The 72,089-nt window shown below is 37.1% G+C and overlaps 1 protein-coding gene across 1 annotated transcript; it reads left to right on the top strand.

The window, feature by feature from the left end:
- Nucleotides 1-58,748: 58,748 nt before the first annotated feature.
- LOC117918499 (G-type lectin S-receptor-like serine/threonine-protein kinase At1g67520) lies at nucleotides 58,749-62,428 on the top strand. Its single transcript, XM_034835207.1, has 7 exons — nucleotides 58,749-60,288; nucleotides 60,493-60,606; nucleotides 60,692-60,891; nucleotides 60,999-61,209; nucleotides 61,331-61,568; nucleotides 61,643-61,799; nucleotides 61,918-62,428. The coding sequence occupies exons 1-7, from the start codon at nucleotides 59,127-59,129 to the stop codon at nucleotides 62,221-62,223; spliced, it is 2,388 nt and encodes a 795-aa protein (XP_034691098.1). The 5' UTR covers nucleotides 58,749-59,126; the 3' UTR covers nucleotides 62,224-62,428.
- The last annotated feature ends 9,661 nt before the right edge of the window (nucleotides 62,429-72,089 follow it).

The raw sequence follows: 72,089 nt of genomic DNA, 5'->3' as shown, positions 1-72,089 counted from the left end.
GACATTACAAATACCCCTCTCATGCAGACACAACGTCCTCGTTGTGTCCCATGGGATTGCGGGGCCAAAATAGGCAAACACCCCTTACGGGGCCAAACAAACCCCCACACCGGGGTCGGGGATCGACTCTGATACCATTTGTAACGACCCGCAACCAACCATGTAGATATTGTCTGCTTTGGGCCCAAGGGGCCCTCACGGCTTTAAAACACGTCTACTTGGTTAAGAGGAGCCTCTACATATATAGCGCCAAGAACTTGCCCCCCTATCCGATATGGGACATCACAAAGGATGTGTGGGATATTGCCCAACGAATGTACTCCGATCTTGGCAACGTGTCACAGGTGTTTGAAATTTGGTCAAAATTAAAGGAGATGAAGCAAGCCACCCAATCGGTTACTCAGTATTTCACTGACTTGGAGGATAAGTGGCAAGAATTGGATTTTCTTCTTGATGAAAACTCAGTGTGTGCAACCTGCAGTGTGAAGCAATAACAAAATCTTGAGAAAGAATGGGTGTATGATTTTCTTGTTGGATTAAACCGAGATCTTAATGAAGTCCGAGGATGTGTTTTGAGTCAAGTTCCATTCCCAACAATTGATGAAGCCTTTGCTGAAGTACGTAGAGAAGAAAATCGTCGAAAAGTTATGCTGTCTGAAGGACTGCTGAGTGCACCACCAACAGATCGAAAGCTCGACCTTGGTGACCAAAAACAACTTGCAACCAAGAAAGAACAACAACAATTCAAGAACATCACGCTGAGGAAAACGAATGTGGTGTGATCACTGTAGTCACCATGGACACACCAAGGATATATGCTGGAAGATTCATGGAAAACCTGCAAATTGGGTTCTCCGGAGATAGACTGAAGGCCGAGACTTTCAAGCTCAATCAAACCAAGACAATCAAGGAATAGATTCTTCAACACAACATCAATCTAAAATTCATCAATTCCGTTCAACAAGGAACAAATTGTGCAATTCTACCATCTTCTCAATCCATCACCAGCCCCATCTTTGTCAACTCCTGATCTAGGGCCATGTTCTATAGCACAATTTGGTAACCACTTAACCCTAACATATTTGGTTCACTCTAAGGAACCTTGGATCATTGATTCTGATGCCTCGACAATATGACAAGTGGTTCTCATTTTTTCCTCTCTTATAATTCATGTCCTAGTTCTATTAAAATAAAAATTGCAAATGGATCTTTATCTTCAGTTGTTGGAATAGGTTCAATAAGAGTCTTTAAGCATTTAATTCTTCACTCAATCCTTCATGTTCCTACCTTAAAATGCAATTTTTTATCCATTAGTAAAATCACTCGTGATAATAATTGTGTTGCTAACTTTCATTGTTCAATGTGTCAATTTCAGGACCTATCATCAGGGAGGATGATTGGCAATTCTAGAATTCATGAAGGGCTTTATCTTGAGAACACAAAGTATGAGGGTCGACAAGCTTTTGCATCAGGGGTTACATCAGTTTCTGTTTTAGTGCTAGGGAAATAATGTTGTGGCATCATCGACTTGATCACCCTAATTTGGTGTACTTAAAAACATTTATTACCTTCGTTGTTTAAACATGAAGATTCTGTTTCTTTCATTTATGATATATGTCAATTTGCAAAACATACTCGAGTACCATTTTCTCCAAAACCCTATACACCTTTAATGCCTTTTACCTTAATTCACAGCGATATCCGGGGTCCATCCAAAGTTACCACAATGCATGGAAAACGGTGATTTGTGACATTTATTGATGATCATACAAGATTCACTTGGGTATATCTCCTTTGAGATAAATCAGAGACTTGTTAAGTGTTCCAAAATTTCTACAACATGGTCCAAACCCAATTTCAGAAAAATATTTGTCTTACGAAGTGACAATGGGAGAGAATATTTTTAATCTATCTTGGGAGATTATTTATTGCATAAGGGAATTGTTCACCAAAGCTCGTATGTTGACATCCCACAACAAAATGGTGTCTTAGAAAGAAATAATAGACATTTATTAGGCGTGGCTCGTGCTCTTATGTTTACAATGAATGTTCCCAAATATTTGTGGGGGAATGTCATTTTAACCGCTGCATTTCTCATTAACCATCTACCTAGTCGCACCTTGACCTTTAAATCCCCACTATCCATGGTTTCACACATTTTCCCACATCTCAATATGCTTACAAATACCCTTCCACTCAAGACATTCGGTTGCACTGCATTTGTCCACATTCATTCTCAACACCGAACCAAACTTGATCCTCGAGCCATCAAAACAATCTTTCTTGGTTATTCTCCAACCTAAAAAGGGTATCGGTGTTACTATCCCCAAACCAAGAAAATGTTTGTCACCCAAGATGTCTTATTTTTTTTTAAGAAATCTCGTATTATTCACATACTTCACTTTATGGGGAGAATCGAGACATAGAAGCTCCTATGTGGGATTAGGATACCATTGTTTTACTCATATTTGAGATCCCATTGCAACTTGCAATATTACCCGAGACTGTGGCTATTCCATCCATCATACCCGAGCTCACCTCATCTAGAACCTCACCACCAACTAAAACATTGTCAGAGTATTCACCTACAATACCAATCCCAGCAGCAAAGGTAAATCCAACCATACCAAATTAGCAAAAGTTACAGGTTGACTCTTGGAAAAAGAGTTCTCAAGGGAATAAGCCACTCATGAGCATTGTGCACTGTTCGAAATCTAAACCTATGTTAGGAAGTGGGTCTTCATCCTTAGGTAATCTTGAAATCATTTCTGATAGACTAAATGAACCTATTGCACTTAGAAAAGGTGTTAGGTCATGTACACAACATCCTAATTCTAAATTTGTGTAATATGATAATCTATTTCATTCGTTTCGTGCCTTTACCACAAAATCTTTCTAGAATTGATGTTCTTAGGACAATAGAAGATGTTTTAGTTGTTCCCAAATGGAAAAATGTTGTTCTTAAGGAGATGCGAGCCCTTGAGAAGAATGATACATGGAGTTTGGTGGAATTACCACAAGACAAGAGTGTGGTTAGATGCAAATGGGTGTTCACTATTAAGGTGAGACTAGATGGCTCAATTGAGAGATACGAAGCACGATTGGTTGCAAAAGGTTTCACACAAACATATAGTATCTATACTGAGACATTTTCTCCCATTACAAAGCTCAACACAATTCGTGTCCTATTATCACTAACAGCAAATTTGGACTCGCCATTGTATCAACTCGATGTGAAGAATGCATTATTAAATGGAGAATTGGAGGAAGAAGTGTATATAAGCCTACTACCCGACTTTGAAGAAGATAAAAAGGGCAAAATGGTATGCAAACCGAAGAAGTCTCTATATGGTCTCAAGCAATCTTTGCGTGCATGGTTTGAAAGATTCTCAAAAGTGATCAAGAGTCATGAATATTAACAAGGGCAAACTGATCATACTTTGTTTGTCAAACACTCATCCAACAAAAGGGTTACAATCCTGATAGTATATGTTGATGACATAATACTTACAGGAGATGGCTTCAATGAAATGGAGGAAATCAAAAGATTAATGGCAATGGAGTTCAAGATTAAAGATCTTGGAACTATGAAATGGAATGAAATTATTCAAGGAGGACAATGGAATGAAATTACTCGAGGAGGACAATGGGAATTAAAAGATTTATCAAATCCAAAACCAATAAAACCTTTAACAAATCCTTAAAAAATTATACAACATACAGATGGTACTGTTCAAATAGAATTTAGTTCAGCTTCAAAATATTCATTTACTCAAGAATTTCTTTGTACAAGACTTTCTACTTCAAGTACAAATTTGAAAAGCGTTAATTTTGCTCCAAATATTCCTATTCCTATTTATCAACAACAAGAATCTCCTCCTATGTCTCCTACTCATTCTGATATGCGTCATTCTCAAGTCAATATTATTCATAAGAAAAATTATAAGAGAACTCTTTTTAAGCCAAACATTGAATGGATAAAATTAGATTATTTCTCTCCTGACAATAAACCTAGAAGAACATATTTTCAAACACTTCTTCCTCAAGCTAGAAATGCTTTAAGAAAACACAATGAAAATTATATGAATAAAAAGAAAATAACAATTCATTTTTTCCATTGGTTTTTCAAACTTAGAAAGAAACAAAAGCAAATTATAACTTTAAGATATGAAGAAGGATATCAACTAGCATTGAAACATAGAGAATAATTCAAAAAAGAATTTCAACAATAACCTCAGAATTAGGTTCTCAACCACCCCTAAATAATCATTAATTGAATTTTGATTATAATTCTATTTCTGTTTCACCCTTTAAAATCCCAAGAACAAAATATGAATAAAGTTTCATAATTTACAAAGATATTAGACAAGTTCAATAACAATTAAATTATATAAATAATTATCTTCAACATCTGAATCAATAAACTAAAAAAAAAAAAAAATTCTCAAATTTTGTTTTCTTCAACCCTAGGAGGGAGGATAGGAGAAGCATCAAAATCGTCAATTTTTCCTCAACTCTATCATTATCATCATCATCTTCTTCTGTTAAGTTTTTAGACCAAGCTTTCATTATTCCTATAAATGCTGCTAAATAAAAAATACAACTCTCTACTCCAACAAAAACAATGTTAAAAGAAATACAATTTAGATTAGATAAACTTAGTATTAATGGTATCAATCAAAATATGAATCAAATTCAAACCATAACTAAAGATAAATCAAAATGACTCCAAATTCAATAAATACACCTCCTTTAATAGTTGATACAATATCTAATAATTGGGTAAGTAGGAAAAATTATTATTCAAAGCCTATTTTTCCTTATGTACGATTAAAAGAAAGAAATTATTAATTAGCTGCAAGTTATAATGGTAGTAGTTTTTATTAATGAAATATAGATGGTATGAGTGAACATCAAATAATTAACCTACTTCATGAAATAATGATGGTTGTTATGCTTATAGAACCAAGACTAATAATTATGATTTTCATGTTGTGGGTGGCTTATTAATAGGGTTCACTAATTTACTTAAAGGATGATGGGATCATTATTTGAGTCAAAATGATAGAGAATATATATTAAATGTGAAAAAGATAATAATTAAAGAAGAAGGAACATTAGTCCAAACTTATGAGGAAGATGTTGTCAATACTTTAATATTTGCAATAACAAAATATTTTATAGGGGATTCGGTATATTTTCAAGAAATAACATTTGAAATTCTCAATAATCTTAGATGTCCAAAACTTCAAGATTTCAAGTAGTATAAAGATATGTTTTTAGTCAAAGTCGTGGCTAAAACTAATTGTGGAAGCATTATTGGAAAGAAAAATTTATATTAGGGTTACCCACTTTATTTTCTAAAAAAGTTAGACAAAGAATTAGAAATGTATATAATGAAAGAATTCCTTATGAGTCATTAACATATATATGGAGAATTAATTACCTTTATCAATAATGAAGGTTTTTCTTTCTATACTGATTTCAAACTAAAGAGTCAAATGAATAAAGAGAAACAAGATAGTAAGAAAGAGTTAGGAAAATTTTGCTCATATTATGGATACGACACTATAGTAGCCCATTCAAAAAGGAAAAATAAACAAAATAACATAGAAGGCAATAAATCATCAACTAAGTCAAAATTCCAAATGAAATTTCTAAAAAATACTAATAGATCAAAATCTTCTAATAAAACAACTTTCAAAAAGAAGACACCAACATGTTATAAATATGGAAAAGTAGGTCATTATTCAAAAGATTGTCAATTAGAAAATAAAATTAATTAATTAGAAATAAGTGATAAACTAAAAAAAAAAATTAATTATAGGATTAATGATCAATGAAGAAGAAGACTATTCAACCGAATACTATGAAGTAGAAGAAGAAAATCAAATGTTAATAATTCAAGAAATGTCAATTGAAGAGTCCAATCAAGATGAATCAAAAAATGAAAAGGAATGTGATGATATTTTTGTATGCTCTTATAAATCAATAAATTTGATTTCAAAAAATTCAAAAACTTCCTTGAACATTTTTATTCATAATCATATGTCACTCATAAATTCGATATATTTTCAATTTTGGTATATTAAAGATAGGCTGTTTAGATATCTTAATTATATGTCAAAAAATATACTAACATTTAAATTTTTCTTATAAATGGAGCAAGAACAGATAAGTGCTACAGTCAACAAGGAATTGCATTATGTGTTAAACCTTTGTTTCACTTAGGTTTAGATATTCCTGTGTGTGTTTGCTTGAGAGACGCTAGGGCAATAAAATTTACTGATTCTATCTTTAGTATGATTGATTTAAACCTTGCAAATGGTCCTATTTATTTTAACTGTTATCCAAAATTTTCCATGAACATAAATGATTCAAGTATTTTATCAAGACAAACTTACATTCTTGTCTTTCTAATGGAATTTCCCTACACAAGGGATCAAGTTTTGGACACTTACTTTTTGTGTTGCCATAATGAGAAGTTAATTTTACTACACAATAAAAGGCAAGTCATAACTTTTAAGTTAAGAACTTAACAACAATATAACTTAAGGTCCACTTAAGTTATTAAGTCATAACTATTAAGTTTTATCAAACACCCAATTCTATGTTGTAATTTAAAAAAATGACAAGATAATAAAAACTTAGATGGACATTGAATGCTTTTCTTCTTATTTTTAAAATTAATTTTATTTTAAAAAATGTAAAATATAAAGATTCTTTAATAATGCTTTTAATTTTTGTAAGCAATAAATATGTTTATAGTTTTAATCCTATATTTGAGTTTTTAAAACAAAATATTAAAATGTGTGTTGATAAAGATGTAATAATATGTAGAAAATCAAGGGATAATTTTCAATTATTTCTTTGTAATTTTTATTGATGGTTTTATCCATATATAGTAACCTTTTATAAAATAACACTCTTAAGAGGAAAATTATTATCCTAACAGGGTGATTGATTTATTAACAAATAAATATTTATTAATAAATAAATATTTATTAATTTAAAGATCATCTTTCTTATGTATGGTATAATTGTAGAAGATAGAAAGATTTCTAAACAAAGAAATATGGTGTAAAAACTTAATATCCTAAAAAATAAAAAAGATTTCAAGTATGTTATTTATCAAATCACTTTGGATTCAATCCTACTTCAATTTCGTGGACAACTTGAGGAGGAAGTTGTTTAAAATAATTTCATTTTGTCGTATTATAAGGAGAAAAATAATTATTTAAATAATTAATTATAAACTCAAATCTATTTTTAAAATAAGTTACTCTTAAAAGTGTTTGATAAAACTTAATACTTATTACTTAATGACTTAAATTGATTTTAGGTTAAATTATACTTAATTTGTTAACTTAAAATTTATTACTTAATTCTTATTTAATTAAATTCATTTGATAAAATTAACTTAAAATATATTTTAAACCATCAAATTGATATATTTATCATCATAAATTATATCTAAAGTAAAATAATTTGAGTAACAGTGGAGGTTATGAAGTAAAAAGAGATCGTTAAGGTAATTAGGGTAAATGAGGGTAAAATTGTTAAAAAAAATATTTTATAAATAAATTAATTATTTTTACATATTACTTAAAGTTGTTTTTAATTTTAAGTAATAAATATACTTAATATATTTAAATTAGTAAGTCATTTTAAGTTATTAAATTGGTTTACCAAACATTCACTTAATTCTGGTAATTGAATTGAAAATTTCTTAGAAGCATCCAATAATCTCATGGGATGGTTATTTCATTTATTTATAGTTATTTTTAATTTAGATTTTTTTTAATACTAGCATAATTTATTAATCTTAAATTTATTTTTTTATTTTTTCTTTATTTTTTATTTATTTATTTTTTCATGTAAGGATTTTCCCTCACATTCTTAGGAGGCGAACATAACCTTGGAGTGTGATGACCTTCCATAAATGTATAAGAGGGCAAAAAGTAACAGGTAAAAAAGTAAAAAAGGGGAGAGAAAAAACAGGTAAAGAAATGTATACGAGGGCAAAAAGTAACAGGTAAAAAAGTAAAAAAGGGGAGAGAAAAAACAGGTAAAGAGAGGAAAGAGAGAATGGGAACAGAAGCTGCAAATCAACTCACCACCAAGACTCGTCTTCGTCTCGCGTTGCCCGATTCTGGCGTAAAATTCACCATCGCAGTCACCGCCATGCCTCCTCTTCTCAGAACAAACACCTCGCCGCCGAGGACTTCGTCGACATCGCTCTTCTTACTCTCCATGGGGTCAGCCTTTTCTTTTCCAGGCTTTTCTTTATTTCTTGACGAATTTTGGAGAAAAATGCTTCACGGCCTTTATTTTATTTTTCATTTAAGTGTCCGATTTTTTCTTGCGAAAAACTGGAGGAAGATCTTGATTACCATAATCAGTCCAGGTCCAGCTCCTGCGGCTTCCTTTTCCGCTTGTAGATTCTGACCTCGATTTACAATCCCAAGTCTGCCGGCGAAATGCTGACTCCGCTACTTATTAAGTTAAGGTCTATCTGCCTGCATTTGTTGCCTAGTTTCCTTGGTCACTCGCCTTGAAATAGGTCCCTCCCAGTAAGGCTTCCTTCGAGATGGGCTTCTCCCTTAGTTCCTGATCATGAGAGCGTTTTCTTTCGAGGCTTTAGTTTGGTTGGTTGGTAGAGTAAAATGGGAGGAAAATGGTTGATGATTTTTTATTTTTTTTCTCTTTCAAGTGTCGATTGGTTCTTGAGAAAAATAGGAGGAAAATCTTTGGCGACTTGCATTTTCCCTCTTGCTACGTTTCGGTTGTGTTGTGAAAAAATCGGAGGAAGACTTTTGACGATCTTTATTTTATTTTTAAGTATCCATTTGGTTGTTCAGAAAAATAGGAGGAAAATGTTTGACGTTTTTCTTTCTCTTTCTAATCCTCTGCTTGTTCTTTGGAGGAAATTTTTCGATTTGTCCTCTTTCCAAGTCTCCGTTTGGTTGCTCAGAAAAATTAGAGGAAAATGTTTCACGATTTCGTTCTCATCCTGAAACTGGTTTGGTTAGAACTAAAATCCCTCAGGTCAAAGTCATAATTTTAAAATATTTTGTATTAAATTTTTTATTAAATATAAAATATTTTTTAATTTAAGTTGAAAGAAATTTTCTAAAAGAAATGTTCTAAAAGCTTTTACCAATCCAAACACAGTCTAGGTCTCTTTCGTTCCTTTTTTGATTAAATTTAAAGCTAGCTAGAAACTTTTAAAATTTTAAATTATTTAATTTTTATATTAAAAATTTAGATTAAGTTAAATGAGTTTAATATATAAAAATAATTTATTCATTTAATTTTTTTTTCTTTTCTCGATCTGCTCCTTTGCATTTTCTCCGGAGAACCAATGTAGCCTAAAAGTGTGTTTGGATGGAGATGGAGCTGCACTTGTTTTTTAAAATATATTAAAAAAAAGGAAAAGTTGGAGACTGTTTTTGACACTGTGGTAAAAAGTAAAAAATACATTTACTGATTAGAAAATATTTTAACAAATTCAAAATATATATATTATCACTTAACAATTAAAAACCCAGCTAAAATAAAAAATAAAAAAGTCTTGGGAAATGTTTATTATTTTTATTTCTGAAAATTAGAAAATTCTAAAAATATCTTTTCTTTAATTTATATTTTATTTTTTTAATAATTTCTCTTCGAAAACAGGCCGTAAAGATGCTGACTACCTTTTGATTTCCTGCGTGTTTTCTGGTGAACCAAACATGCCATTTCATTTATTTATTTATTTAAAAAAAATAGAAAGGCACTTAATGAGATATTATTTATAGTATGGCCAGTAAAGGAAACAAACTTAAAGCATGACACATTTTTTTACAATTACATATTATTTTGTTTTTTATCAAGTGAGTGAAATTTGAATTTATTCCTTCGGAGAGTAATATCCAAATCTATTTTCCAAATTCTCATTTTTTTTAACATCCGAATGTATTTTCCAAATTCATATATTTTTTCACTTATTTAAATTTCAAAATAATCCAATGCAGGAAGATTTGAATTTTTGCTCTGTAACAGGATTTTTTTTCACTATATAGATAGTTTTCTTAATTGTTTTTCTTCATTGTTAAGAAGATTACTATGAAAGAGTCAAACAAAAGGATTTCAGAAGTCAACCACTCCAAGAATTATTCTGAATCTTGCATTAATATAAAATTGAGAAAGAGAAATTTTGCTGCTATTGTACCTTCAGTAGTGCAAGCTACTGTAGCCGCAATACTTATAATAACTTGCTCCTAAGTGCTGTAGTAACTCACAATACCAATGCTGCAGTAAATCTGAGTTTCAATCAACTAGCACGTGTGAGTGTGTCTAAGAAACTAGAAAACTTCCAAGCTGGGTCCCCCAAGTCCTAACACAGCAATATATGAATTTGTTTCAGTCATTGTGTTGTGATTGTAAATTGCTTGTAGTCGGTTAATGCAATGTTCTTAAAAAACTGATGCTGATATTGAGTTGTAAAAGGGCCTGGTAATGATGTAAAATATGAAAGCATGAAAATATTACAAAAAAATGCAAAAATATCGAACCACCAGGAATTTTAAACTAGCTCTTTGTTCAGTCTCACGTTTTGGTTGTTGACATGTTTTAATTGTACATTCCAATATTCTGTACTTGTGATTCTGTTGTTTGATTATTTATGTTAATGTCCAAGTGCAAATGATGTGACAGGATCCTGCCTAAATTTAGCTATGTTGATTTGATGGGCTGTCAGGTCTTGCTGTTTATTTGGCAAAACTAGAGCCAGTTTTTTATTGGTCACCTCTGAACTATAATGAGAATCAATGTGCGAAATGAGTAAGATCTTGGGCTAAAACTTTGAAGAAATATGAGAAGGAAAAAATAATTAGAGAAGGAAATACAATGCTATAAATAATGGAGTAGCTGAAAATACCATCCCATTATTCACGTGATACATCTACTAACTTGCCTAGAAAGATTCCCTAATTTTAGGAAACAAAATAACAATGAGATTGGGTAACATGCTACCAAAATCTCCTTATTATAGAAAATACCAAACACAATCAATTAATTTACAATTGTAAAACTCGAAGAAATTAGACCAATAACTGAAATATTTCCACACTCCCCCTCAAGTTGGGTTGTAGATGTTGATTAAACCTAGCTTGGTATCCAAATCTTCAAAGTTGATTCGAGCTTTGGTGAGGATATTTGCTATTTGAAGGCATGTTGGTGTGTATACTAGCTGAATTTATCCCTTCCTCTATTTTTTTCCTTTATGAAGTGACGATCTATCTCCATAGGTTTTATCCTATCATGATGAACAAGGTTCTTAGCAATGCTTATGGCTGACTGGTTGTCATAGAACATCTTCATAGGTTTCTTAATTGAGATTCTCAATTCTCTTAGTGCCCTTGTCAACTATATTCCTTCCAACATGCCTTGTGCCATGGCTCTAAACTTATATTTTGCACTACTCCTTGACACAATAAATTGTTTCTTGCTTCGCCATGTAATCGGATTTCCCTACACATAGGTACGATATTCGGATGTTAATCCATGGTCAGTTTTTGATCTGGCGCAATCAACATCAATAAAGATTTCAATATCTTTGCTTGATGTCTTTTTGAAGTATAAGCCCTTCCTTAGTGTCATCTTTAGGTATCTTAGGATTTGATGCATAGCCTCCACGTGTTCTTTGGTTGGATTGTTCATGAATTGAGTTACCTCACTGACAGAGAAACCAATATTAGGTCTAGTGTGAGAAAGATATATGAGTTTTCCTACTAGTTTTGGTATTTGTCTTTTTTAGCTCCTAGTTTAGTTGTTGAATCCATTAGAGTATCAATAGGATTGCACTTGAGAATCCTTGTTTCCTTTAGTAAATCTAGAACATATTTTCGTTGAGAAACAAAAAAAATACCCTTTCTTGATTGAGCAACTTCCATAACAAGGGTTGGAGAAGATTCAGAGGGACTTCCTGTGGGGGGGAGGTGCTCTTGATCATAGGCCTCATCTTGTTAGGTGGAATCTGGTTTGTCTGGAAAGAAAGAAAGGTGGTTTGGGGTTAAGAAACTTAGCATTGATGAATAAAGCTCTCTTGGGTAAGTGGAATTGGCGTTTTGCCATTGAAAGTGAGGCTTTGTGGAAGCAAGTGATCAGTCACAAATATGGTGTAGAGGAGAGGGGTTGGTGTACTTGGGCCGAAAGTGGGAGGCATGGTGTAGGGCTTTGGAAAGCTATTAGAAAGGAGTGGTTGGGTATGTATAGCAGTTTAGCCTTTTGCGTGGGTAATGGTCGGAGAGTGAGATTCTGGAAGGATAAGTGGTGTGGAGATGAGCCTCTCTACGAGTCCTTCCCTTCTCTTTTTGCCATTTCCAGGCTAAAGATGCCTGGGTATCGGAAGTGTGGAACCTAGATGGTGTTGGGGATGGTTGGACCCCTCTTTTCTCAAGGGTGCTTAATGACTTGGAAATTGAGATGATGGAACAGTTTATGCTAAAAATCCAAGCATTTAGGGTGCAAAGGGAGAACGAGGATAAGATGGTTTGGACAACATCTAGAAGTGGTGTTTTCTCAATCAAGTCGCTCTACTCTACTTTGGAGCCTGGTGGTTCTGCTCTATTCCCTTATGTTAGTATTTGGAGAGCGTGTGTGCCTCCAAAGGTAGCTTTTTTCACTTGGGAAGCTTCCTGGGGCAAAATCTTAACTTTGGACCAACTCCAGAGGAGGGGTTATTCTTTGGCAAATAGGTGTTTTCTTTGTCTTGCTGAAGTAGAAACGGTGGATCACCTTTTACTCCATTGTGGTATGACAAGGGCATTGTGGAATCTTATTTTTCCTCTCTTTGGTGTGGAGTGGGTTCTCTCTGGTACAGTTAAGGAAACTCTCCTTGGGTGGCATGGAGCGTTTGTGGGGAAAATCCGTAAAAAGGCGTGGCAAATGGCCCCCTTATATATATTTTGGTCAGTTTGGAAGGAAAGAAATTTGTTGGCTTTTGGGAATAAGGTGTTGTCAATCCAAAGGTTGAAACATTTTTTTGTATGTAATCTGTGGTCATGGGTTAGGGCGTTTATAGTTTTGAGCCCTTGGTCTCTTGTTAGCTTTTTTGAGTGGCTAGGCTTTAGTTATAGGTAGGGGTTCCGTCCCGCTACCTTGGTTTAGAGTCGGTGGGCTGCTTTTGTATACTCCCTGTATACCTAGAGGGCACTAGTTTGGTGTCTCCTCTTTCATTTTAATATTCTTTCTCTTTACTTATCAAAAAAAAAAAACAAGGAAGTATTTGAGATTGACCAAGTCTTTGATTTCAAACTCTTTGGCTAAAAAGCCCTTACGTTTGCTTATTTCCTCCTCTTAGTCCCTTATTACAATGATGTCATCTATATACACGATGAGGATGGTTATTTTTCCTTTAGGTGAGTGTTTGACACATAAGGTGTGGTCTATCTAACACTAAGAATATCCATATCTCTTCATTGCCTTTGTAAACCTGTCGAACTAAGCTCTTGGGGATTGCTTGAGACCATATAATGACTTTTTGAGCTTACACACTTTGTTGATAGTAGTTTATGTCTCAAAGCTAGGAGGAATTTCCATGTAGAAATCTTCTTCTAGATCTTCATTGAGGAAAACATTCTTGACATCTAGTTGATAAGGGGCCAACTTAAATTTGTTGTCAATGATAAGAGTACCTGGATTGTGTTGAGTTTAGCTACTAGGGCAAATGTCTCCTGGTAGTCGGTCAATTCCATAGGATTGAGTGAACTTTTTAGCAACAAGCTAAGCCTTGAACCTATTGATCCGTTTACATCCCATGAGATGTTTTTTGGTTGGTAAATATGAAATTTCCCAAATTCCATTTTTCTTTAGTGCAAGAATCTCTTCCCAATGGTAGCTTTCCATTCTGGTAACGTTAGAGCTTCTTGGATAGTGTTGGGAATTTGTATTTTGTTGAGATTGGTTACAAAGGCATGAAAACTAGGTGATAACCCTTAATAAGAGACAAAATTATAGATTGGGTGACTTGTACACGATCTCACACATTTCCTCAAGGCAATAGGACGATTAAGATCATCATTAGAATTTCAATATTACCAGTTTTAGAATTAGTGTTGCTTGGTGAAATTTCAATTGATCTTGAACTTGGATCAGACTCTTGGATTTGCTTAGGAAGTGTTTGTTGCTCTATACCCAATTCAATCTTTTTTCTCCTTGAATAGACAATAAGCTCACTATTTTTTTCAAGTTGAGTGGACTTTGGACGGTGTGAAGGACTTGAGGACTAGGATCAATATATGGATTTGAAGGACCGTGAGACAAGTTTGGAGCATTGGTTTCAACATCCTAAAGTTTGTATTCCCATGTGTAATTCTCCCCTTGAATATCGGATCTGGGATGGTAAGGTTGTTGTTAAAAAATTGTGATATCCATGGAGTTAGAATCTATTTGTGATTAGTGAATGACACTTGTACCCCTTTTGATTTGGAGAGTACCCAATGAACATGCACTTGATTGCTTTTGGGATATGTTTGCTCCAATTTTGTTGATTTATGTTTTGTTAATTTTTAATTTTTAATTTTTATTTTTGATTTTTTTATTTTGATGAGAAACAACAATATATTATATTGAAGTTAGTAAAATAAGTACAAAGAAGGATGACAGATCCTTTGTCTCCTTATTTGTTTATTTTAGTGATGAAGATCCTTTCTTGTTTGATTTCTAAGGCAAAGGAGGGTGTCTTTTTTAAGGGGTTCCAGGTTAAGGAAAGGCATGATGTGGGTCTAGAGGTCTCCCATTTGTTCTTTGCAAATGATAATCTCATTTTTTGTGATGCAAGCAAGGAAAATCTAGTGTATTTGAGTTGACTTTTTATGTGGTTTGAGGCATGCTCAGGTCTCAAGATAAATCTAGAGAAAAGTGAGTTGATTCCTATTGGGGATGTCCATAATATGGAGGAGTTTGCCAAGGTTTTAGGTTGTAAGGTGGGCACCCTTCCAACCATTTACTTAGGCCTCCCCTTGGGTGCTCCTTACAAGTCTAGTTGGGTCTTGGAAAGGGTGGAGGAAAGGTTCCAAAAAAGGCTTGCTTTGTGGAAGAGACAATATTTTCGAAAGGTGGAAGATAGACGCTGATTAAGAGCACATTATCTAACTTACCCATTTACTTTATGTCCCTTTTTGTTATCCCTAAAAGAGTGACAATTAGATTGGAAAAGATTCAAAGAGACTTCCTATGGGGAGGAGGGGATTTGGTGAAAAAACCTCATTTGTTTAAGTGGTCAATTGTTTGTATGGAGAAACAAAAATGGGGTTTGGGTTTTAGAAGTATTTCTCTTTTCAATAAGGCCCGGTTGGGGAAATGGTCTTGGAGATTTGTGAAGGAAAGGTGACTGTAGACCCTCAATTTTGTCCTCCTAGCACATGTCCTATTAGATACTTGTTCGATACTTTACAGTATTTCCTCGGTGGCCCATAGCTACTCACGTTACTTACCTTTCTTGGGCCACCTCGGAGACTCTGGTTAAGGGATTGCCAAACCCTTTATTATGACCTTGGTAGCTTTAATTTAGACTTAGACACTTTCCTAAACGCCTTAGGCCCACTTAGACACTTCATTAAGCTTAGTTCACTTAGGCCCATTTAAGCACTTTTAAACCCACTTTTTATATGACTTGCATGATTGCATGGCCTACATGACTTGTGTGGCTTATATTGATTTTTTTATTTATTTTTATTTTTTATTTTATTTTATCTGATTACAGGTTTTCTAAATCATATTTCTTGGCTTTTTGGGCATGAGGAAACGGGCCGCCATCTATTTGGAAGGAGAATCAACAGAATTTTGAAAAAAAAAAGAGGAGATTTTGTTTTTAGAAGGATAGCACATATATTATTTCCATGGGAGAATCGGTTATAAAAAGGAAGAAATTAAGAAAGAAAAGAGATTACAAAAGGAAGGGATGAGGGGATTTTCCTCCGGTAGATTTGGGGGGTTCTTTTGGGAAAGGCTGATATATATACGTGAGAGAGTTAGAAAAAGGAGAGGTCTTTTTGAGAATTTTTTTTGGAGAGGGGATTGGGAGGATTGTGAGGGCAGAGAGAGAAGTCTTGAAGGGAAGAGGAAGGAAGCACGAAAAAAACCAGTGGGAAAAATCTGAGAATACAAAAAACCAGTGGAGATTTTGTCACCGAAAGGAAGTGTTTCCAGGTATGTTTACTGTAGACCCCTTCTTGATCCCGATTATCCTTTGGATGTATGAATCTTCGTTGGGTTTTGAGTCTCGTTTGGATGCTAGGGGGTAGAATGACGGAGGTCATATGTTTGTCTACATTGGTACTTGATTGCTTCTATAGATGTTGTTGATTTGTCTCTTTGGAGTTCTCTAATTTTGATTTAGGGGTGAAAGATTCTATTTTTTTTTAATTTCCTGTGCATTATATGAGAATTATGGCTATACTCTGTTTTCTGGAGCTCTTTCTCTTTGCGTTCGTTTCTTCTTTTCTTTTCTTTTTCTAGTTGCTTTTTTAGGGTACCCTGTCTCCGTTAGGCAGCAATTTCTGGAACTCTTAGAATGAGAAGAATTCTGCCCGGCCAATTGTCCCCCTTCTCCGGATATCTCACATCCGGAATTCTGTCCCGCCGCCATTCCACCTCATCCGGATGTCTCACATCCGGAATTCTGTCCCACCGCCATTCCACCTCATCCGGATGTCTCTCATCCGAAATTCGGTCCCGCCGCCATTCCACCTCATCCGGATGTCTCACATCCGAAATTCTGTCCCGCCGCCATTCCACCTCATCCGGATGTCTCACATCCGGAATTCGGTCTCGCCGCCATTCCACCTCATCCGGAATTCCGCCGGATGTCTCGCATCCGGAATTCCGTCCCGCCGCCATTCCACCTCATCCGGATGTCTCGCATTCGGAATTCTGTCCCGCCGCCATTCCACCTCATCCGGATGTCTCACATCCGGAATTCCGTCCCGCCGCCATTCCACCTCATCCGGATGTCTCACATCCGGAATTCTGTCCCGCCGCCATTCCATCTCATCCGGATATCCCACATCTGGGATTCTGTCCCGCCGCCATTCCATCTCATCCGGATGTATCACATCCGGAATTCCGTCCCGTCGCCATTCCATCTCATCCGGATGTCTCACATCCGGAATAATGTCTGCCCAACGTTTCACCTTCTCCGGATGTCTCACATCCGGAATTCCGTCCGGCCGACATTCCACCTCCTCCTCTATCTACTTCTTTGATTGGGAATTTATTGTTTTTAAATTGAATTTTTGAATCATTTTTCAACTAAATATTCTCAGCATTAAAAAATCCGTCTTTAATAATCCCTTGTTGCCATTTTTCCTCTCGGCATGCACTTTCACTATTTTCTTTGACTTTCAACCATTTTCTTGATCTTCTTGATTTTCAACAAGCATGAACAAAATTCATGGTTCTAAATAATGGAATCCACTGAACCAATTCATGCAAAAGCAATTAGGGCTTTGGAGGGGGGCCCGACATTCATGATATTTCCTCAAATATTTTTTGTTTGATATTCGATTGATTGTGCTTCATTTTATGGTATATTTGAGATTATTTTGGATATGTTATTTGGCTAACTTTGTTTCCCATAGAGGAGTATTAGCTTGCTATCCAGGTACGCTCTCCATCTCCCCACTTTCAAAATTCCATGAATATCCATGTCTTTGTGTACCATGCACTTGCTTGATGCCATAATTGATTGCCTTGATGCTTGTTTGATCATCTTTGATGCGTCATATTTTTAAACTAATCTTTGATGTCTTGTGATAGCGCTTAAGAAGCAGTCCAGGTACGTACCCTAAATCTTCTTCATGATTGTGATTGGTTTTCTTACTAAGCATGCTATTTTTCGAAATCACCTAGCCTACCCAGGTATCCTCAATTAATCAATTAATTGCCACACTTCCCTCAATTTAGTCAGTAGAGACCTCTTTAGGGCTTAGAGGGGTGCTACCTCCTAGAGGTACTTTCCCAATAAGTAACCTGATCCCCGGACCTAAACTCAGGTTTCCCAAAGACATGCTTTTTCCAAAACTATGGAGTCACTTTTTAGGGTTTTTCTTTCTTGTTTTATTTTCCCTTTAAAATAAAAATAAAATAAGTGGCAACTCCAACTTTTCTAAAATTAATTTTTCACAAATAAAAAAGCGAGTCTTGCCGATCGAGTGGGGACGCACGTGAAAAATGCGGGTCCACAGTGACCTCTTTGGAAATGGGTAATTATTGGTAAGTATGGGTTACAGGAGGGGGCATGGTGCACAAAGGAGATGGGAGAGAGGTTTGGTGTAAGGCTTTGTAAAGCAATTAGAAATGGTTGGGAGGTATTCAAAGATAAAACAAGTCTTCAAGTTGGTTTAGGAGATTGGGTGAAGTTTTGGAATGATAGGTGGTGTGGGGAAACGTCTTTTGAGGGATGTGTTCCTGAGTCTTTATGCTATCACTTCTTCTAAGGATGCTTGGGTGGTAGATGTTTGGGATGGGGGTAGTTGGGGGTGGTTTATTAGATAACTCAATGATTGGGAGTTGGAGGATGTTGATGCCTTTTTTGGGAGGTTGCATAACTACTTTGTTGCTTCAGGTATCATTGATGACATGGTTTAGTTGGGGACTAAGAATGGAGTTTTTTCAGTTCAGTTTTTTTACTTCTCTCTGGCAAGTAGGAGAGTGGAGCCTTTCTTGCACAATATAGTGTGGAACTCTTGGGCCTCTATAAGAGCTAGCTTTTTTGTTTGGTAGGCAACTTGGGCTAAGATATTTACACAAGACCAGCTTAGAAGGAGGGGATGGAGGATGCCAAACAGATGTTACATGTGCAAGGCAAGAAAAGAAACATGATATCATATTTTGTTGCACTGTCCGAAAGCAAGCTTATTGTGGCAATTGGTCTTTACTCTTTTTCCTATATAATGGGTGATGCATTCATTTGTGAGAGGGGTGCTCTTAAGTTGGAATAGCTTCTCGATTGGCAAAAAGAGGAAAAAGGCTTGGAAAGTTGCCTCACTTTGCATTTTTTGGTATATTTGGAAGGAAAAAATAAGAGTCTTTGAGGATAGGGAAAGTTTAGATCAGATACTTAGAAGTTCTTTTTTGTATATCTTTTGGGATTAGGTTAGGGTGTATATGGGGATAGTATTGCTTTTTTGATAGATTTTATGGATTGGTTAGGTTCCCCATAGAGTGCGGTCGTTTTTTGTGCGTTCTTGCCCCTATTGGTTTTTGTATTTGTATACATCATGTATACCTTTTTTTTTTTTAATATAATACTTCTTTTACCTATAAAAAAAAAAAGAGATCCTCCAAAAAGTACACAAAAAGAAAGCAAGAATCTCTAAGTTTAAGAATCTATAGAACTATGAGATTCCACAACCTAAGTCCCATTTGGAAATATACAAAAATAATCTATCCTTGCTAGCCCACTCCCTTGGAGTTACACACTAACATCCAATCAAGTTGAATCAAATTAAGGGGAACAACCCTTAAAAGTTGTGGAGCAAGATACCCAAAAGGAGGCTACAAAAAATATCATGTCCCAAAGACCCTTTGAGGATCTCGCCTTATCCTCAAAGATCCTAGCATTTTTCTCCCACCACACTACCCACATCAGAGCAAGACAAGCAAGCTTCCACAACACCTTGCCTTTACTGGTGTTTCCCAATCCTTTATATGAAATACTCATCATGTTGCATATACTCCTGGGAGGAACCAATCCATATGAACCAAGCTGAATAGTTTGTGCCATAGCCCCAAACTTAATGGGCAATGTAAAAAGATGTGATCTACCACTTTGCTACTCTCCACACACAATAGACAAACATTAGGACTAAGGGCTTTGTAAGATCTTCTTAGTTGTAGCATGTCATTGGTGTTTACCTTCTTAAGTGCCACTAATCAAGCAAAAGATTTGACCTTAAATAGGGCTTGTGATTTCCATACAAAATCAATAGGGAATGATTGAGTTGGATCAATATGATTGGTCAAGGCTTAAAATAATGGCTTTATTGTGAATAAACCGGACTAGACTCTCGAATCATGACCAAAAGGAGATAAATTCAAGTGTGAGAGAGAGGACATGAGTCTTTCAAGATCTTCTATCTCAAGATCTGAAAGATTGTGGTAGAAGTTTAGATTCCAAGAGAAATGATAAGTGGACGTAAGATTCCAGGAGATAGTGAGGTTTTTAACAATGACAATTTTGAATAGACTTGGGAATTGAGAGCACAAAGGTTGATCCACTCACCACAAATCTTCCTAAAACTGAATTCTTGTCCCATCTCCATCTATTAGCCGAGTGTATCTTGAAAAATCTGGAAAGACCTGTGCAATGGCCTTCCAATGACAATGATGTGACCACTTAACTATAGTGTTAGCATCCCACCTATTAGTATGTGTCCTATAAATGCTTAGGAAAACCTGATGCCAAAGAGCATACCTTTCCTCAATAAACCTCCCAAGCCATTTCCCTAATAAAGTGCGATTCCTTACAAAGATCTTCCTGAACCCTAATCCCCTGTACCCCTTAGTTTTACACATTGAGTCCCAACTAACAAGATGGTCTCTCTTTTGCTCCCCAAACCCAGACCACAAAAAATCCCTTCATAATTTCTCAATTTTCAATCCCACTGAAGAAGGATCTTGAACATGGACATAAAGTAGTTAAGGGTATGAGATAAACACGAGTGGATAAGACTTATCCTCCCCTTAAAGACAAATAGACTTTCCTTCACCCATCCAATCTTCGGGAAACTTTCTCAATCACTAGGGCCTAGAATGAACTTGCCTTTGGTTTCCCTCCCAATGGAAGTCTCAAGTATGGAATAGGCTAATCCAACACCTTGCAATCAAGGACTAAATGCAAAGCACCCAAACACTGTAATGGGAATGGTGGAAATGATTCAAGTTCTAGGATATGAATTGAGAAGAACTTGGGAAGGTGTTTGGAAGTTTAGACTCGAGATGACATTCTATTTATAAGATAAGTTGTTGTAAGAACTGCCTTCCCCAAAAATGTTTTGGAACATGTGTTGAGAACATTAGTGACCTATCAACTTCTAGAAGATGTCTATTTTTTCTCTTAGCAACCCCATTTTGTTGAGGAATATCAACATAAGAACTTTGATGTACTATGCCTTGACTTAAGAGATAATCACCAAGGATTAATTTGAAGTACTCTTTTGCATTGTTAGTTCTTAACACTTGTATTTTGGCTTGGAATTGAGTTTGAATCATACTATTGAAATTTTAAAAGTTTGACCAACTTTTGATTTTTCTTTCATGAGAAATAGCCATGTAATCCTAGTGTGATCAATAACAAAAGATATAAAGCATTGAGTTCTAGTGATATTTTTTATTCGAGAAGGCTCCCATGCATCACTATGTATGGTTGCTTAGGATAGGAATTACACACATGTTTGGAAAATTGACAAATTTCATATTGAAAAAATTTTGGACTTTATTATTGAATAATGAAGGAAAAAGTTTCTCAAGGTATAAGAAATTTGGATGACCTAACCTAGAGTGCCACAACATGACCACACTATCAGTATTAAAATTAGCAACTGAAAAAGAACTTATATGAAATTGACTTTTTGACGCAACACAACCTGCCTTGTGAGCTTGTCTTTCAAGCGAATCATAAACTTTGAGGAGATTGAGCTCTGAACACATCTTAGCACTGACAATTGTCTTCCCTGAATCCAAGTTCTGAAATTCAAAAGAGTTTTAGAAGAGTTTAGTAACACAATTGAGTTCTCGAGTGAGTTTGCTAATAGATAGTAGATTATAGTCCAAATTTGGAACTAAGAGAACAAAATCCACTATCATATTCTTTGAAATAATAATAGAGCCTGTACCGACCACCTTTGAGAGAGATCCATCTGCTATCATGATAGTAAAATTTTGATGGCATGGGCTATATTTATGGAAAATATTAGCATTTCTAGTCATGTGGTCCGATGCTCCTAAGTCCATAATCCATGGACTTAGCTCCTCTCTTTTAACATTTAAGGCATTTAAAAAATTACCTTTTTATGCCAAGGACTTGGTTCCAATTAAAGAGGTGAGAGGAGTTTGTTGTGGCTGATCGAACATTTTATGTAAAATTTCTAGTTGTTCTTTGCTAAAAAAGACTAAGTTTGGATGGTGTGGAGTTCTCATCAATTGAGACTAGATTGCCACGACTGTCTTTGTCGTTAGTAGGATGTGTAGGCTTCCAATCTGCTAGTTTAATCCCTTGAGCAGCAATGGAAAAATTGTCTATGGTAGGTGTGCCATTTTGTGAACCCATCATTATTGTTTTCCGATTTTCTTCTTTGCAGACTTCTGAGAAAGATTCTCAAATATTGGTTAAAGGCTTGGATCCCAACGCTCTCCCTCAAACTTCATCAAGCTACATATTGAGCCTCATAAAACACTTCAATATTCTTCTCTTTTTGATGATCTTCTCGTACTCGATTCCATCTTTGAACATTTCCAACTGTTGCCAATGACATGTGAGTGTGTTGAAGTATTGAGTGACAGACATGTCTTCCTGATGTATGTCATGGAGAATACTTTCAATTTCAAACAATTTTGATATATTTTCATTGTTGGGCATGTCTCCTTAGTTGCATCCCATATTTCCTTTGCTGTTCCATAGAGCTGAAAGTTTTCTCCTATATCATTGATCATGGAGTTGATAAGCCAGGATATGAGCATGATATTCTCTGACTTACATGATTTAAATTTTGGATCTTTCTTCTTGGGAGGAGCTACAGCCTTGGTAAGATGATCATCTTTCCTTTTTCCACAGATGTACATCATGACAGATTGTGACCACTAGAGAGGGTTGTGCTCATTCAGTTTGTGTCCTGTAATGGAAGAAGATTGCCATCTGATCTTTCAATGTTGTTGAGATGACAGCTTCATGATTGGAGGTGACTTCGGAGGTTGAGCTTTGCCTTTCTGTGGCCATTCCATATCTTGTCATTCAAGAAACTAAGTTTTTAGAGGAGGCTCTTGTATCATGAAGAAATATGAGAATGAAAAAATGATCCTATTTTTCATTCCATGAAAAGAGAAGATACACTGCTATAAATAGTGGAGTGGCTGAAAATACCATCCCATTATTCACAGGATACAACTACTAACTTACCTGGAAAGATTACCCAATTTTAGGAAACAAAATAACTACGAGATTAGGTAACATGCTACCAGAATCTCCTTATTATAGGAAATACCAAACAAAGTCAATTAATTTGCAGCTATAAAACTCCAAGAAATCAGACATATAACTGAAAGATTTCTGTAAATTTCAAATTATGGTGTGCTATATTCTGCAAAAAAGTGAGTGATGGCTTAAGAAAGCAGAGTAATTATATGTAAAGAAGCTAGAGATGGCATTGATTGAGGACAAAAGTGAGAAATATGTTTAATATATATTTGGAATATTGTTCCCATGGAACATCTGTTTTTAGGTGAATACCAGTATTATGCATTTGGATTTCATTGATGGATTGGGTAGTGACTAGGGGTTTCAGTCTTTTATCTTCTTTCTTCCTCTTTTACCCTTGAGCATTCCCTGTATACATCTTGTGTACTTTGGTTGTGGCAATTTTATTTGGTGCTTCTCTAATTTTACTTTTTGTTTGCTTATAAGAAAAAGAAAAAATGGAGGAAAAAAATGAAAAACGAAGAAAAATACATAGCATCTGTTATTTCCAACTTGGTAGACTTAGCACAAATATTTAATCAACACATGCTCAAGATATGCTTCCCTGTAAGGATGAGATAGCCTTATGGAAATTACTTTCCATTCTGTTCTAAGTTCAATTCGTACTTTTTCCATTTGTTGATTTGGTTTGATTGGTTATGCAGAACAGACAAACCTGTTTGGAAATCTACGAGTACACTGAACAATAACTTTTTGTGGCATTTGACCTGAGTGTTTCATTAGTCTTTCTCTTGTTTGCTTTACTTAATGTTGTAAATGTATATAGATATATGTATGTATATATGCATAAAATGGTATGTAGTTTATTGGACTTGAAATGCAGAGGCTTTTAGAGCTTTATGTACTGTGAATGCCAGTCTTATCAAATGGTGTACACTTGTACAAATTATCTCCCTTTCTTTTTTCTATCCAGTTTATTATAAATTATGTTAGGCGATTTAGATTGATATAATTCGTTAGAATTGTTGTTCTTTAATGATCTGGAAGTCGCTGAATAATCAGGAGAGTTCACAATATAGGTAAATCAGGTCTAACTTGAGAAAATATTGCTGGGACAATGATGAAATAGTTGATTTCTCCTTAGCCACTAGAAGAAAAGGATTCACACCGGACATATTCTTAGAAGAGCTCATTAATTTGTCACTTTTACCTGGATTAAAGGGTAGGATGAAATGGGGGTTTTGGGGTGGAGCAAAGAGTACACCATTTAAGATTCAAAGTTTCGTATTGCTTTTGATGGTTTGCAAAGAGGCCCACCCAAAATAATAGATGGGGGATGGTGGAGGCAGTTTGGATTTGGTTTAGCTCTTTTCCTCTTCTTGGGCTTTGCTACTGAAGCTTGCGCAGGGACTCCTGTCAGTCTTTATATTTCTGGATTGGCACTTTGTGTGCAGCTCCAAGAGGTCTGTTAGGTAGACATACTTTGTGGGCATACCACTTCCACTGGGTTCTATAAAGTTAAATTTGATGAATGTTCTTGTCAAGGATTGGAGTACTTAGAGATCATTGTGTTTTGGGATAAGGTGTGAAAGTGCAATCTGCAACCTCCATTCTTTTACAAGATGCTAAGAATTTAAACCAATATTTCAGATAGTCTTTTCTTTTAACTAGTAGCATAATTGTATCTGATGTATGAAACTTCTTTTCTGAGCAACTGCAATTTTCCATAATATTTATCTTTTTGATGAGCGCACAAAAAACACTATAAATAGGAAAATGAAGATGATACAAAAGGAAATGGCTATGACGCACCAATGTACATAGGAAGTATATAGAGGGTGCCAAGTGAAAAAAACAAATAAAAGAGAGCAATCAAAGGAAACAACACTTGGCCACATCGACTTGGCTCCTAGTTAATCAACAAAATCGATTAAAGATATGGTATTCCTTTCTATATGATGCCTAAGATAATTCATAAAGACACGTGTAATAAAGGATTTAAATGATTGATCTGAGATTTCCACATCTTCAAAAGCCCTTTGATTTCTTTCACACGAAATGGTCCAAAGAAGATACAATGAGGTAGCTAACCAAACTCTCTTTCGCCTTTTACCTACTTGAACGCTATTCGAACTTAGCAACATCAATCTAATTGAAGAATTCATCCACTAGAACCCGAATAAGAAAAAAACCAACTTCCACAAAATTATAGCTATAACACAATGAAGAAGCATTTTGTTGATGGATTTCTTCTTTCTTTTACACATATAGCATCTAGTTACTAAAAACACACCTTTTCTTTTCAAATGGTCAAATGTCAAGATCCTTCCCTAAGTTGCTTTCCATGTAAAAAAACTTACTCTCATTAGAACCCACAAATTCCAAATAACTTTAGATGTGAAAGCCTTTGAAGCCTCTAGCACTAAAAATGAGTAGAAAGCTTTAATCGACAACTTTCCACTTCTTGAAATTGACCAAGCCATTCTATTCTTTGCATCACTCCTTATTGAATGCTTTTGAATTTTTTGCTAGGCAACTTTTATCGTCTCTAACTCTTAATCATGAAACTATTTTGAGAAACAGGGACTCTAGTGACCCACTTCCCCATCTTGCTCCCATAGCTACCTGTGACTCTTTTGAGTCAACAATGACAATAAGGTGGTGAAAAAGTCTTAGCAAAATTTCACCACTTGTCCAACCAAAAGTATTTAGCAAAATTCCACCTCTTTACTTGTCCAACCAAAACTTAATTCTGAACTCTCATTCTCAACAATGAAAGAAACTCAAATTTTAAATACCCATAGTTGTGAAAGGTGCATTTTAGGCATGCCTAGGCGCAAAGCGGTGTGATGCAAACAACTAGTGCCTTGCCTTACTTTAGGTGACACTCGTTGAAGGAGGAGCACAAGAAGGTACTCTTTTTCTTCTTCTTCTTCTTCATCTTCTTCTTATGTTTTTCTTCCTCCAATGTCATTGAAGAAGAAGCATAGCTTTCTAGACATATTATATAAAATTATATATGTAAACTAGGGTGCTCCTCACTTCACTAATAGTGCGTTTGGTAATGATTTTAAATAGTGTTTTTAGCATTTCTAACACTTGAAAGATAAATTTTTTCAAGTGTAAGAAAGGTAAGAAATACTTCCTAAAATCACTGTCAAATACACTTTAAAGCTCACACCTTAAGTGCACCTTGTGGCTTAGGCTCCAGGAGGACTTTATGCCTTGATGTGTTTTGAACCTTTTAAAACTATGTAAATTACCTCCCATTTTTTCTCCAAAAACCAACACCATTATATCCCCTAGGTACCCTCAAACTCCAACCTCCACCTTCCTTCCCAAACTTCCTAACAATCACTTGTTTCCAAATTGGGTCCCTTCCAGAGGCGAATGTCTAACCCCACTAGCTTAGTAATGCGGTGTTGAGAATTGAAAGATTCCTAATGCCCAAACCCTTATTTTCTTATCCATGTACACTCTAGACCAATTGACTAGGTGAGATTTTTTCTTTAAAGCTCTGCCACCCTATAAGACATCTCTCTGGATCTTCTCAAGCCTTGAACTCACCCTTTCTTGAAATCACTAATAAAGACATGCAATATTTCTAAAAGACTAATCTTTTCTGAAATCTCTCCTTCACCACATCTCACATAGCTACTGACTTGAAAGGGGCTCTCAAAGGAAGATCTAATTAAGTAGAAGGAAGGCCTCCCATCTGACAACACAATTTTGCTGCCAATTCTTCCAAATTATCAATAATCCCTATTGGAATGAGCTTGCTCTTCTGTATATTGACTTTCAACCCAAAAATCACCTCAAACCACATGAGAGTCTAGTTCAACTACATCAATTGCTCTTCATTAATCTCACAAAAAATGATAATATCATCAACATATAAAAGATGAGTCACCTCAACCCTCCATTTATCCTTCCTTCTCATTGAGGAACCACAAATGAAACCTCCTTCTGTTGCCTTCACAAGTAGCCAACTAAAAGTCTCCATCGCCAAGACAAATAAATAAGGGGAAAGGAGGTCCCCTTGTCTTAGATCCCAAGAGCTTTGAAAGAAATCAATAGGGTTCCATTCACTAACACCGAGAAGGAAAGCCTAAGACATGCACCATTTCATCCAACCCACCCACTTCTGCCTAAAACCCATTTTCTCTATGACTTCCAAATGGAATCTCCAATTAACATGATCATAAGCCTTCTCTATGTTAAGTTTATGGATGATTTTAGGAGTGGAACTCTTTAGCCTTGAATCAATGGCCTCATTTGTAATTAGGGCCACGTTCAAAATTTGTCTTCTCTCCACAAACGCATGCTGAAAATTGGAAACTACTTTACCAATAACCCTTTTAAGCTTATTAACTAAAGCTTTGGCTAGAAGCTTGTATAACCCTTGTACCATCTGATGGTTTTAAAATCTTTCAGATACTCCATACCCCTTTTCGTTGGAATCAAGACCAAGAATGTAGCATTTAGGCTCCTTACAAAGGAGCCTTGTACAAAGAGCTTTTTGAAGAAGTCCACACCTTTAACTTAATAAATTCCAACATTATTGCCAAAAAGCCATAATGAATCTATTTAGCCTAGGAGCTTTGTCCCATTCTAAGTAAGATAAGGCAAAGAAAACCTTCTACTCTAAGAAAGAAGCCTCCAAACCCTTTATGTTTGCACTCTTTAAACAAGCAAAAACCATTCTATAGATGCTAAGCCTCTAACCCTTACCCTCTAAAAAAAGACTACAAAAAGCGTTTGCAACACCCACCTTAATCTCTATTTCCTCAGAAAGTCAGATCCCTTTCTCTCTAATTCTAGCCTTGTAATTTCTTCTTCTGTGAGCATTGACCATCTTGTGGGAAAAACTAGTATTCTCGACTCCCTCCATCAACCACAATACTCGAATCATTGCCCATTTATTATAATCTTCCACGACATGTCTCCTAGCCTTTCCCACTTTAGCATTAAGGACAATCTCTCTTGTCCTTAGGTCTTAAAGACTAATCTACTTAAAGGTCTCTTCCCTCCTAATTGAGGCTATTCCAAACACCTCTTTGTTTCACACATTCAAATCCTTTTTCCAACTCTTTCAACTTCCAAGCTAACATATAACTATAAGGGCCTTCAACATTATAGTTGTCCACCAAGCTTAACTTGCTCTGCAAATCCCTCTCTTTCAATCACATGTTTCTGAACCTAAAAAGGGTTTTGCCTTTCGCTATCTTGTCACCATCTAACAAAATTGGGATATGATCAAAGGCTGTTTGAGGAGAACACTTTAGAGATATTGCTGAAGTGACTCTTCTAATCTTTTGACATATGGAATCTATCTAATCTTGAAGCAAATTGCTTGTTCAACCCTGCATCAAGTAAAAGGCCTCTAATTAAAGGCAAACCTTGGAAATTAAACTCCTCTATTATCTTTGAGATTTGTCTCCTAGATGGAGAGCACTTAGAGCAATTCCTCTTGTCCTTAGGGAATCTAACCGTGTTGAATTCCCTTCTAATGTACCAAGGTCATTCCACAACCCATTAATGTTAGGCACTATAGCCCAGAAAGTCTTCCTCTCCTCATCGAGGATAGACCATACACCCATATAAAATACCACTTGAAATTGTCTTCATAGTTCTTGCAATGGTAAGAAATGGAGAAGGCACCAACCTCTTTTGTATAAGCTCTATAACTCTATTATCCCAAACCCACTTCGCCATTAGATGCTTCTCTAGCTTACACCGCTCCCCAATCTAGAAATTTGCCTACCCTTAAGTTGCTCACTAATTGAAGCGTCATCTGCATTGGCTCCTATTTGGAAGAACTATTTTCAACAAATTCCCTATATAGAATTGGTTCCCCTTAAAAGGTTTCCCCACATTAAACTCCCTTCTAGACAACCTCTTTGAACATCCTTGAGTCAAAACTTCTCTTAAAGGTAGAGAAAGAGAAGAGACCCTACCCCTTAAAGAAGTGAAAAGAAGCAACTCACTTGAAAACCTAGTTGTCTTTGCTAAAAGGGCCTTCTTTGTCACTGGCAGTAGCATTATCAAGCTCGTTGCGCTCATATTTGAAAAGAAAGTTGATCGGAGCAAATAAGGGGCTTTGCTCCTACTGTCCTCACTCTTTGCAGCATAAGGCATAAAGTCATGGAAGAAGGACTAATTGGATTTGAAGAAGCCAAGGATGGGCCATCACTAAAACTCCACTTAGTTACCCACTTAAAAAGACTCCTAATGGTCTCTAGCCTAATCTTTTTTATACCAAGATGGGCCTCCTTTAACTGGCTCGATTCATGAACAAGAGGGTCTTGCTTTTTTGAAGGGGCCCTAATCATCTAAAGTTGAAAGTCTAGCTCACTATAAGCCTTCTTGCTAAGCTTACCCCCATTTGAATAATCTCCACCTACTTCCCCAGTCACACCCAACTATGGGTTTATGCTAGCCCTTGCTCAACCCTCATTTCCTTAGTATTTATTTGTGTGGGTATTATTTGAGGGCTTTTCTTACTATGATGTGGAGGACTTAGTTTTGTATTATAATTATCATATTGGTTTGTTAATTCTGAAAAAATTATCCTTGTTATGAGCATCTTTTTATGATAAGCATTTTATACTGCCATACTCCAAAGGAATGGCACTTGAAACATAGAAAGACCAAAAACCCATTAACTATTACTATTGACTATAAATTCATAAACGTTTTTTGGATTTGAATCTCAAATTGTGCAAAATGGTATGCTCTTGATTTTGTATTTTTTTACTTAGGAAAGAGTCTAGGCATATCATTTTCTTTTTTATGTTCACTTGAGATTGGGTGACCTATCCAAGGAAAATATGGCGGGTTGTTATTTTATTTCTTTCTTTCTAATTATCTTTTTGAATATTCATCTCATTTTTCTTCTGCAGGAGAAGAAATTTCTATTGGAAAGAAATGGGCCTCTTATTGCAAGGATATCTGTATTTGAGGTGTGTAATGAGCTAAATTCGAGTGTACAAAATGTCCAGTTTTTTCTTTTCTATGCATTTTCCTTGAACAAAATGAGAAAATTTCTAGACGAAGAGGTCTGATATTTATAATGCATTTGTATATGAAAGAAAAACATGAAGGAATAGCCAATTCTTGATACCTTATGGAACAAAGGGATAGACCTTAATCCCTAGCGTGGTTCTTGTCTGGCATATACTACTGGGTTGGCATGAATATGGACATAGGAATTGGAGTTAACTATTACCTTTTTTCATTTTTTTTTTTGTGGGTTTCACCTCCAAATATAACCTTTTCAGGGTTGAATTTTCAAAGAATGATACAGAGGAAAACTCTATTTTTCTTATTTTTCAATGTGAGCAATAATAGTACATAAATAGGAAAGATGGCAACAACCTACCATAGGTAATTCCTTAATTCTAGGACCATAAAGTTATCCGTAAAACTAAGGGATAAACACGTAAAACTGAAATACAAAAATGAGATTTGGAATTGATCCTTATCTCTTTGTTTAAAGGAGATAAACAGATCAACTAATCCCTATTAATTGATCCATATCGCTTTATTTAAAAGGAGATAAATGGGTCGACTAATCCCTATTTAATAGGGAACTCTAAATTCCTACGCTCCCCCTCAAGCTGGGGAATAGATGTCTATCAGTCCCATCTTGGAAATCAATTCCTTGAACTTCACCCTTGGAAGAGATTTTGTGAAAATATCAACTACTTGTAGACTAGTCGGAGTATGGATCAAATTGAGTATCCCCCCTTCAATCTTTTCTTTGATGAAGTGACGATCTATTTCAACATGTTTGGTTCTGTCATGATGAACAGGATTCTTTGCAATACTGATTGTTGCTAGATTGTCACAAAAAACACTCATTACCATCTCAGCTTATATTCTTAATTCTTCAAGTAATCTTTTCAGCCATATTCTTTCACAAATACCTTGAGTAAAGAGCCCTGAACTATGTCTCAACACTACTTCTTGCTACAACAGATTGCTTTTTTACTTTGCCAAGTTACAAGCGTCCCCCAAACATACATACAATAGCCGGTAGTAGACCTTTTGTCTTGAATGGATTCTGCCCAATTAGCATCAAAGTAGGCTTTAATCCCTTTGTTGGTTCCCTTCCTAAAATAGAGACCTTTTCCTAGTGTCATCTTTAAATACTGTAAAATTCAATACATGGCTTTGAGATGCTCTTCATTAAGATTGTTTGTATATTGACTTACGACACTTACTAAAAAACAAATATCAGGTCATGTTTGGAAAAGATGAATGAGTTTCCCTACAAGTTGTTGGTACCTTCCATTGTCGACTGGGGGCTCTCTGTCATTAGTCCTGCTTTGTAGTTTGATTCCATGGGAGTATTTGAAGGCTCACATCCTTGCATCCCTATTCCTTTAGTAAATCCAGAACATATTTCTGTTGAGAAACCACAATACTTTTCTTTCACCAAACCACTTCCATGCCTAGGAAATATTTGAGAAGTCCTAATCTTTTATTTCAAACTGATGCAGTCATTACTAGTCAATTTATGGTAGTTTGAAAACATCAAAGGTTTGCATGAGAAAAGTTTGTTATTAAATTAGAAGTCAAATGGTTTTTTTTTGTTATTAAAGGCTACTAATGGTGTCTTGGAAACCTTCAGAAAGTAGTTGAGGGTTGTAATTATAAAAGGGAAGAACTTGCTTATTGTAAGGACTTTTGATGATTATCCAGAAAAAATATATGAAGTGATTAACCAGATGTTCCTGGTTTCAGCTTTTTGCAAAGTGTTTTTCCTAAATTTTTCCTTAAGAAATCATGGCTTCGACAGTGTTTAGAGTAACTTGTTTGAAGTTTACTTAGATAGTAGTTATAATAGCTTTTTAGTTTTCATCAATTGGTATCAGATCCTTTGTTCTAGATTTGTACTTTTTTTTTAATCTGTGGCTGGGTCTGGGGATCATTTGAATGCTACAGCATCACAACCTGCTGGAAGCGGCCTAACTAGAGAAGAGTTTGCAAACTTACAGCAACAACTTTATCAATTATGTGCCAGATTGGAGCAAGCTGGTATTTTTTGGTGCTCTAAATTCCACCATTCGAGGCCAAACAAGGCAGAATTTTCGAACTTACTAGTGGAGGAATGTGAGAAATTAGCCTACTATGGTGGAGTTCTAGCAAACTGTAGGGGACTTTTCAGATGAAGAAGGTGGTTTTACCTTTGGAAGGGTAACCAACGTTTCATTGTACTACAAATCGGGATCAAAATCTAAACATTAAGGTAGACATTCCATACTTTACTGGAGAGATGCAACCAGAGGAGGTCTTAGGTTGGTTGAATGAAGTTGAAAGGGTTTTTGAGTTTCTAAATCTTCCAGAAAATAAAAAAGTGAAGTTGGTGGCTATAAAATTGAAGGTGTATGCTTCCTCTTGATGGCAGCAAGTGTAGATGAAAAGAGTCCAATCTGGAAAGGAGAAAATCTAGAGTTGGACTAAAATGTAGTAGCAAATCTGAAGTCAATTCCTTCCATTAAACTATGAAGGAATTCTTTTTCAGCAATACCAAGCACTTCAGCAAGGCCAACGTTCTGTGCAAGAATAAACTAATGAGTTTTACAAAATACAGACTAGAGTACAACTAACTGAAATGGAAGTGCAGGTCATTCATTGTTATTTGATGGGATTGAGGCCAAATGTTAGAAATTTGGTGGAGCTATAACCTTGTTGGACGCTATCTGATGCTGTTCGGTTGGCAATGAAGGTTGAAAATCAACAAAGATGGTCCAACAACCACTCGATTAAAAGTGCATGGGGGCCTAATCAATTGGAGGATAATAGGCGGCAAGGAGATGTCAAGAAGAAATCAGTGGCAGTGATCGATGATTTGCCGAATTCTAGATCAAACACTCACTTCCAAGCTCGCAACCAAGCCCAAGGGCATGCAACAATGAAAAATCATGTTCTTGGAAATAGTAGTAACTCATTGCAGTCTGCAGGACACAGAATAATATGTTATAAATATGGAAATGAGGGTCACAAATCTTTTGATTGCTGAAAACAAGCCAACAATCTACTGATCAATGAAAATGAAAGAGAGAATAATGATAATGAGGTAGGAATGGAACCTTAAGGCGTCGGAGGGCTGCTGGAATTCACAGAAGATGAAGTCATATATGAAGATGATGATCTTCCAAAAGCATCAAAAAGTGATTGGCGGAGAAATAATATTTTTATAACTAGATGTTCTTTTCATGGGAGGCTTTGCAATGTTATTATTGATGGGGGAAGTTGTGAGAATCTTGTTTCCAAAGAAATGGTGAAGAAGCTCAACTTGGAAGTGCTACCACACCCAAAGCCGTATTGAATTGCTTGGTTCAAGAAAGGGGGTGAAGTAGAGTGTGGCAGTGTTTTCTTCCCTTCTCAATTGGGAAAAACTATTTAAATCAGGTTTTATGTGATGTGGTTGAAATGGAAGTCTGTCATTTGTTACTTGGAAAGCCATGGGAATTTGACAATAAAACTATCCACCATGGAGAGAAGAATGTTTATGCTTTCTACAAAAATGGGCTTAAGGTAGTACTTGCCTTGATGAAAGAAGAAGAGTTTGTTAAGTGAAGAATTTCTGAATTCCTTTATTGATTTTATTCGGTACACACCATACACATATATATACACAAATGACTGAATAAGAAAATATCAATCTAGCTTGATTCTCTCCTAAAAATAGGAAATTGAATCCTAAGGAAATATCCTAAATGATCTCTCCTTTTTTATTCCTAAAATACTTTCCTAAATTAAAATCCTAACTTTGAATGCCAAATTTCAACACTCCCCCTCAAGTGGAGATATATATCATATAATCCCAGCTGCAAGTTAAGTCTTCGAAGTTAGGCCTAGTAAAGTTTTGGTGAGGATGTCTGCGGTTTGGTGCTTGGTAGGACGTAGTTCAATTAACCGTCTCACTAGTCACCTTCTCTGTGATGAAGTGTCTGTCAATCTCAACGTGCTTGGTCCTGTCATGATGCACAGGGTTCTTTGCTATGCTTATAGCTGCCTGATTATCACACATCATCAGAATCGAAGATGAACTCGTTTGTCCCAGTTCACTAAGAACCTTTTTATCCAAATCCCTTCACAGATTCCCTGTGCTAGAGCTCTGTACTCAGCTTCTACACTACTTCTGGTTACAACTGATTGCTTCTTACTCCTCCAGGTAACAAGATTTCCCCAGAGAAAAGAACAGTATCCAGAAGTGGACCGCCTGTCAATGATGTTTCCTGCCCAATCCGCATCTGAGTATACTTCAGTGTCACGATTCTTTGTCTTTCTGAAGAATAGACCTTTCCCTGGTGTCATTTTTTAAATATCTAAGAATCCTATAGACTGCTTCCATGTGTTCCTCAGTGGGGCTGTGCATGAATTGACTTACAACACTCACTGCAAAGCCAATATCTGCCCGAGAGTGTGAGAGATAAATCAAGCGCCCGACGAGTCGCTGATATCTCCCCTGTCTACCGTTGTACTCTCTTTCTCGATACCAAGTTTCTTCTGACTATCCATAGGAGTATCAATTGGTTTGCATCCAAGCATACCGGTCTCCTTAGAGATCGAGTATGTATTTTCTTTGAGAGACTACAATTCCCTTCTTGATCTAGCCACTTCCATACCAAGGAATATTTCAAATTTCCAAGGTCTTTAACTTCAAACTCTTCTGACAAATACTTCTTCAAATTCTGTAATTCCTCCATATCATTCCCAGATAGAATAATATCATCGACATAGACTATCAATATGGCCATTTTCCCGCATGAGACTTTGACAAATAAAGTATGATCAGCCTGACCTTGTTTGTAGCCCAGCTTCAAGATTGCCTTTGTGAATCTATCAAACCAGGCTCGGGGAGATTGTTTAAGGCCGTACAAGGATTTTTGGAGTTTGCAAACCTGATTCTTTGCCATACTTCCTTCGAAACCAGGTGGTATTTCCATGTAGACTTCCTCTTCTAGGTCACCATTTAGAAACGCATTTTTTATGTCCAGTTGTTGCAAGCACCACTCTTGATTGATAGCCAATGAGAGAAGAATCCTGATAGTGTTCAGTTTTGCAACAGGAGCAAAAGTCTCTTGATAGTCTATCCCATAGGATTGTGTAAACCCTCTAGCTACCAAACGAGCCTTGAATCTCTCGACTGATTCATCTGCTTTGTATTTTATGGTGAAAATCCACTTGTACCCCACGGGCCTCTTCCCAACCGGCAAATCTGTGATAGTCCATGTCCCATTCTTCTTAAGTGCATCAATCTCATCTTGTACTGCCTTCTTCCATTCTGAAATTTTGAATGCCTCTTGTATTGTGTTGGGAACCTGAGTATCATCAAGAGAAGTAGCAAATGCTCTGTAAGATGGTGATAGCCCTTCATACGTAACATAATTCCCAATTGGATGATCTATACATCTCCTAACACCCTTCCTCAATGCAATCGGCAGAGTAGAATCATCAATGCTGGGAATTAACACCTCTCCAGCCCTATCCTCACCTATGTTCTCTTCAGGTAGACTTGAAATGGAGTCAATATATTGGCCACATGTTGGCTGTGATCCGTGCTCTAATTCTTGTCTTTTCCTCCTCCTGATGTAAACTTGTAAGTTCTCATTAGCAAGTTGTGGGGCTATAGGTTGAATAGGCATGGGATACTGGATGGTCACGGGAGAAGGAACATTTGTGGGCTGGGCTGGCTGGACTGATGACGGCATGGGTGTGGACAACTCAGTGGGTGCGGATTGGGAAGGATTTGGTGACTCTTAGTGAGAAAAAGGTACAGCCTCAAGAAGAGACTCCCAAACTTGATGTTCATTCATGCTCTCCCCCTGAACATGAGATTTGGGATAGAAGAAGACATATTCAAAGAAAGAGACGTCCATGGTGGTGTAAAATCTTTTGTTGGTTGGAGAATAGCATTTGTACCCTTTTTGGGTTGGAGAATACCCTAGGAAAATGCACTTATTGGCTCGAGGAGCAAATTTGCTACGATTTTGAGGATACACATGAACGAATGCCGTGCAACCAAATACTTTGAGTGGTAAATCAGAAGAGGCTGCACGGGTGTGAGGGAATTTTTTTAAGGAAAGTTGACATGGGGATTGAAAGGTAAGCACTCTGGATGGCATACGGTTAATCAAATAGGTAGCTGTGAGAATGGCTTTCCCCCAGAAATAATTTGGAACATTAGAGGAAACATAAGGCACCGGGCAACCTCCAAGAGATGTCTATTCTTGCGTTCAGCCACCCCATTTTGTTGTGGGGTGTCAACGCAAGAACTTATGTGGATAATGCCGTGATTTTGAAGATAAGTACTGAGACTAGTAGTAAAGTATTCCTTTGCATTATTTGACTTGAGGACTTGAATTTTGGAATTGAATTGATTTTGAACCATAAGATTGAAGGTTTGAAAAATGTGCCCGACCTCTGACTTTTCTTTCATAAGGAAAACCCATGTTACCCGTGTATGATCATCAACGAATGTCACAAACCATCGAGTGCCATAAATATTTTTTATCCGTGAGGGACCCGACACATCACTATGTACTAAAGAGAAAATAGTCAAAGGTTTGTATGAGATTTAAGGATATACTGTTCGAGTATGCTTTGCAAACTGACAAATTTCACAGTGATAAGATGTTGGATTTTTATTGATAAATAATTTGGGAAACAATTTTGCAAGGTAAAAAAAGCTAGGATGACCAAGGCGATAGTGTAACATTATAATCTCACTATCTTTATTGACCTTAGAATTTGACACAGAATTGAAAGACTCTAACATACTCTGAGACTGTACGCAACTTGCTTGAGAGACTTGGTTTGAGAATTGGCCACATGGGAGGAGGTAGAGCCCGGAACACAGTTCAGCACTGCCAATCATCTTCCCCGATTTCAAATTCTGAAAATCACACGAGTTTGGATAAAATTTAGTAACACATTGGAGATCACAAGCCAATTTGCTAATGGACAAAAAATTACAATCCAAGTTTGGAACATGGAGAACAGAGTCAAGATACAAGTCTTTAGTAAGTTTTATGGAACCTGTCCCGACAATTTTTGACTTTGAACCATCAGCAATATGGACGGATGAATGACCATTACTTGGCTTGTAATTTTGAAGAATGGCAGCATCTCCTGTCATGTGATCAAAAGCACCTGTGTCCACTATCCATGGCTTCATTCCTCCTCGATTAGCAGTGAAGGCTATCCCGGTAGTACTGCCACTGCCAACTTAGCTTAATAGTTTCTGTAGCATCTCCATCTGCTCTTTGTTGAATGGACTCGGCTCGGGAACAGATGTGCTCTCAGAGTTGGCAGCCACGTGTGCTCTGCCATCTCTGTCAAACCGTGGCTTTGGTTTCCAATCAGCCGGTTTGCCATGAAGCTTCCAGCAAGCCTCCTTATAATGACCTAGTTTCTTACAATAATCACACCAAGGCCTATCCCGTTTCTGACGATCTCCACCACTACTATTAAATGACCGAGCAGCAAGGGCAGAGGCATCCAATGTTGGGGCAGGTTGCTCTTTGGATCCCATCATCACTTTCTTTCTACTTTCTTCACGCCTAACCTCTGAAAAAGCCTCCTTGAGACTTGGCAGGGGTTTAATGCCCATGATTCGGCCTCTAACATCATCCAATTCCCTGTTTAGTCCTAGGAAAAACTTGAACAGTCTCTTTTGTTCCACAATTTGCCTGTATGTTGCTGCATCATCCGAACATTTCCATGAGTGAGTCTCGAATAAGTCAAGTTGCTACCAATACCTTGTGAGTGTGTTGTAATACTGAGTAACTGACTGCTCTCCTTGGCGGAAGTCATGTAGGGCTGATTCAACCTGAAAAAGTTCTGAAGTATTTTCAGAACTTGAGTAAGTTTCTTTGGCTGCATCCCATATGTCCTTTGCAGTCCCAAACAGCAAGAAATTTTCACCTATGTCATTGTTCATGGAATTGATAAGCCATGACATGATCATGCTGTTTTCAATCTTCCACTTCCTGAAACTCGGTTCTGTAGTTTCTGGCATGGCTGCTTCTCCAGTGAGGTACTCATCCTTTCCTTTACCGCAAATGAACAACAACATAGATTGTGACCACTGTAAATAGTTATGGCCATTTAATTTGTGTCCTGTGATGAGAATAGGAGAGGAATCACTGCCACCAAGGTTTGGAATTTCAGAACTGCCCCCTGATTTTGGTGCCGTGACGCTGGATACTTGTGATGATGCCATTCCGTATTTTGTCATGGAGATAAGGAAGACAGCCGAATATGGTTGCTGGAAATTGGGAAGAGAGAAAACCAGAGATACCGGCCTAATGGAAAAGAAAAACAACCGTGGCACCACCGGAAAGGTAGAAGAACACTTCCCAAGGCACGTGCAGGGATTGGGGTTGAGAAAAATAGTCGGAGGACGCCGGAAAAACTGTTCGGAGGGCCCGCGGAGGCAAAAGAACCCCAAAAGAGGCACGTGCAGGGCTCGGATGGCAGAAACAGGTATGAAGGGTGGCTAGTCGGCGTCAGGCGAGGCTGGAGGAGGAAGCACGTCGCCGGAAAGTGGCTCACGCGCTGGCGCGTGGGTGGTTTTCTGGCTCCGGTGCTTTGGGAAAAATTGGAGATCTCCTCCAGGCGCTCCTTGCGGTGTGGGAAAAAGACGTCGCCGGAAAGTTCGCCGGAAAAGTCGCCGGCGGTGAATGTTTTCTGACGACGATTCGACCGACTGGAAAGTTGTTTCCCGGAATTGATGATATGGGGAAACTGGAAAGAATTAGGTTTTCTCCCTTGGCTTTGAGAACAGGGACTGATGGTCGGAATGAGAGATGGCCAGAGAGAGAGATGGTCGGATTGAGAAATGGCCAGAGAGACTTGGCCGAAATGAATGATGGCCTGAATAAGAGGCGGCCAGAAGGGATTAGCGTTTTAGAAAACTGGCTCTGATACCATGAAGAATTTCTGAATTCCTTTATTGATTTTATTCGGTACACACCATACACATATATATACACAAATGACTGAATAAGAAAATATCAATCTAGCTTGATTCTCTCCTAAAAATAGGAAACTGAATCCTAAGGAAATATCCTAAATGATCTCTCCTTTTTTATTCCTAAAATACTTTCCTAAATTAAATTCCTAACTTTGAATGCCAAATTTCAACATTAAGTCTAAGGTCAAACAGAACAATCTTGTGTAACTGTTCAATGCTTTTTAAATGAGTTTGATGCTAATGGAGTTTCCTTTTTGCTGTTGGCAAAAGAAGTCTTCGAAGACCAGCAAAATGTTCCTAATGAAACAAAGACATTGCTAGAAAGTTTTGCAGAGGTATTTTCTATAGAGCTGCCAAGTGGATTGCCTTAAAAAATAAGCATCCAGCACTACATTGATCTAGTACCAAGAGCCAGCCTACCAAACCTGCCACATTATAGAATGCCTCTAAAAGAACATGAAGAACTTCCAAGACAAGTGGAAGAGTTGCTGCAGAAGGGATATATAAAGGAATCAAATATAGCAAATCTTTACTTAAGAGAGGTTGTGCGATTGCATGGAGTTCCAAAATCAATCACCTTAGATCGAGACTCCAAGTTGCTCTCTCATTTTTGGAGAACTTTATGGAAAAAGTTTGGAACTAGGTTGCGGTATAGTACTTCCTATCATCCTCAAAATGATGGACTAAGTGAGGTTGTCAATAGAAGTTCGGGTGATTTATTGAGGTGCCTATTTGGAGAAAATCTTAAGTAATGGGAAGTTGTGGTTGCACCAGTATAATTTGCCTATAACTATTCCAAGAATTGAACTACAGGCAAAATTCTTCTTGAAGTTGTTTATGGGAAGCAACCAATGCATCCTTATGATTTAGCTCTTTTACTAGAAATGGGAAGAAATAGCTTAAAGCGTGAAAACATGGTTGACTTAATGAAAAAACTGCATGAAGAAATCAGATTGAAGATTGAGGAGTCGAATGCGAAGTATAAGAAATATGCAAATCAAAAGAGGCATATAGCCAAAGCTTTTCAGAAGGCGATATGGTGATGGTGTACTTACATAAGGAAGGATTTCCAACTAGCTCTTATATGAAGCTAAGTAAAAGAAAGATGGGACCCTACAAAATCATCAAGAAGATTGGGTAAAATGCTTATGTGATTGATTTTCCAAAACATATGGGAATAGATCCAATATTCAATAATTTAGATTTATATTCTTACATTGGTGAAAATGTAAAAGGGGTTTCTAGCAGCGCCAAACTCAAGGACGAGCTTCTTCTAAGGAGGGGAGAATGATGCAGTCAATACTAGTCAATTTATGGTAGTTTGAAAACATCAAAGGTTTGCATGGGAAAAGTTTGTTATTAAATTAGAAGTCAAAAGGTTAGTTTTTTGTTATTAAAAGCTATTAATGGTGTCTTGGAAGCCTTCAGAAAGTAGTTGAGGGTTGTCATTATAAAATGGAAGAACTTGCTTATTGTAAGGACTCTTGATGATTATCAAGAAAAAATATATGAAGTGATTAACCAGATGTTCTTGGTTTGAGCTTTTTGCCAAGGGTTTTTCTTAAAATTTTCCTTAAGAAATCATGGCTTCGATGGTGTTTAGAGTAACTTGGTTGAAGTTTACTTGGATAGCAGTTATAATAACTTTTTAGTTTTCATCACAAACTCATTGGCCAATATTTTGTTCAGCTTGTCCATTTCATTTGTATGATTTCTAGTCAAGATAATATCATCAATATAGACAATAAAAATAGTAATCTTCCCATTTAAAGAATATTTGTTGAACAGAGTATGATCTGCCTGACATTGTATGTACCTATGTTTCTTAACAACATTAGTAAACCTATCAAACCATACTCTGGGAGGTTGTTTTAAGTCCATTTGAGGATTTCTAAAGTTTACAAACCTTACCAACATTAGTTTTATTCTCAAATCTTGGAGGGATTTGCATATAGACTTCATCTTTTAGATCTCTATTGAGGAAAACATTCTTGGCAGCCAATTGTTGAAGAATCCAATCTAGATTGACTGTTAAAGTCAACAATACTCTCGCGATATTAATTTTGGCAACAAGGGTAAATGTCTCTTGGTAGTCTATGCTATAGGTTTGAGTGAATCCCTTGGCCACAAGTCTTGCCTTATATCGTTCTACACTTCCATCTTACTTGTACTTAACAGTGAAGATCCACTTATATCCAATTGGTTGCTTCCTTTTCGGCAAGTCTGATAATTCCCAAGTCTCATTCTTTTTCAATGCCCTAATTTCATCATCTATATCCTGCCTCCATTCAAGTTTTTCTAGAGTTTCATGGATACTCCTTGGAATTTCTATATTTGACATATTAGTAACAAATGCATTATATTTTGATGATAATTTGTCATAGGAAATAAAATTATAGATTGAATGTTAGGTGCGGATCAGGTACATATCCCTCTTTTGCACTTTGGGGGGTTACAACAAGCCTATCTGGAACTTCTTCTCCTTCTTCTACTAGGTCAGGGGATTTTGTGTGGGATTCCTGGATGAGTGAGATGGAAGGGGTGCTTAATGACCCAATGAAGTTTGAGACAGTGAATGAGTTGTTGTGTATGATTCTTAAAGATGAAGGTCTATTGCTTTTCCTAATCATGAAGGGTTTTTCCTTTTGAAGAGAGGGGCAAAAGGAGGAGACCTTAAGAGAGTGAGGTGTAGAAAATTTTCGCTTACATGATGATAAGGAAATCTTAGAAGAGGAATTGCTTCCTCTTGAGTCATTGCAGTAGGAGAAGTGGGTGTGGAGAGATCCCCTTGGGTGAATAAAAAATTCCTTTGGTTTTGTAAGTTTGTGGGGGTTTCAGTGGAAGTTTGAAGAGGACATTTAGAGAATTCTTGTGGAAATTGAGAGTAGGAGGTGCGCTGCTAGTTCATTGAAGGCTAGTAAAAGGGGTACTATGTCCATTTCAAGGAAGGAAAGAGAATTAAAGGAGCTCATTAGCACCATTAATTATGACGGTGTTGCAAGAAGGAAAATAGAGATCAAGAATGTGGGTAGGCAAATTTTTGTAGTTCCTAAATGAAGCTTAGGATTTTGTCTTGGAATGTTAGAGGCTTGCACTATTCAGATAAGAGGAAGGTAATTGGGTCTATGGTTAGGAAACTCAAACCAAATTTGGTTTGTTTTTAGGAAACAAAGATGAGGGAGATGTCTAGTAGGTTTGTGAGAAGTTTGGGGGTTGGTAGGAACTTGGTTTGGGCATCTTTAGATGTAGGGGCACTGTGGGAGGGGTTTTGTTAATGTGGAATACGAGTAAGTTGGAAGGGTTGGATGTTGAAGTGTGATCTTTTTCTATTTCTTATCAGTTTAAAGACTATGAGGAGGGCTTCATTTGGGTGTTCTCTGGCTTATATGGACCTTTAAAAGGAAATAAGAGAAGGGAGAAGTGGGAGGAGTTAGCCGCCGTAAGAGGGCTTTGGGATCAGCTGTGATGCTTAGTAGGTGACTTTAATGTGGTTTGATTTCTAGTCAAAGGAGTAATTGTAGGTAGATGACATCCGCTATGAGAGAATTCTCCAACTTTATTGATGAGTTTGAACTTGTAGATTTGCCTCGGGGGGGTGGGTGCGTGAGTGGTGGGGGTGTGGTTACACTTGGTAGTGGAGGGTAGAGTGGCTCGCTCAAGGCTCGATTGGACCGTTTCTTATTCTTTGGTGACTGGGAAGATCATGTATTTTGGTTGATGCAACATTTGTAGCCAAGACCAATCTCTGATCATTGCCCCGTGTTCTTAGATTGTAGAGGTGAGAAAAGACAAAAACCCATTTAGATTTGAAAACATGTGGCTAAGGGTTGAAGGCTTTGTGAATAAAATTAAAGAGTAGTGGTAGACTTAAATTTTAGGGGCAGTCACAGATTTGTGCTTGCCAAGAAATTACAAGCTTTGAAAATCAACCTGAAGAAGTGGAATAAAGAGGTACTTGGAAATGTTTCAGCTAGGAAGGATGATGCTTTAGAGCAAATAAACTAGTGGGATTATGTACAAAGGCTAAGACCCCTCGCTGAAGAGGATAGGCGAAGTCAAATGACAACTAAAGATGAATATAGTCATTTAGCCATCCTAGAAGAGACCTTTTAGAGGTAGAAATCAAGGGCCCTTTGGCTCAAGGAAGGAGATAATAACACCAGGTTTTTTCATCACATGGCTAATGCAATGAGATGAGGAAATTATAGCAGCAGCCTTACTATTAGGGGCATTCGCCTAGAAAAAGAGCTTGAAGTGGGAATTGGTTCCTACTTCAAAGCTATGTTTGAAGAACCTCAAGTGCAAAGACCTGATATGGCTTCAGAGTTATTTATGAGTGTTAAGAGAGAGAGAAGAAAACCTTAATTCTCATTCATATATTTTTCTACTTACAATTGAGAAGTATATATATATATATATACAAGCCTAGGAGAACTAACTACCATACATGTAACCTATATTAAAAAAGGAAAGACTGTACACTATATATACATTATATTCGACACTCCCCCTCAAGCTGGAGCATATATGTCATATGCACCAAGCTTGTTATAAATGTATTTAATCCTAGGACCTCTGAGAGATTTAGTGAAGATGTCTGCTAGTTGATCATTTGAATTAACAAAACTTGTAGCAACACATCATGATGCGATCTTCTCTCTAATGAAGTGACAGTCAACTTCAATATGCTTAGTCCTTTCATGAAAGACTGGATTGGATGCAATATGTAATGCGGCCTGGTTATCACAAATGAGTTTCATCTGTTCATCATTTCCAAATCTCAACTCTTGAAGAAGATGTCTCAACCATATGAGTTCACATGTTGCCAGAGCCATAGCTCGATACTCGGCTTCAGCGCTAGATCTGGCCACTACATCTTGTTTCTTACTCTTCCAAGATATTAGATTACCTCCAATAAAAACACAGTACCCTGAAGTGGAACGTCTATTTGTGGGTGAGTCAGACCAATCTGCATCTGTGTAACCAACAACCTGAGTATGACCTCTGTTTTCGTACAACACACCTTGGCCTGGTGTGCTTTTGATATATCGAAGAATGCGGATTACGGCATCCTAATGGCTATCACATGGTGACTGTAGGAATTGACTAACAATACTCACAGGAAAAGAAATGTCTGGACGAGTAATGGTGAGGTAGTTCAATTTACTTACGAGTCGTCGATATCTCCCAGGGTCTCCTAAAGGCTCCCCCTGTCCTGGTACAAGTTTGACATTCGGATCCATAGGTGTGCTACCGGTTTATAGTCTAACATACCGGTTTCTTCCAGGATGTCTAAAGCATACTTCCTTTGGGAAAGGACCACACCGGAACTGGATTGAGCTATCTCAATTCCCAAGAAATACTTGAGTTTCCCCAAGTCTTTAGTTTGAAAGTGGGTAAAAAGAGGTTGCTTTAGTTTCTGAATACCATCCTGATCACTACCTGTAATGACGATGTTGTCCACATAAACAACCATATAAATACACTGCCCCAAGGAGTTATGATGATAGAAAACTGAATGGTCTACTGTACTGCGAAGCATGCCAAACTCTTGAACAACAGAGCTAAAACGGCCAAACCATGCTCGAGGAGATTGTTTCAAGCCATATAGAGAACGGCGTAACCTGCACACTAAACCAGACTCCCCCTGAGCAACAAAACCAGGAGGTTGCTCCATATAAACTTCCTCAGCAAGATCACCATGAAGGAAGACATTTTTAATATCCAACTGATAAAGAGGCCAAGAACACATAGCAGCCATGGAGAGAAGCAGATGGACAGAAGCAATCTTGGCAACAGGGGAGAATGTGTCACCATAATCAGAACCATAAACCTGAGTATAGCCTTTAGCAACTAAGCGGGCCTTAAGGCGATCAACCTGACCATCAGGACCAACCTTAACTACGTAGACCCAACGACAGCCAACTGTAGATTTACCAGAGGGTAAAACAACAAGATCCCAAGTTCCATTAGAGTGCAGAGCAGCCATTTCATCCACCATTGCCTGTCGCCAGCCTGGATGGGAAAGAGCTTCATGGGTGCTCTTTGGAAGAGAAACAAAGGATATAGCAGAAACAAAAGCAGAATAGGGTGAAGATAATCGATGATAACTCAAAAAATTGTAAATAGGATGAGGATTACGAGTAGAGCGAGTGCCTTTCCGAATGGCAATGGGTAAATCATCAGGAGAAGGCAGAGCCGGGATAGGAGAAGCCGAAGGGGTAGGAAGTGAGTTAGCAGGTGCCTTAGCAAAAGGGAGAGGAGCAGCGACACGAGGGCGACGATGATAAACCTGAAGTGGTCGAGGAGGCACGACATCAGCTGGGGAGACAATGGGAAGGGGCAAGACTTCAGAAACAGGAAGAGACTCAGAAGTGGTGGAAAAGAATGGTGAGTCCTCAAAGAAGGTGACATCTGCGGATATAAAGTATCGATGAGTCTCAAGGGAATAACAACGATAACCCTTCTGAAGTTTGGAATATCCCAAGAAAAGGCACTTCATGGCTTTGGCAGAAAGCTTGTCCTGTCCAGGAGTGAGAATATGAACAAAGCAAGTATAACCAAAGACACGAGGAGGAAGGAAATAAAGTGGTTGGTCAGGGAAGAGAAGGGAGTGAGGAATCTGATCGTGTAAGACAGAGGAGGGCATACGATTAATCAAATAACAAGCGATAAGAACAGCGTCCCCCCAAAAACGAAAAGGAACATTACTATGGAGGAGGATAGTACGAGCTGTCTCAACAAGATGTCGATTCTTGCGTTCAGCTACCCCATTTTGTTGAGGAGTATGAGCACAAGAAGACTGATGAAGAATCCCATGATGAGACATAAACGAAGTAAATGGGGCTGAAAAATATTCCCTGGCATTGTCACTGCGTAACACACGAATAGAAATATTGAACTGGGTTTGGATTTCAGCATAAAATTTCTGGAAAATAGAGAATAACTCAGCTCGATTTTTCATTAAAAATAACCAAGTACATCGAGAATAGTCATCAATGAAAGTGACAAAATACTGAAATCTTAAAGTAGACGTAGTCCGACAAGGACCCCAAATATCAGTGTGGACAAGCTCAAAAGGAGACTTTGCCCGATTATTCAAACGCTTTGGGAACGAGACACAAGTATGTTTCCCAAGCTGACATGACTCACACGGAAGCGACGACAAAGTGGAAAAACAAGGGACCATTTTCTGGAACTTGGAGAGACTAGGATGACCCAGACGATTGTGAATGAGGAGAGGAGCATCAGTGGAAATGCAAACTGCAGGAGATGAATCAGAGGTGAGGTGATAGAGGCCTTGAGACTCACGTCCTATGCCAATCGTCTTCCCCGTACTCCGGTCCTGCAAGGTCACAAATTTATCAGAAAAGGTAATAGAGCAATTAAGAGTACGAGTGATTTTGCTGATGGAAATAAGATTAAAAGGACATTCAGGAGTATAAAGGACAGAAGTGAGAGGTAGAGAAGGCAGAGGAAGGGCCAAACCAATACCTTTAGCCACAGTTTGAGAACCATTAGCTAAAGTAACAGTAGGTAAAGCAGAGGTAGTAGTAATAGAGGAGAAAAGATCCTTATTACCAGATAGGTGATCAGAAGCTCCAGAATCTAGAATTCAGGGTCCAAGAGAAGATGTGTGGGTAAAGCAGGCAGAGGCATTACCAGGCTGGGCAACAGATGCAATAGAAGCCTGAGATGTCTGAGATGCGGAAGAGCTCGGAGGCTGAGGCAGCGGAGAATCAGAGGACTGGGCCATATGGGCAGTGCGAGGAGGCCGTCCATGTAACTGATAGCAACGATCGCGAGTGTGGCCAAGTTTATTGCAATAGGTGCAATGAGGACGTTGGCCTCTACCTCGGGTACCACAACGTCCTCCTCGAGAGGTAGTTTGAGAAACTAACACAGAAGAATTTGAAGTGCTATCAGATGGCAAAGTCTGAGTGGACGAGATACGGAGGAGGCGAGCAAACACATCATCCAAGGACGGAATTGATGAACTACCAAGAATCTGATCACAGATAGGCTCAAGATCCGGACGGAGGCCAATAAGAGTAAGGACCATGAAGAACTTGTCAAGCTGTGTTTGTTGAGCCCCAACATCAGGAGTAAGAGGCATCACAGTCAAGAACTCCTCCTTAAGAGAGGCAATCTGACCAATATAAGTAGATAGATCCAAGTCCTGTTGGCTGATATGGACAATAGCAGAAGCCACCTTATAAAGACGCTGGATATCATTCGTGTATAATCCTTTGGCTTGAGTCCAAAATTTAAAACAAGTTTTGTAGGCCCGAAGATGAAGAAGAATCCTGGGATCAACCGATTGCCATAATACACTACATAACTGTGCATCTATCTTCCTCCACTGTACACAGTCAACCTCAGGGATATTTGCCTCCTGGGTAACCAAGTGATCCTCATATCCTTGACCCATAAACCAAAGTTCAACAGAGGCAGACCAGGAAAGATAATTTTCACTGCCAACCAATTTCTCCGAAGTAATCATAGGAGATCCAGATATGATAGAGGAAAAAATGGAAGTTTTACTAGCCATATCCACTTATCTGGAGAATGAAGTATGTTTGGATCGAAGAGAGCCCTAATACGGCTTCAGATTGCGGCGTGGCACCACCGAAAAAGGGAGACAGCCTCAGATCGCGGCGTGGTACCACCAGAGAGGTAGAAGAACACTTCCCAAGGCACGTGCAGGGATTGGGGTGGAGAAAAAATAGCCGAAGCTTCGTCGGAAAGACTGTTTGGAGGGCCGATGGAGACAAAAATCCCCAAAAGAGGTACGTGCAGGGCTCAGATGGGAAAACCAGGGATATAGGGAGGCTAGTCGGCGTCAGGCGAAGCTGGAGGAGGAGGTGCGTCGCCGGAAAAGGCCTCACGCGCCCTCACGCGCCGGCGCGTGAGATTCAGTCGTCGTCCGTAAAAGTGCGCGTGGCCGGCGCGTGGACTGTTTTCTGGCTCCGGTGCTTTGGGAAAAGTTGGAGATCTCCTCCAGGCGCTCCTCTTGGTGTGGTTGGTGTCGGAAAAAGATGTCGCCAGAAAGTTCGCCGGAAAAGTTACCGGCGATGAGTGTTTTCTGACGACTATTTGAATAACCGAAAAGTTTTGGGAGATGAGGAAGGTGACTGGAATGAAATACGGTCACCGGAAGGTTTCCCAGAATGGATGACACGGGGAAACTGGAAAGAATTAGGTTTTCTCCCTTGGCTCTGATACCATGTTAAGAGAAAGAGAAGAAAACCTTAATTCTCATTCATATATTTTTCTACTTACAATTGAGAAGTATATATATATATATACAAGCCTAGGAGAACTAACTACCATACATGTAACTTATATTAAAAAAGGAAAGACTGTACACTATATATACATTATATTCAACAATGAGAATTGATTCCACGAATAATGGGGGATAGGAGGGTCTGTTTTTAGAGAAGGAGGTGACCAAAGCAATGTCAGAATTGGGGGGTAATAAGGCTCCTAGGCCGGATGGGTTCTTGTTGGCCTTCTAGAAGTTTTGTTGACTTATAGTAGATGGGGAAGTTATGCAGGTTTTTGAGGAATTCCATTCACAAAATGTCGTAGCTCGCAGCCTAAATGTAACTTTTTTTAGCTTTAATCTTGAAGAAGGGAGGGGTAGGTGACCTATAGGACTTCAGGCCAATTAGTCTTATGGGGAGTCTTTACAAAATTCTTGATAAAGTCGTAGCTAATAGACTGAAAATGGTGATTGGCAAAGAGGTGTCGAATAAGCCAGAATGCATTTTTGGGGGTAGATAGATTCTAAATGTAGCCTTGGTAGTAAATGCGGCGATCGACTTGTGGAAACGAAGTTCCAATGCGGGGTTGGTTTGCAAGCTGGACATAGAAAATGCTTGTGACAATGTAAATTGGAAGTTCCTTCTTTCGGTTTTAGAGAAGATGGGTTTCAGCCCCAAATGGAGACCGTGGATCCTCTTCTGTTTTTCTACTATAAAACTAGTTGTTTTAGTTAGTGGCACTCCCACAAACTTCTTCTCGACATATTGGGGGCTGAGGCAGGGGGACCCATTTTCACCTTACCTGTTTGTTTTGATTATGGAAGCATTCAACAGATTAATTGCTAAGGTTGAGGAGGGAGTTTTTATTAAGGGTGTTAAGATAGAAGGTAGAGGAGGAGAAGGGGTTCAAGTTTCTCACTTGTTATTCGCTGATGATACTCTCCTCTTTTACGAGGATGATGAAGATCAATTGAAATATTGGAAGTGGATTGTCACTTGCTTCGAGTTGGTTTCAGGATAAAAAATAAATTTGCAAAAAAGTGAAATCATTCAAGTATGGGGCATGGAGGATGTGGACAAAGTTGTTGTCCTGTTCGGGTGCGCTATTGCCCTTGGACCCTCTCATAGATCAATTGGTGTTTAGAGAAGCCTCAATGTGATTCAAGGGAATGATAAGTCATGGCTATGAGACTATTTTTCAAACTAGTTGCACAAGCCATGGGAAAGTTTGTAATGTGATAATCGATAGTGGAAGTTGTACAAATGTGGTGGCCAAAGAGATGGTGACTAAACTAAACTTGACAATCAAACCTCTCCTTCAACCATACAAAATTCAGCTGTTCCAAAGGGGCAACGGTTTAAAAGTTACAAAGAGATGTTTGGTTTCTTTCTCTATTGGTAAGAACTACAAAGATGAAGTTTGGTGTGATGCTATGCCAATGGATGCATGCCATTTGTTACTTAGAAGACCTTGGCAATATGATCAAAATGTGTCACATTATAGGTTTAAAAATACTCACTCATTTGTCAAGGATGGTGATTGGATTGTTTTAACTCCTTTAAAGCCTAAAGTGAAAGATTCCAAGGTGGTTGGAAATTATTTTCTAACAGGTTCACAACTAAAGAAAGTTTTGACTAAGCAAGATGAAATCTATGCTCTCTTGGTTATGGATGCTTATGCCACTCAACAAGCACCATGTCATGAGCTTTTGTTGCCTTTGTTGGAGGAGTTTAAGGACATGATACCTGATGAGATTCTTATTGGTTTACCACCAATGAGGAACATTCAACACTGTATTGATCTTGTTCCAAGAGCTACCTTACCTAATAAAGTGGTGTATCGAATGAATTCATTTCAACAAGCTGAATTACAAAAGCTAGTGGATCATTTAATAGCTAAGGGGCTGATTCGAGAGAGTATGAATCCTTGTACTATTCCGACTCTTTTAGTCCTAAAGAAGGATGGTTCATGGCGTATGTGTATTGACAGTAGAGCTATCAACAAGATCACCATCAAGTACCAGTTTCCTATTCCTAGATTGGACAATTTACTTGATCAACTCTACAGTGCTAAGGTGTTCTCTAAGATTGATCTCTGAAGTGGTTATCATCAATTCAAAATAAGGGAAGGAGATGAATGGAAAATGGCATTCAAAACTGGAAAAGGACTTTATGAATGGCTTATGATGCCATTTGGGCTTTCAAATGCACCAAGTACCTTCATGAGGCTCATAACACATGTTCTTACACCTTACTTGGAAAGTTTGTGGTTGTATACTTTGATGACATTCTCATTTATAGCAAATCTTTGCAGGACCATATGGAGCATGTAATAAGTGTTTTTCAAACCTTGAGGGAGTAAAGAATTTTTGCTAACTTGCAAAAATGTCATTTCATCACAGATAGCCTTATTTTCTTGAGTTATGTGGTGTCTGGTGCAAGAATCAAGATGGATCCTAGCAAGGTGAAAGCAATAGAAAGTTCGCTAGTTCCTAAAACTATTCATGATGTACGGAGCTTCCATGGGATGGTCTCTTTCTATAGGAGGTTTATAAAGCATTCCAGCACACTTGTAGTTGCTATCACCGAATGCCTTAAAGGAGGAGATTTCAAGTGGACTAAGGAAGCCGATGAAAGCTTTGATCTTGTCAAGAGGAAGATAACCACAGTTCCGGTTTTGATAATTTTGGATTTCCACAAAGTGTTTGAAGTAGATTGTGATGCATCTAATGTGGGAATTGGTGTTGTAATTAACCAAGAAGGTAAGCCCATTGCTTTCTTTAGTGAAAAATTGAACAAAGCCATGACAAAGAGTTCTATGTAATAATCCGAGCTCTTAGTCATTGGAGTCACTACTTGCTGCCCAAAGAGTTTGTGCTCTATTCAGACCATGAGGCATCGAAGTATTTAAGCACCCAACACAAGCTAAGTGCACGACATGCAAAATGGGTAGAATTCCTTCAAGTTTTTCAATTTGTTCTCAAACATAAATTTGGACAATTGAATACAGTGGCTGATGCACTAAGTCGAAGACACGTTCTATTAAACACTATGCAATCTATGGTGATTGGGTTTTGGATTATTAAAACTCTGTATGAAGATGATTCTGATTTTGGCAATCTTTGGAAAGCTTGTCTAAGTGGACCAAAGAACCAATTCTTTATTCATGATGGTATTCTTTTTAGGGGTAAACAACTGTGTACCAAAATGCTCACTTAGGGAAGCCATAATTCGTGAGGCTCATGGTGGAGGACTTGCTGGACACTTTGACCAAGACAAAACCTTAATCATGGTGCAAGAAAAGTTCTATTGGCCTAAGCTTATGCAAGATGTTCAGAAGATTGTGGAGGGATGTGTTGCTTGTCACAAAGCGAAGATGCGTGGGAGCAATGCCAGATTATATACTCCTTTTCCAATTCCAACAACACCTTAGGAGGATGTGAGTATGGATTTCATTGTGGGACTGCCTGAAACTCAAAGAGGTAAAGATTCAATTATGGTGGTAGTAGAAAGATTTTCTAAAATGACTCATTTTGTTCCATGCAACAAAACTTTGGATGCCACTCATGTTGCTGACCTTTATTTCAAAGAAATTGTTAAGCTTCATGGCATTCTTAAAACCATCATTTCTGACCGAGATTCAAAATATTTGAGTCATTTTTAGAGAACTCTTTGGAAAAAGTTGGGAACTAAGCTTCAATTTAGTTCCTCTCATCATCCACAAACGGATGGACAAACTTGAATTGTTAATAGGTCTTTAGAAGTTGTGATTAAGAGCTTGGTGAAAAGGAATGTTAAGAGAATGGGAGAGCTTGTTGCCTCATGCCGAATTTGGTTACAATTGTTCGACAAGTCAAACTGCTAGTTCACCTTTTGAAGCAGTTTATTGGATGAATCCTATTGCCCCCTTGGATTTATCTCCCATTCATATTGACAACCATTTTAGTGGGGAAGCTAATGAAATAGGTAAATTCATTAAGAAAATTCATGAGCAGGTGAGAAGCACGATCTTGAAGCAAACTGATAAATACAAAAGGCAAGTTAATAAGCATAGCAAGAAAGTTGTGTTTCAAGAGGGAGATTTGGTATGGATTCATTTAAGAAAAGAAAGATTTCCTAACAGGAAGTATGCTAAACTTCAACCAAGAGCTGATGGCCCATTTAAAATTGTTAAAGAAGATTAATGACAATGCTTACAAGGTGGAGCTTCCTAGTGATTATGGAGTTTCAGCAACTTTCAATGTCTCAGATTTATCTCCATATCATGAAGATGAGCCCCTAGACTCGAGGACAAGTTTTTTTCAACCAAGGGAGAATGATGTAGGTAAGCAGCCCAACCTGAGTGATGCAGGTAAGCAACCCAATATGTGCCCACTTGAAGATGCAAACGAGCCTAATGTGAATTCTCTTACAAAAGAGACAACCCAATTTGGTTTAATGGTCCAAGAAGTAATTAAAGCCCAAAAGTTCACAATGGCGCCCGCTATTTGGTTTAATTATTCAATCAGTTGGTTTGTTAATTAGTTAATGAATCTAGTCATTAATAGTTTTTTCATTTCCTATGCTTGGAGGATTGTTCCAAGATTAAATAAAGTCTTTTCCTATTCTTGGAGGGTTGTTCCAAGATTAAATATGCTCAGTTTCAAAATTGAAAGGACTTTTCAGATTGTTAAGAAAAAAATAAACTAGGTGTTTGATTTTTCTATCAAAGTTCTTATCTCTAAGGTGGATTCCTTTGAGTGGTATGCTTAATTGTGAGTTCTTATCTTTAAGGTGGTGAATTTCTTATCCTTAAGAGTGGTGAACTTGTGTTGTTAGCTTATCATTTTATTTGCTTAAAACAGTATCATAAGGCATCCTAATATACCTCACCATGGTAAAACAAACTTCTCTTCACTCCCAGATGGTCAAGTTGATGGGAGTATGAGAGAAAGTGCAAACACCTGAAAAGATGAGAGCAGGCATTGTCTCAGATATAACCAATGGTGTTCTTCCTGTTCTAAAAGATCCTAGTATGAAGCTCTTCCTGTTCTAAAAGATCCTAGTATTAATTTCAAAGCAATCACCCAAAGAATGAATTGTATAAACCTCCTTTTACAACAATCTCCTCCTGAGTTCCGCTCCTAGACTGTAGCAACCAATATATTTGTAAGATCTCTAGGTAGAGGGCAAGAAATTCTGACCAAAACAAAAGGAACGGTCCTTACTGTAACCTAAGGCAATGAGCCAATGAAGGAAAATTAGTCAATAATATCTCTGCTCTCTAATCACCAGTTACATTTTTTAGGAATGATGTCTTTCTAGGACTTCCTAAGTTGTGGTGTGTGTAAAACCCCAACCCTGGTTGATTGGACTCTCTTAACCAGGGCGATGGCCAAGGATTTGCTCTTGAAGGGAATGATTAGATTCACCCACTTGTTGCCAAAAGATGGAGTTTTCTTTGTGATCCTAGGGAGATGAAGTCTCAATTACATAGGGTTGACCTTATCACTCTTGAGGATAAGTCCTTGATTTATCTTCGAGGAAGGTGGTGGAGATGTATTATAGGCCTCCCAAGTTGGTATATTTTTCACTAAGGTCATGATTCTGGAAGGTAACGAAGTGATTGATGGTCTTAGTTGTGGCTTACAGAACTATCTCTCTTCCTGTGGTTCTCGCGTTGTTGATTTCTTGATATATGCTACCCTCAAACTTGTCCTTAAGTTGACTAATTGAGTTGGTGAGTCCAATTTGTTGTGATTTGGCTTATGAAATGTCATCAGCATGAATGAATGGCTAGCAGTCGGATAGAGAAGTGGCAGCATGGTAAACACTACTCTAAAATGCGTAACAGCTGGTTGACCATTTCAAATTCAAATTCCTTTAGGCATCTTGAAAATAGGTTTTCCTTGCTAGTTGAGGATGAGTTAGTGGTAATGGTCTTAATCCCCTCTTCAAGACAACGATGTCTATTTGGGTCGGTGGCTATAATGAAGTCTTTTAAAAGGCCCAAAGCCCCTTTCTTAACAGATTAGCTTCAATATGCTTGTTGGTTCTTTAGTTTAGCCTAAGGGCCAAGGATCTGAGGTACTCCGTTCAACCCCAAAATTCTAGTATTGTGGCTTTTGGGCAAAGAAGATAATACACTGCTTCTTTCTGCACAATACAGTGGAGGTGTTAACTGCTACATTTTGTGGTTACATTTTCTAAAAGGTTGATGTTTGTGTCTTTTGTTTTTTTCATAGGAGTGTGTTGGTGTGTGAGTGTGCAAAGTTTATTGGGTTTCCCATTTTTTGAAATATTGTCAAAACATCTACAAGTCAGGTTCCTAAGTGATTTGAGCCTGCACAGGGTAGGGCTCTCTGGTTTAAGACAGAATTTGGAAATAGTTTTAATAATGAAGTTTTACAAAAACAAAACTTAAATGAGATTAATCGTGAGTTTTCAAGGGTGACCGGAAACTCAAAAGACAACAAACTCCAAGAGCAAAAATTTACTAAAATTCTCTCTTGCCTAACTCACCAACAACATTCTGACCTTGTGCTTGTGGCTTTGGGATCAAGCCAAGCGTTTCTACCAACTGGAGGGCTTTGGTTGACATGAGCATCAACTGCCTCAATGAAAGATTAACTCAGTTTGATTCTTCCTTTTTTAGGTCCTTGCAATAGGCCTGTGTTTGGTTTATGGGTCCACCAGTGATTATTCCTTACAGTCCTCATATACTCTAACCTGAGTCAATAGAGGCTCTTTGCAGTGCTCATAACCACTAACCTAAGAAAGGTCCCTTTCAACCATTCATAGTTAAATCAACAGCGAACTGAACTAAGAAATGGAGACCTTAACTCCCTTCACCCTTGAAATGGAAAACACAAGAAAACCAAAACATACAATTGAAAAGACGCAAACACAAACAAATGCTCAAACTTAAAACTAAAAAAGAAAGATTTACTAAAACAAGGAAAAGTTACAGAAAGGAAAAGAAACAGAGAACAACTAAAACAACCTAACTTATTTCCCTATTAATCCCCCCTCCCCTTTGTTTATTTACAGTTCCCGTATTTATAAGCAATAGCCCACTTTTAAATGGGGTGCGCTTTATGATTTCTATGCATGATGGGGTGTGTGATGTGCTTCCGTCTCAATGTGCTTGGGAAGTGCGCAATTGTTGAATCACCTAAGGGAAGTGTGCTATTCATCTAGGTATCCTTTAGGAGTGCGCAATCTAAGCAAAGGCCTTTAAGTGCGCTTCTTTGAAGTGCGCAATCCAGACCATCACTTAAAAGCGTGCAATCTAAACGCACTTTTTTAAGTGTGTAATTTGGATTAATGCTCTTAGGGTGCACCATCTACAAGGAGTTCTCCCTAGTGCGCTATTGGAGGTCTTGCTCAGATTGAAGTGCACTATTAGTGATAGTGTACCCCACTTAGGTACTCTTTCTCCATGAAGTTTTGGAAATGCACCAAACCTACCTTAATTTTGCAAAATCTCACAAAACATATCAAATGGGTTTCTTTAAGGCATTAACATCAAATTGAAGAACTAGGCTTGTTATGAGTACCTCAAACACATGACATTTTTAAAGCCATCCAAGTATTTAATTTGAGTTCTTGTCACTAACCGCAAGAATCATGATTGAAATATAGTTTGGAAGGGATTTGAGTGTTGTTTTTCATAGGGAAAGTGAGTTGTTTTTTACAGTTTGGAATACTATTATCAACTCTTGAGAAAGAAGAGTGAAAATGTGGTGTGTTGAAGAAAATCAAAGGGGAAAATTCTCTGAATTTTAGTGATGAAAATGAGCAATTAATTGCTTGAAAATTAACCAAAGGGAAAATTAGGGAATGAGAGAGTACCGCCTTCATTACCTTGTCTCCTTGCAATACAATTATTGTGATCCATGTCTAGGACTGACCCTACTTGAGGGGTTTTCATCCCTTTGGTTAATCCAAACAATTCTAAGGGAGACTTGGGTATAGCTACCTAAAGGCTCATTACATCGGATATCACTCTGCCATCTACCATCCACTCAAGACATTCTCAAGTAGTGGTAGCATGTGTTGACAATAATGAAGCAATTTTCCTCTCCTTAACTAACCTAAAATCAACCTCAAAAATCATGGCTTTGTATCTCAGATTCAGTGAAGAAGAAAAATCAGTCACCTTGTTTACTCTACTTACAGCAAACTCAAGGGAAGAAGAATTTTCTACTAGAAGTGAAGTAAACGTGAAGACGAAAAGCATATGCATTTGCCGAAAATTTTAAATCCAAATGCTCCTAGCATCAACTGAAAATGAAAAGGTCTTTGCATTGAATAGGAAAAAGAAACTTAAAATAAGATAGTTCAATTTTTTACATAAAAGAACTAAGTGGTCATCTTAGTCAATGAGATGGTTGTGCCTTATTGCTCATGAAAATATCCTAACTAAGCTTCCTTGCTTTCTCTACTCTACTCCCTGTCCATGCGTGTTGCTGCCGTCATGCTTGTTATTTATAGAAGAAAGGGTTAAAGTGTAAAGACTTTCAACTATAGTTGAATTTCTGAATAAGTTGAATTTTAACTTTATACGCAGACATTCAATGAATTTTTATCAGAGAGTTGAAACCCGTGCTAGATCAATTGCCTGCACGGAACATGATGACGTTGCTGTATGTGCTGCAGATAGTCGTCTAACAGCATTTAAATCTTTTGAAGTTTCTCTAAGATTTTGGATTAAGGTATTATCTATCGCTTTGAATATTTGTGATGTAAGAGCTACACATCTTTTAGAGGTTGTTTTGGTCTCAGCTTTTGCTATTTTGATTAGGTAAAATGAAACTAATGGTCAGAAGTACTTTCTGTTGAAGAGTAAAAAGTAGTTATGATGCAAGAAGTGTGAGCTCCTCGTACCATCACCCCGGTCGAGACCTTGTGGTTTTCCATGAAATTTCCCACATTTTTCTTTGGTGTGACATGCTTTCTTGCTGTACGAGCACCATAGTTTCTTCTTTGTTTAGTTCTTCATCAACTCCTGTCTTCCTTGCTCCATGTTAACATTATGATTCGTACCATTTGGTTTGGGTCCTCCACTTGGTTTCTTTACAATCATGGTTGATCCATCCACTGGTGGTGTATCAAGCATCACCCCTTTTCAGCTTTCTTCAGCATGGATGATAGAAAACACTTCATTTGAATGTTTGATTATAGTCTACCTCTTGCCATAGACTCTTCATCATATTGTAATACTCGATAATCGATCAGCTACCCTGTTTTGTAATGGAGATTTTAATATTCAATTCACAAATTCAGGCAGCATCCTGTACTTTTTAGTTCCTTTACCAAACGGTTTCCCAAATTGCATGTTCTATTGATTTCAGGTAACATTGAATTCCATAACTATGACATAATCATAGAATCTTCTTTGTCCCAAACAATAAATTGCAGATCTTCAGGTTTTGGGCATGTTCCAGTGAGATGACTCAGTTTTCCCCTACCCTTTAAAAACATCCTCACTAGTTGTGACCACTGTAGATAATTCCTTCTTGTTTAGCGGTATACAATCTGAATATTATGAAGTTCTCTAGTCATATGGTATTGGGATGCTTCCACGGGTGACTCTCTGTAATATTGATTAATGGGGCTGGTATGATTTCTGACATATCCAATATTGAAAAATCCAAAAACAGATTGATTCGATTCTGACAAAATAAGAGAGCCGAAAAAGCAAAAGACAATAGAGTACATTTATGGTGATTAAGGCCCAAGAATGAATTTAGGCAGGTTATCAATGACAATGAATCCGAGAGAGCAAATTGCTTTGATACCATGATGTGAGAAATTCTAATTCAAGAAGAAAACGAATAGTACATAATCCTATTCATAAAATTCAAAATATGATTGGAAACTAACTCTAACCATCCCTGTAAATTAGAAACACTCCTAATATATAGAAAGTTGTACCATAATTTCCTAAATTTAAGGACCTGATGTTCTTCAACATTTTATCATCCTTTCAAGGATCAGCACACATGGCAGAGAAGAGGTGACCTTGTACTGGCTGTCCAAAAGGTGACATGGAACAAAAATAAAAGCGGTCAAGATGGTCGAGGATATCTGACATGAGAGACCCATTTGAAATCTGCTACACCCTCTTTTTTCTTATTTAAGAAAAAGAAAAACACTGAAATAGAAGTAGGAGCGTGCGTGTGAGTGTCAGCTCACATGGTAGAAAAGATGTGGCCCTTTTACTCTTTCTCCATTTAACTTAAAGGTTACACTACTATATATTTATTTCAATTTGGACCATAATTCTCATTCCTACTATATATTTATTTATATTTGGAATCATCAGTTGTAGCAGCCTTGCTTCATCTACAACCTAAACATGGTGATGGTGTTACAATGCAAAATTCACCAATCCTTCTTCAAACTTTTTTGAGTTTTCCCTTGACAATGCTGTGATGAAAAGTCCAAGAAAGCCCAATGAAAGGAACAGAAATGCTCACCCTTCTCTCAAGTCTCAACTGCTAGTCCCCACCAAAATCTATGCCCATACTTTCCAAGCAATATCCTTAATTAGTCTGGTAGGCGAAGAAGACTGGGCTCCAAAAGGATGCTGTGAGATATCTGGAAGATCACCCATGACATTTTCAACGTACTGTGCGGTTGAAGGCCGAAAGATAAACACAGAGCATGAAAGCATGGACATGAGAAACTTGGAATAGCAGAAATGGAAAGCAGCATGTGCCTTAGCAGTGCAATTTTGTCTCTGTGTTTGTCATGTATGTGGTTGGGAGTAGTGCCTTCCATTTCTAGTGCACAGACAGACACCATCAAACCTGGGGAAGAGCTTCAATTCTCGGAAAAATTACTGGTTTCTGCAAAAGGGACTTTTACTCTAGGCTTCTTCAGCCTGGAATCTGGCAGTTATTTAGGAATATGGTACACAACTGATGATTATCACAAGAAAGTTTGGGTTGCTAACAGAGACAAGGCTATATCCGGCACCGATGCAAATCTCACGCTGGATGCCGATGGCAAATTGATGATCACGCATAGTGGGGGTGATCCAATTGTCCTGAATTCCAATCAAGCAGCCAGAAACTCAACAGCTACTCTGCTTGATTCTGGAAATTTTGTTTTGGAAGAGTTCAATTCGGATGGATCTGTGAAGGAGAAACTATGGGCGAGTTTCGATAATCCTACAGACACCCTCCTGCCTGGGATGAAACTAGGCATCAACTTGAAAACCGGGCGAAACTGGTCACTTGCTTCATGGATAAGCGAACATGTGCCTGCTCCTGGGACTTTTACTCTGGAATGGAATGGCACACAATTGGTGATGAAACGCCGAGGGGGCACCTACTGGAGCAGTGGAACCTTGAAAGATAGGAGCTTTGAGTTCATTCCTTGGTTGATGAGCTCTGACACTTTCAATAACATCTACAGTTTTAACAGTGTTTCGAATGCAAACGAGATTTACTTTAGCTATTCAGTTCCAGAAGGAGTTGTTTCAGACTGGGTATTGACCTCGGAAGGGGGACTTTTTGACACTAGTAGACCCGTATTTGTGCTGGACGATCAGTGCGCTAGGTATGAAGAATATCCAGGGTGTGCAGTGCAAAACCCACCCACTTGCAGGACTAGAAAAGACGGATTCATGAAGCAATCGGTTCTCATATCAGGATCACCATCATCAATAAAAGAAAAATCGAGCTTGCGCCTTAGGGATTGTAAGGCTTTATGCTGGAATGATTGTTCTTGTACTGCTTATAATAGTATATACACTAACGGAACTGGATGTCGGTTTTGGAGTACAAAATTTGCACAAGCCCTCAAGGATGACGCAAATCAGGAGGAGCTCTATGTTTTATCCTCATCACGAGTTACGGGTAAGAGTCTCTCTGTATTTTTGCATTCCTGAAAGTAACCAAAGCAAAGTAGTTGATGAATCCAACATTTTTATTGAATTTACAACCCTAATAGGTGATCAAAAATTCAAAATACCATTAGAGGAGCTATATCAAGACCATAAAAGACCCTCTTTCACTCAGTTCTGCTCTAACCACAAAATTTATCAACTTCTATCTATGCAGGGAGCAGTTGGTGGATATGGGTCATTATTGCAGGAGTGGTACTTGTGGTCTTGTTGGCACTTGTGGTCTTGTTACTTACGGGCTCCTTATACTATTCAAGGAGAAAATTCAGAGGTAGTATTTTATTTTAACTTTTGTTGATGATAGTAATGCCATTTGTTAATGGGTTGGATTGAACTTGTGACTTGTGGTATAACAGGGGAGAGAGAAATGGAGGAAGCTGCGCTGCTTGAATTGACAACTTCAAACAGCTTTAGTGATTCAAAAGATGTTGAACATGATGGAAAGAGGGGGGCTCATGATCTTAAACTGTTCAGTTTTGATTCTATTGTGGCTGCCACGAATAACTTTTCATCTGAAAATAAACTTGGAGAGGGTGGTTTTGGCCCGGTTTATAAGGTAAATATTATTATTTCATTAATCCATGGCATGTAATAGGAATAGGACATTCTTTGTTTTAAGTACCCCAATTAAAGCTTCCTTGTGGATTGTGGATATTTTTGCAGGGGAAATTACCTGAGGGGCAAGAAATAGCAGTGAAGAGACTTTCAAGGGGCTCCAGCCAAGGATTGGTGGAGTTTAAAAATGAGATTAGACTGATCATCAAACTCCAACACATGAATCTTGTTAGACTTTTGGGTTGTTGCATCAAGGGAGAAGAAAAGATGTTAATCTATGAGTTCATGCCCAACAAAAGCTTGGACTTCTTCCTCTTTGGTTTGAATACTTCCCTTTTTTTCTTCCTTTTATCTGCATGACTTTTCCTTATGTTCTTATCTTTTTTTTTTTTTCTTGAAACAATTTACTAGCTGTGTGTTGTGTTCACCCAAATTTTCAGATCCTGCTAGAAGAAAGATATTGGACTGGAAAAGACGTCACAATATCATTGAGGGGATTGCACAAGGACTTCTTTACTTGCATAAATATTCAAGACTAAGAATTATTCATAGAGATCTAAAAGCAAGTAACATCCTACTTGATCATGACTTGAACCCGAAAATTTCTGATTTTGGCATGGCCAGAACTTTTGGGCGAAATGCATCGGAAGCAAATACAAATAGGATAGTTGGAACATAGTAAGCATGACTTTTCTTTATCTGTCAACTTTCTTTTTCAGTCTAATGTACTAAACCTTCTACTGTGGATGCAGTGGTTACATGCCACCCGAGTATGCCATGGAAGGAATTTTCTCGGTGAAATCAGATGTTTATAGCTTTGGGGTCCTACTGTTGGAGATTGTGAGCGGCCGAAAGAACAAAAGCTTTCATCATAACCACGGTGCCTTTGCCATAAACCTGGCAGTATACGTAAGTCTGCTATATCTCATATTTGTCTCTATATTATTTTCAACAGCACCCGGTGTATCCTTCCAAAATTTTCATACTAACCTCATAAGTAAATCAACCCTAAATGAACTGGAAACAGGCTTGGGATCTATGGAAAGAAGGTACTAGCTTGGAGCTAGTGGATCCAATGCTGGAGGATTCCTACTCAACAACCCAAATGTTGAGATGCATTCATATTGCTCTCTTGTGCGTACAGGAGAGCGCAGCAGATAGGCCTACAATGTCAGCTGTTATCTCCATGCTCACCAACGAAACTGTGCCCCTACCAAACCCAAATCTACCCGCATTTTCCACTCATCATAAAGTGTTAGAGCTAGATTCACACAAAGGCAAGCCAGAGAGTTGTTCTGGATATGTAACTATTTCAGAGACGGAAGGTCGGTAAAGAAGAGAATTTCAAGGGGTGACAGGAAACCTAGAGAACAGAAGTTTTTGTCCTAACCTATCAGCAATTTGTCTAGATTGATTTGTATTGCCACCATATATTTATTAGATATAGAGTCAACTAGGTTTCCCTCAAGGTAATCTTTTTCAAAGCACAACAGAAGCTGATTTGGTATCATTTGAAACATAGTTTGAACCTATAGCCTGTAGCTCTATTTGCCTTTTTTTCTAGGAAATTTATCTAACCATACACCAAATACCAAAATTTTGCCTTTTAGAAACTTTGTTTTTTTACTTTTGAAATTTAGTGGATTTTGGGGAAAATAAATGTCTTTCCATACGCTGTAATAATAATGTTGAGACCCTTCCAAAAATGCCCACTTTGACAACTCTCCTAGTTGGATCACCCACTTGGAAAAGTCACGTAAGCAAGGTCCAAGTCAGCTACCTACTAAAGCTGATGACAAGGCTCATGTACATGTCATCATCCAACTAGACACTTCACATGAATTGATTTTTTAAAACATATTTACCCCCAAATGTCTTCTTCTCTCTTCAACCAAACCCTAACACCAAAAACCCATGTTCTTTCTTCTTCGGTCACAAGCACAACCCATCACAAGGTGGAACGATCCATAAAAAATCCGGCAGCTTCTCAATTTGCCATAACCCATCAACCCCAAACGAACCTCCAAACATGATTCCTTATTTTATTTCTCCTCCATCACCATAAGAAAGACGACATCATCATTTTTCCACCAAACATCAATTCGAAAACAAAAGTCCAAGTGTGAAACCCCTAACAAAGCCTAGGTAGACAAATAACCTCTTTCCTTCTTCTCATTTCAACATCGATAGAGTCATTTCTTCCCTTCCTATACTTCCTCTTTTGCTTTTACGTTGAAAAAGAGAAAGAAAGCAATTGAGAGAAAGAGGGAACAAAGCAATGAAATATTGTAGTTGCATTTAACTTTTAAAGTAAGGGTTTTTCCAGATAATATATGTATTTTATTAAATTTTATAATAACTATTTATTTTGATTTGTCATTTTGATTCTTTGAGATTTGAATATTGTCATAGTTATGTGATTTTTGGAATGTTGTGATTTAAACTTGATTACATTGCATATTTGTACATGTTGAATGTTCATTAATATTATTCAATTTTATATTTTAATTTATTTAGGGTTTATTTGAAATGAAATATGGTTTAAAATTTGATAAATGATAGGAAAATGAGATGGTGGTAAGCTATATTGATTTTGTTTTATTTTTTGAATTGTTGTGTTTGTGTTGTATATGGTTGTTGGGAAGAATATAGAAAAGAGAAAAAAATATGACTATTGAATGAGAAGGGAATACAATTTTTATATGGGATTCAAGATGTTTTGTTGTTTAATGTTGTTTATATGGGATTCTAAAATGAGTAGGTTGAGTTTTTTTATATAGTTGTTAATTGGTGAATTTAATGCATAGGAAAAGAATTCATGTTTAGTCATGAGTAGATGAGTACGAATTTTAAAAATGATTGGGAGTAAAGTTTGAATAAATTTCTTCATAAAAGTTTTGAATTTGTAATGAATGAGGGTTGAATTGAAAAGAAAATAAAACAAATGTAGTAAAGCAGACATGAATTTATGTTGGAATTAGGGAAAATAGTAGTGGAACCTTAGGTGGAAATCTGATGCTCACGCCCACAAATATGAAATTTGTTTTGTTTATATGTGTGTAATGGTCATAATAGGGGTCTACCCTTGGATGAAGGTGTTGACCGTAATTTAGGTAATGACATTTGGATGAAATAATTGTTTTTGTAAGAGGTTGCAGTAAGTAATTAGAAGTTAACCCATTTGTTTGGAGGTAGACCCTTAGTTGTAAACATTGTTGTGGTCTAATCTAGGGAGTAGACAAAATAAAGGAAGACCTATTGTTTCAGGGGTTGGCCCGAAGACAGGGCCATTAGCACAATTTAGCTTGAAAAGTTACAAAAACAATGGTTGGGCCATGAATTGAGAGGTTCACTTCCCAACTTATATAACATAACAAATTACTACCAAATAAAATAGAATAATTGCATTGCTTAATGTTAAGTATACTCTATGCAAGTCCATATTTACAACATTAATTGAAGACCATGAAATGCAAATGAAGCTCACTTGTAAAGTTCCAAAGATAAATGATGTATGAATGTATGATGGTCATAAGCATGATAATCAGTTTTGTTATAAGTAATTTGGTTTAGGCAGTGTTATTAAAAAATTAGTTAATTGTTTCAACTTGACTAAAGGTTCATGTTTCTAAATAGGGGCTACACATGATCGAGTATCATTTAAATGGATCCAAGTAATACAATTTACTATTATCTGTAGATTGGAAGAGAGCTAGTAAGGGGTGAACATGGCAGTGTGGAATATATGGGTGGGAGACGAGAGAGTATAAGTTTAGAACGATCAATGACATATAATGATTTTGTTTCAAGGATTCGTGGGAAAATGAGCATCGATATAGTGGGACCAACATTTTCGTACACTCTCCCATTTGATCTATATGCACTTCAACCATTGAAAAATGATGAAGACTTGACAAACATGTTTCAATTTAGTGACCAATTCACACGTGTATATATGTTTAGCATCAACAGTTGAAGGCGATGAAACAGTTGAGAATGGAGGGCAAAGGTAAGTTATATCAAAAGAATATCTAATCTTAAATGATTTCGTGTATTTATTTATTCATTAATATTTATGCTTATTCATTAGATGATAAGTTGATAAATAAACATATTTATAATGCAGATTGAACGAAACAATGGTAGGGTCAAACTCACTAGTCCCATATTCAATAAGGGACGTTGATATTAATTAGAATGCAATCATGAGGATTTCATCAAAGATGTGTTGAATCACATGTGGGTACACTAGAGTCGAGTCATTTTGAGAGTGCAATATTGGGTAGTGGGCATACCTTCTCAACTATAAATGAATTTTGAGATGCAATATATCTCATGTCAATAGGAAACCATTTTAGATATAAGTTTAGGAGGAATTGTCTTAAGCATATGACTGTAATATGTGTTGTTGAAGGATGCCCTTGGAAAGTAACTACTCGTGTTGTTGGGAGAACAAAAATAGTTCAGGTGCATACATTTATAAATGAACATAACCACTCTTTAGAAGATGTGTCAGTTTTTGAACCAATAGTTCATTGTAATCGAGACACAACTATGATTGATGATGTTATTCATTCAAATCCAAATTACTTGTCTCGTCAAATATGTAAAGACTTTCATCGACAATATAGAATGCAATTGAATTATTGTCAAGCATGGAACTTGAAAGAGAAGGCTAAAGAACGAATCAATGGTGTGCCCCAATGCTCATATAAGTCGTTGCCTTGATTGTGTACAAGGCTTATTGAAACAAATCCAGGGACGATTTTTGAATATAGATGTTCGGGTGATGGTCATTTCATGCAATTGTTTGTTGCCCTTTCAATGTCAATACATGGGTTTAAAACAGGGTGTCGGCCTATTATATCAACAGATTCATCCCACGTGAGTGAGCCATACAAGGGTGCTTTATTTTTAGCTTCTTCGTATGATGCTAATAATTTCCACTTGCTTATTGCTTATTTAGCTCCAAGAATTACAAGGCTTGGCTTTGGTTCTTAGAAAAATTGAAGATGGTCATAGGTAAAAGAGAGGTTATAATAATATCTAATAGGGACCAAGGAATTATCAGTAGTGTTTCAGAGGTATTCGACAATGAAAATCTTGCACATTGCTATCATCACATTAAAGAAAACTTAAGTAGCTTACTAACAAAGTTGAACATTAAATGGAGGGAAATAAAGGAAAATGTTTTGCAAATGCTCGATTCTATCGCCTATGCTAGGTTAGATTGTGATTATTAGGTTACAATGGATACTTTAAGGACATTTAATCATGATTTGGCAAAGTGGGTTGAAAAAAATAACCCTCAACATTGGGCAATCTCTAAATTTAAGAAGATGCATTGGGATAAGATGACAAACAATCTAGCTGAGTCTTTCAATTCTTGGTTAAGACATGAATGACATCATAACATTTGTGTTTTCTTCATTGAGCATATAGATAAGTTAGGATCTCTTTTAGTCAAGCACAAAAATGGACTTGTAAAATGGAATAGGTGCATTAGTCCTAAAACAGAAGAAAATATTGCATTGAACATTGCAAAAGGTGAAAATTATATCACTTATTTACACTTGGGTAGTTCGATGAAAGTATCCAATGGAAAAGCATTCTTAGAAGTGGACTTAATGGAGCAAACTTTCACATACAAAGCATGGCAAATGTCTGGAATTCCATGTGATCACACTTGTGCAGCTATACGGCGAATGGGGTTTGATGTATCTGATTATGTTGATGACTAGTATAGGTACAATTTGTAAGATAATATATACTTTGGAAGCATGCGTACTTTGGTAACGCATAAGATGCCAATGATTGATGAAGATGGAACCGTTCGTGATGCCTTGGGTCATACTTATCCCTTTCTTAATCTTCGAACCACAAAGCAACCTCCTAGAAAACCTAAGAAACATCAAATCGAGTCTCAATTCATGTAAAAAAAAAAAAAAACGGTTCATTGTTCTTATTGTAATGAGCTTGGGCATAATCGTGCGACATGCACCAACCCATTGTCATAACTATTTAATTAAACTTCATAATGTAACATCGACTTTATATTAGTGTGTAATAATTTGGTAATCTTCGTTGTTGTTTCTCATATTATAAGCAATGACTAATTTATTGGATTTGTAGTCGAAGTGTACACATATTGTGATTGTATGTTGTTCTTCAATATTGTGGGATCTGTTACATGATAATATAATTGTAATAACAAAATGTGTACCTTGGTGATGATTGTTCGAAGATGCCATTAAAGTCACATAGATTCACATGGTGTTCTTGGCAAAAAAACAGATTGTTAACTAGTGGGCATAATCGTGGTCAACCTTTTTTTACATGTATGGGTTGTCGCTTTTTGGTTGATGACCCTTAATCATATTATTTAGTTTTGTGTGAAGTGGTCAGTAGCCAATCCTTAGATCATAGGCAGTCCTATCATTTTTCTTATTTAAAATTGGCTTTGTGTTATGTGAGGAGTCGGTAAAAGGGAGGTTGACTCATTGACACCATGGGAAGGCATTCGAACGTTTACACTATACACTTAGAATTAATGGAATTTCTTTTATACCATAACATTAGTTTGGTATGTTATGTGCAGAAGTCAATCTAGGGGTGCACCCTCCATTTCAGAAGCATGCCTATAGGTGAATGACATTATATTACCCTACTATATGTAGAAGGCAAAGTAGGGGTGCACCCTTTGTTGCATAGGCATGGGCATGGGTATGATAACATTATTTTGGTATGTTATATGCAGTACACAAACTAGAAGCACACCCTTGAATTTAGAGGCATGCCTATTGGTGAAACCATTATATTGGTAGGCTATGTGCAGTAGTCAACCTAATGGCACAACCTTCATGGAAGACACATGAATGTGGGTGAAAAACTTGATTTTGTTAAGCTATGTGCAGTAGGAAAAAGATAGGCATGACTCTCTATCGAAGGCATGCCTTCAAGATGACTAGATTTAAGGTGTGGGTTGGGCAATAAGGCAAATGGAAGCTTGTCGATAGCTTGAAAGGTTAGCCCTTGACGTTCATATGAAATCAACGACCACTAAAGGAATAAATGAACAAAAGTTATGCATTATCAAATGTTTGGTAGAGACCATATGTTCTAATGTTTAGCACAATAATGTCATACCATCTAGTGTTAATGAAGTTTAGTTGTATTTTTTATAATCTAAATAAGGCATTAATAATAATGACAATAGGTGTGAATGTGACAATTGTTATAGTTAATTAATTTTGGCAAGGTTAGTTACAAACACTATTGTAAGCAATTAAATACCTAATGGGGTCCAAAAAGGGGATTAAAATAATTTATGCTTATTTTATAAATGATGTAAGTCTTTTTGTAAGGAATATACGTATTATTGCACATATTAACGTACACACACACACACACACATATATAGATGTATTAAAGTAAGAGGGCATGAGGTCTCGGATTGATGTTAAAAAAATGCACAATACTTTATTAAAGTTAATAAGGAACGGATTGATCTTAAAGATATATTAAACATTGTGGATGATGTTACGAGGGTTTGAAACTCCGTTAGATGGTGGTGAATGACTTCCCATCAGTTCCTATGGGTTCTCGGTAGCATGAGGCCTTGAAATACCAAATTTTCTTACAAATGTACCAAATTTTATAAAATAAAATAAAAAATGTACAAAAGTTGTAAATGATGTAGCAAAATTTGTCAAGGATGTATCAAGGGTTTAAAAGTTTGTTCAAGAGTAGTGAACAACCTTTCATTAATTAACACAGATCCCTAAATGAAATAATGGACCATAGGTGATAAGATGGGTGTTTCAGTGGCAATAAGATTAGATGTACCAAATTTTATAAGGGGTCTCGACAATAATAGGAACGGACGTACCAAATTTTATGAAGAATGTATCAAATTTTGTAAAGAATGTACCAAGGGTTCCAACGTGCGTTCAGATGTGGGGATCAACCCCCAAACACTTTCTTATGGGTTCTCAAATGAAATTATGGACCCTAGGTGATAAGATGGAGGTCCCATAAGCAATAGGATGAGATATACCAAATTTTATAAAGGATGTACCAAATTTTGTGAAGAATGTACAAAGGGTTCCAAAGTGCACTCAGAGGTGGGGGATCGACCCCTAATCACATCCTTATGGATTCCCAAATGAAATTATGAACCATCTATGTCCAAATAGGGGTCTTGAAAGCAATAGGATTGGATGTACCAAATTTTGTGAAGCATGTACTAGATTTTGTAAAAGATGTACCAAGGGTTTCAAAGTGCATTTCGAGGTGGGGATCGACCACCAATCACTTCTTTATGGGTTCCCAAATGAAATTATGGACCCTAGGTGATAAGATGGGGGTCCCAGAAGAAATAGGATGAGATGTACCAAATTTTACAAAGGATGCACCAAATTTTGTAAAAAATGTACCAAATTTTGTGAAGAATGTACAAAGGGTTTCAAAGTGCGTTCTGAGGAGGGGATCAACCCCCAATCACTTTCTTATGGGTTCCAAAATGAAATTATGGACCATAAGTTATAAGATGGAGGTCCCGACAACAATAGGATCAGATGTACTAAATTTTGTGAAGGATGTACCAAATTTTCCAAAGCATGTTTTGAGGTGGGGATCGGTCACGAATTACTTCCTTATGGGTTCCTAAATGAAATTATGGAACCTAGGTGATATGATGGGGGTCTCGAAAGCAATAGGATGGGATGTACCAAATTTTATAAAGGATGTACCAAAGATTCCAAGGTGCGTTCTTAGGTGGGGATTGACCCCCAATCACTTTCTTATGGGTTCCAAAATGAAATTATGGACCATACGTGATAAGATGGGGGTCCCAACAACAATAAGATCGGATGTACCTTAGATTTTTTTAATCGTGTTCCTTAGTAACTTGATGAAAGTTACGTACATTTTTTTAACGTTAATCCAAGACCTCATGGCCTCTTACTTTAATCTATCTATCCTTATGAAAAATTGACATACATCTATTGTTTTACACACACACACATATATTCCTTACAAAAAGACGTACTTCATTTATAAAATAAGCATAAATTATTTTAATCCCTTATGTCGACCTCGTTAGGTATTTAATTGCTTACATAAATATTTGTAACTAACCCTACCAAAACTAATTACCTATAACAATAGTCTTATTCACACCTATAGCCATCGGATATTAATGCCTCATGTAAATTATGAACAATTCAACTCAACTTCAATAACACTTGATGCTATGACATTAATGTGCTAAACATTGGAACATATGGTCTCTACCAAACATCAGATAATGCATTACTTTTATTTATTTATATGGTGGCCACTTATTTGATATGAACATCAAGGGCCAACATTTCTAGCTTTGGGCATGCCTCCATTTGTCTTACTACCCAACCCACATATCAAATCTAATCACTTTAAAGCCATGTCATAGACAGAAGAGGCATGCCTATCTTTTCTACTGCACATAGCATAACAAATTTAAGTTTTCACCCACATTCATACATCTTGCATGAAGAGGGCACCCCTAGTTTGACTATTGCACATAGCCTACCAATATAATGCCTTCACTAATAGGCATACCTCTTAAATAAATGGTGCACCCCTAGTTTGCATGTTGTATATAGCATACCAAAATAATGTTATCATACCCATGGCATGCCTTTGCAACAAAGAGTGTGCCCCTAGTTTGCCTTCTGCATATAGCATACCATTATAATGCCTTCGCACATAGGCATGCCTCTGAAATGAAGGGTGTGCCCTTAGATTGACTTCTAAATATACCATACTAAACTAATGTTATTATTATTTTTAAAACAAATTCCATTGCTTCTAAGGGTACAATGTCCACGTTCGAATGCCTTCCTATTAAACAATGGGTCAACCTTCCTTTGACGAACTGCCCACATAACACAAAACCAATTTTAAATAAGAAAAACAATGAGACTACTTATGAACTAAAGGGTCAGCCCTTAATTTTGCTATTGACCACTTCAAACAAAACTAATAATATGATCAAGGGTTATCAACCAAAAAATGGAAACCCCTACATGTATAGGTCAACCACTATTATGCCCACTGGTTAACAATCTGTTTTTTTTTTTTTTTTTTATGAGAAACTCTGAGATGAAGTTTTTCGCTTGATTCCAACTATTATGCTAGTGCATTTGCTTTCTAAAGATCCTAAGTGTAGCAACCAGTGCTTTGTTGGTCACTTCTCTTAAGCTTTTCAATTAGCTTACTCTTTTCCTTGATAGTAGCCTTATCGGTTTCATGGACATAGTTTGCCTCCACCTTTGCAGCTCATTTACTTAAAAGCATCCTAACAATGAAACTCTTGTTGAATCCTTCAGCATCAATGGTTGTGATAATGGACACTTGTATAGAAAGGAATCCATTGTTTTGGAAGAAGGTGTGAGTTGCATGAGTAAGGGCATTGCGCATTCACATAATGAATGCCACCTGCAAGTTTTAAAGTAAAAATTAAAACAAAATGACCTAATTAATTTGTAGTCAATGCATTTATCATGGATTTAGATAAGAAGCTGCATGGAACAAGAAGATTAATTACAGTCGTTGCTTATGGCTATGTCATTGACAGTTGAGAAGGTATGCCCACTACCCAATATTGCACTCTCAAAATGACTCGACTCTAGTGGACCAACATATGATTCAACACATCTTTGATAAAATTCTTGTGATTGTAATCTAATATCATCATCCTTTGTTAAATATGAGACTATTGAGTTAGACCCAACAATTGTTTCGTTCAATTTACATTATAAATATGTTTATTTATCAACTTATCATATAATGAATGAACTTTTTTTCCTCAATGATTTTCAATTCTAAAGAGCTTCCATTTTTATTATATAAAAAAAATTACTAATTTAAAATTTTTCTAAAAATGATCCATTTCCATATTGAAAACAGTTTTTCGATCAGGTTTCCCAATCCCCTAACCAAACATTTTTTCAGTGTCATTTCCATTTATTTTCTTAAACAACCCTTTCCAAACAGCCCTATAATTTTGGGTCCTATAAGCCCAAAGCCCTACAAATCAAAACCCACCAAGGTCACACTCTCCAATACAATTCCTCTTTTCACCAAGTGAAAAATCAACCCAATTCAATACCCACCATCTAGATCAACCCAATTAACACTTCAAAAACATTAAAAAAT

The sequence above is a fragment of the Vitis riparia genome, chromosome 7 (assembly GCF_004353265.1).
Source record: "Vitis riparia cultivar Riparia Gloire de Montpellier isolate 1030 chromosome 7, EGFV_Vit.rip_1.0, whole genome shotgun sequence".
Classification (NCBI taxonomy): domain Eukaryota; kingdom Viridiplantae; phylum Streptophyta; class Magnoliopsida; order Vitales; family Vitaceae; genus Vitis; species Vitis riparia.
The sequence above is the reverse complement of the archived record's forward strand: the minus strand, read 5'-3'. Positions and strand labels throughout refer to the sequence as shown.

Bases quoted from the DNA above. Each gene is read 5' to 3' on its own strand.
- LOC117918499 (XM_034835207.1), top strand. From the start codon at position 59,127: ATGGAAAGCAGCATGTGCCTTAGCAGTGCAATTTTGTCTCTGTGTTTG. The intron at 61,210-61,330 runs GTTTGAATACTT...CCAAATTTTCAG, and splicing joins CTTGGACTTCTTCCTCTTTG to ATCCTGCTAGAAGAAAGATA. The intron at 61,800-61,917 runs GTAAGTCTGCTA...AACTGGAAACAG, and splicing joins CCATAAACCTGGCAGTATAC to GCTTGGGATCTATGGAAAGA.